The sequence below is a fragment of the Neodiprion fabricii genome, chromosome 3 (genome assembly GCF_021155785.1).
Source record: "Neodiprion fabricii isolate iyNeoFabr1 chromosome 3, iyNeoFabr1.1, whole genome shotgun sequence".
Lineage (NCBI taxonomy): Eukaryota > Metazoa > Arthropoda > Insecta > Hymenoptera > Diprionidae > Neodiprion > Neodiprion fabricii.
In genome coordinates, this window is record NC_060241.1 from 9,642,496 (window position 1) to 9,714,584 (window position 72,089).

At 43.1% G+C, this 72,089-nt stretch overlaps 1 protein-coding gene across 2 annotated transcripts; it reads left to right on the forward strand.

The window, feature by feature from the left end:
• Positions 1 to 25,145: 25,145 nt before the first annotated feature.
• Positions 25,146 to 32,144, forward strand: LOC124177836 (putative uncharacterized protein DDB_G0294196). Of its 2 annotated transcripts, XM_046560700.1 has the most exons (3): positions 25,146 to 25,400; positions 25,434 to 25,714; positions 31,643 to 32,144. In XM_046560700.1, exons 1-3 carry the CDS (start codon positions 25,206 to 25,208, stop codon positions 31,881 to 31,883), a joined length of 717 nt encoding a protein of 238 aa, XP_046416656.1. In that variant the 5' UTR covers positions 25,146 to 25,205; the 3' UTR covers positions 31,884 to 32,144. The 2 variants fall into 2 exon arrangements, with proteins under 2 accessions (XP_046416656.1, XP_046416655.1); XM_046560699.1 differs by having other exon boundaries at positions 25,146 to 25,714.
• Positions 32,145 to 72,089: the final 39,945 nt, after the last annotated feature.

Consider the following 72,089-nt stretch of genomic DNA (forward strand, 5'->3'; position numbering starts at 1 on the left):
GCACCATGTGCTCGCTGAAAAAGCAGTCTTCTGAGCATGTATCCAGAAGTGCTCGAACTTCCATTCGATGGCCTTGAGGTGACCGGAAGGTGAGGATGCCTGTAGCTAAAAATCCTTTTCTCCTCACAAATGCTGAAGCAGGTGAGGGCATGCATTGGTCCACATGCCCCATGGTGCAGTAAGTCGACGATTGATCCGAAGAATTACCAGCATGTCCGTCCTTGGCAGGCGGTTGAGTACTTTTATTTGGGCGTGAGTTATCCTTCTCCATGGTTGAATAAACTTCATGAAGTCGTGAATGATGCTTGTTGCCACATTTGCGGCATCTACCTTTGACCCAGCACTTTTCTATTGGATGTGAATTTAAACAGTTAGAACACAAGTTGTTTTTCTCAATAAACTGTAACTTGTCTGAGCACGAAAGTGCGAGAAATACTGAGCAATACGTTACAAAATGTGGACCTTGACAATACGAACAGATAGCAGGAGGTCTATTTTGCTTACCCCTTTTTGTTGAATTATTAAAATACGATACCGTTGATGAAGGTTTTCCATGTTGTTTATACGGCCGTTGCTTCGATGTATCGATGTTGTTCGTATTTGGCGGCTTAGCTGGAGCTTTCTCGAGACTTGAGTGAGCCAACTCCAAAGAACGAATCCGCTCCTTCAGGAAAGTTTCTAACTGTTTGAATGTAGGGAAATTGCCAAGCTTTTCCGTAGAAATATACTTGATCCAATCCAATCGAGTGCGTTCAGAAATCTTGGTAGTGATGAAGAATATAATCACATCGTCCCATTGTTTGACTAATCTACCTAGAGCGGTGAAGCTGCTGATGCTTTCTGAAACTGTACTTAGCAATCCGCTAAGGTGTGCAGCTGATTCCTTGCTGGATGAAGGCATGTTGACTCGAGTTTCCATTTGCAGGCGGAATTGTAGAGGTGGATTATCAAATTTTTGGCACAGCGTTTCCCATGCCGTTGTAAAGTTGTCTCCGATCACGCTGATGGTTTGTATCGTACGTCTTGCTTCATCTCCTACGGAATTCATCAATCGTTGAAGTTTGATAACTGGAGCCATGCTTGCTTCGTTGATCACTAATGCAGTGAATTGCTCCTTGTAAGTTTGCCATTCTTTCTGAACTCCGTTGAAAGTTGGTAGTTTGATTGCTTCATATGAGGTTTGAACCACACTTTGCTGTAGCGTAGCCTGAGGTGCAGTAACCGTAGGTTGTGTAACCGTAGATGCAGGAGGTTTTGTGAACTCCTTGATTTTTCCCAACATAAAAGCCTTCGTGTCAATGTACCAGCTCAAAGCTTCATCCGAAACCCCTTTTACAAAATAGTCCAACTCCTTGTTGCTGGTTGCAGCTCTCTGTAGAATAAGATCATTGTCCGAAAACATTTTCCAATTTTTCTCCAGTAGATCGAGGCGAACTTCCCATTGATGCTCGTTGAATAAGGCTGATGCTGTTGTATCCTTGATGATGGTGTGTGAAGCCCCAATGGTTTTGTACAAGGTAGCTTGATCTGCTAGAAGAGTGCTTGCTTCCTCTGGAGTCATCTTGATTGTAGTAAGAACTGAATGTGAGGTTAGGTTGCTTGACGTAGTCAAGCAGTGCTTGTGTACGTAACCTCTTGTAGCGTTTCAAGAGAAACGGAGGTGTTTGTCTCCGTGTGAAGTGAGCGCCTGTGCTGCGTCAAGCTGTCCACGGCAGCCGATGAGGGTTTTGGAGCTCGCTGCGCCGCGCGACGTCGGTGGACTCCGGAAGGCAGCGAGCGCTTGGTGCGCCGCGCTGGATGTCTGCTCCGAAGAGATGGCTCGCTTGATGTTCTGCGGGGCGCCGCCTGCTCCAGCAGGAGCGTCTGCTTGAGAACTGCTCTGCGCCACGGTAGCTGCTGCCGTTGTTGAAGTGCGGCGAGCTACGCCTCGGCGGGAAAAAGCGATGCCGGTACTGACGAAGAGCAGAAAAGTGGAGCTGATGTCAGGTCGCAGCTCGCGGCTGCGGAGCTCCGGCTTCCGCTCTTTGTTGGTGGCTCCGCCGTTGCGCTGCTCGGTGGCCACCGCGACTTTCTCGGCGCCCAAGATGGTGGACTGGGAGCAGCCTAGACGGCGCTTCGGGTCTTGCTCCAAGCGGAAGTCTCGACGGCCGGCGACTTGATGATGACGTCACGGCGTCGGTTTGAGATGATTCAAGATGGAGTCGTACTACTCGTAACGGTTTTTGCAGATATGAGTTGTATGGATTTTTGGCACTTTTGCACACTTCACAGATGCAACTTATTTTTATGATTTTTCAGTTTACACTTGATTTGCAGAAGTTAGACATGAGTGAGTCGTAGCTTTGAAGTTATATTTTTTTTTTTTTGTAGATTAGGTTAACGATAGAAATGATGCACTTGAACTTTTCGGAGCACTATCTCTCTCTCTCTCTCACTTCGACAATTTTGTAAGATAAAGTCTCACTCCGAGATTTTGTGAAATACAGCGTTTTGTACGCACCTGTATGAATCCGGCTCGAAGGACCATAAAATGTTGCGGCTCTTGCAACTTGAAGAGAAAAAGCTGGATCTTGTGGGTGCGCAAAAAAACGAGCTTGCGGTTGAGGAGAGAGAGATATATATAAATAAAAATAAACTCACGTTATTTAACTTTAACTAAACTTGTATATTCTTTCGATAAATATTGTACAAAACGTTCCCTAATCAAAGTTATAAAAATTACTTGTTTCAACAAAAGTGGCGCGGAGCGCGAAGCTGCTGCGGCGACGCCATGAGCGAGAGTGATGAACTTGACTTGAGCGCGTAAGCGTTTAAAATGAGTATCGCGCGCGACTCGCGTAGTACAATTTTAATGCGCGAAAATATGAATATATAAATCAAGGCAATCGGCCGAAACAGAAGCCATTAGGGCTCAACATACGATAGAAAATACAGAAGCAAGATAATAGAGATTCACAAATAATCAGAAAAGTCATAAATACATGAAATAATTATTTGGCAGTTACGAGGTCGCTCAGATACGAAAATAATAAGTTACTGAAATCATGCAGCCCCACGGAAGTCGTGGACCATGATTCACACAAAACGGCATCACACGATGCAACCAAGAAACAATAAATATAATATTAATGACCGAAATCATGCAGCCACACGGCAGCTTACTGCAACTTTAACCGTGGACCATGATTCACGCAAAGTCGATAAATACTATGAGAAAAAATAGAAATTATGAGCAACTTCGTAACAGTACAACTCAAAGGCAGAAGCCTTACCTTAATGGTTGACCTCAGGCACACAAACTGACTCTAATTTAAAGTAAACTTAGAAATAATAAAACGAGAGTAGAAAGAAAGGAAGGAATTGAAGTTATAGGAAGAAGTGAACGGTAGTACTAGGATCGAGAGTATAAAAATAAAACGGTAGATACGATAATGGTAGAATGAAAGGAAGAAGGATCGGTAGATGAAATCGAGAGAATAATCGGAAGGATGCGGGAGAACGACGCTGTCACTCAGCAGGTCAAGCGTAGAATAGCAGGTCGTAGTTCAGCTAGCCGATCTCGCGGTTGTCGTGAGGTGATTCTTCTTCTTCTTTGATTGGTGGGTTGACCCCCACCGCAAATAGGCCATCCCCCTGTGGCGAATATTGGTTACTGCGTGGTCATACGTTTTCCAAAAATTACCGCTAGATGTGGTGTAATGCGCTGCTCGCGATTTCGTCGTTGACACCAACTCGTACGATTTTGGGGTCGCTTCAATTTACGGTCCAGGCTGCCTATCATCGGGGACTTCTTCGACAGAGGCATACAGAGGGTGCCTCTCGGTCAAAGTTACCGGGTGGAGAGTGACGCCTCATTGTTCACCTCCACCGGCTTTTGTACAGGCAGTAGCTAGCTGCCTGTACCTGAGGTCGTGCAGTCAGACGGTTGGCCAAACCGTGGACCACGACCCACACAATTAGTCCCTGCCGATAGGAAGGCAGCGTCGATCCTCAGAATGATGGCTTTATCACCCTGGACGTAGTGGTTTGGGGTCGGTCCGGCACCAGGCCGGTAAGTCGGAGGATGGCAGGCTACGGTCTGCCCTTCACGCCATCCTTACGGCATCCGATAGAGTTGGCGGCTGGTTCCTCTTCGAGGAACGATGCCCTCGGCCACCGGGAGGATTATTATCTCCCTGTTCACCGGCAGTCGAGGCGATACGGAAGGTTCGGGTGGATGCTACCCCAGGTGTATATCAAGGTGCACCAAGGTAGCCAGTGTAGTCTGATGAGACCGTCAGTAGGCGAAGTCGTCGAGAGCTGGAAACGGTAGCTAGTGGTCCCTTGTTGATCGGGATCGTTGTCGTCCATGTACCTTGTTAGCTTGCGCCGAAGCGCGACATAAAGAATTTACAAAAAAGAATTAGTTAAAAGTAGTTGTTGCCTAGTTTGTATAGAGTTCGGTTGGAGTACCCTGCTGAGGACGCGTAAACTAAAAATAATAGCGGTTGTGTGCCCTTGTGACGGGCGATTCTGAAACGCCACGTTACAACTCCCTCCCCCCAGGGGGAGACCGGGCAGGTCTTCTACCTAGGTAAAGTCACGAAGGCTCTTATTAGAAATTATGGAGGCTGACCCGTAAACTGACGAATAATTGGTTTTGTTGTCCATTGACAACACTAGCAAAAAAAAAAAAAAATTAACGGAAATTACGTAAGAGACGATAGAAACGGAAAACGCGTATGCTTTGATAGTTTTTAACGTATGATAGTGTGCTTCAGTTAATAAAATGAGAAAAGTATGGTAAAAGATCACACAAAAGGCGAGTTAGGTAATTTGGCTTGTACATCCGAGCGGTGATTGTTGGTTTTTGCTTTTGGTTTAGAAGTTTTTGCTTTTACCTCAGTCAGTGACGGTTCTTGCGAGAAATCAGTTGATATAGAGGGTTGTTTAGAGTGATTACGAAACAGGTAACGTCGACAGAATAAGTCAGAATCGGAGTTTTTTCACGGTAGCTTAAGTCGGTAGGAAGGACGTTAAATTTTCACGACAGCTCGGAACGGTAGAACTGAAGTAAAGTTTTAACGGTAGCTTAAAACGGTAGAAATGAAGTTACGCATTTGAGGATAAATCAGACGGTAAAGATAAAGTGGAATTTAGACAGTGACTTGAACGGTGAAGGTAGAATTAAGTTTTCCGATAGCTTAGCGTTGCGGAAATGAAGTTAGATCTTTACGGTAGGTTAACGGTAGCTGAAAACGGTAGATACGGTAGAATCGGTAGAATCGGTAGAAAGAAAAAAAATGGATTTAGGTGAATTTAGAAAACTGGAAGGTCGAAATAGAATTTTGAATTAGATAGGCCGAAATAGAATTTAGAAAAGAAATTTAACTGAAGGGCACTTAGGGTGGCGGATTCTTAGGCTCCCGGCGCTGGTATGGGCCCGTAAAATGAGAGCTGTCCGCCTTGCGGGGCCGGACGTGATGCCGCTCCAGAAAATCGAGCGCCCAACCGGCGCGGCACCGTGGACACTCGGCTTTAGTAAAGCCTGGCTGCTTACAGCCGTAGCAAAACTTCCTTCGGGGCTTCGTGCACTGGCGTGCGAGGTGTCCCACCTCGTCGCAGTTGCAGCACGCCCGGGGGTCGCGTACCGCCGGGGCTGGCGCTGGGGCCGACGTGGATGGTGCGGGCGGTGGAGCGGCTGCGGTCGGAGGTTCGTTGGTGCGGACCTTCGGTGTAAAGCCGAAGTCCGGCGACTCAGCTCGTGATGCGGGTGGCCTGGTCGTGTCGGCTTTACCGGCCCCGGACTCAGCGAACCTGACGGTTCGTTTTGGTTTCAGGCTGGCTGGTGGTGGCCGGGTCAATTCCTCTTCCTGCATGTCGCTGGGTTCTGGAGAGGAAGTTAGGGAGGAGGAGGAGGAGTGAAGGGGAACGGTAGTGTCGGGAGAGTCAGAAGAACGGGTGGAGTCGGGAGAGGCGGTGAAAGCGGTAGAAGGTTGGGGTTCGGCAGAGGAAGTAGAAATGGTAGAAAAAGTGGATAGAGGGGAAATCAGTGGGATGGTAACGGATGGATCGGTAGCGGGGTTAGGATGACGACAGCGGCAGCAGCAAGGCGGGCAGGCAACCGTCTCGTTTGGCGGGTCAGTCTGGACGGCCTGGTCCACGCCTTCAGGCATTTCCCGTATGGTTCCACGGGCTGCTTGGGCCGATCGGAGTATCCGGTCATCCTCCTCGGCCTCGATGTACGCCAGCCGGATCTCACGGGCGAGGTCCGGGCACCATACCGGCATAAAGCGGATGAACTCCTCGAAGGGTTCGAGCCGACGCCAGCCGCGCAGGACGTAGGCAGGTGGAGGGGCCTCGTCTCCCACAATTTTGGCGTGGCTGTTGAGTTACGAAGGCTAAGTTCTATAGGTCTTTAGGTCTTTTACATGCACTTTTCCCACTACATTATTCCCATCTACTTGTTGTAGTTCCACCACCACCGGAGAGAGAAAACGGGAAATTCGGTAAGGTCCACTAAATTTTGGCGCCAGTTTGGCAGCAACGTGTTGAGTAGCAGACGACAGCGTGTGCTGTCGTTTTAACACAAGGTCGTTCACAGCGAAAGCTGGATCTCGCCGTCGGAGATCATAATATCGCGCTTGCTTAGCGAAGGCGTCGTCAAGGTTTTCCGTGACCCAATCCCTAAGTAGTTGGATATGTGTCATTCGCTCTGCCCATAATTTCGGAGGTGTGGGTTCTATCTCGATTTTATCGGTAGCTGATCGTCGGTAGGAAATAATCGGTTCGGGTACGCGGCCTAGATTTAGGAAAGCGGGACTTGTATTGAGTGAGGTATGGTGCGCGGTGTTGTACGCGAATCGGAAGTCTGAGAGGTGTCGGTCCCATTCTCGGTGATCATCATTCAAAAAGGTAACTATCATGGTCTTTAGAACGCGGTTAACCCTTTCGACCGGGTTGGCTTGTGGATGATACGGTGGTGTCGTGGTATGTTTTATGCCATGGGCTTCCGCAAGTTCCTTGATTGTACGGTTATTAAATTCCGTTCCATTATCCGTGAGCAACACCTGGGGAGTTCCCCACCTCGATAGTACTAACTTTTAAACGTTTCACTAATCTTTTGTCCGGTAGCTTTTCTAAGGGGAGCGCATTTAATCCATTTTGTGAAGAGATCTTGCATTACCAGTACGTACGCGAAGCCAGATTTACTCGGGGGAAATGGTCCCATTATGTCGGCTGCTACGACGATCCAAGGTTGTTCTACGATGCGCCTTCCCATTACACCCGCGGGGGCAGCTTGGGACACTTTACATTTTTGACAAGTATCGCACTTTCTCACGTATTCGGTAGCGGTATGGTACATTCCGGGCCAATAATAACGGGTAGCTAAACGGCGGTAGGTTTTCTCTATTCCCGGATGACCGGACTGAGGGTCATCGTGAGCTTCTTGTAAAACAGTTTCGCGTTGCTCTTCGGGTATGACTAATTTCCAGGCGTTTAAATCTTGTACTAACGTACCGATTAAAGGGTCCGTGCGTCGAACGTATAGGTTACCGGTTTCTATTTTCCAATCCGGGAACTTTCCGGGAGTGTTTTCGACGTCGCGTTTCCGGCGGTCGTACCAGGTTAGTTGATCTGGTATGATAGTGGCGGTAGCTTCATCGGCGGTAGAAAATGAATTTAAAGTGACATCAGATTCCGGGATTCGGGAGAGTGCGTCCGGCACGTGATTCAAGGCGCCTTTACGGTATACGGTAGTGAAATCATAGCCAAGTAATTCAAGTGACCATCTAGCTAATCGACCGGTAGGATTCTTTCGTTTGTGAATCCATTGGAGGCTGCTATGGTCGGTCACGACCGTGAAATGGTACCCTTCGATATACGGGCGGAATTTTCCGATTGCCCAGATAACGGCGAGGCATTCTAGTTCGGTAGCGGAGTACTTCCTTTCGGCATTCGATAGGGTTCTGCTCGCGTATGCGATCACGTGTTCTCCGTCTTGGTCGGTTTGAGTTAGGACGGCGCCTAGTCCGCAATTACTTGCATCAGTTTGTACGTTGAAAGGATTATTAAAATCGGGGCACGATAGCGTCGGAGCGGTAGTTAATCGGTTTTTAATTTCTTTAAAAGCGAGAGATTGCGATTCAGCCCAAGTCCATAATTGGGTTTTTCGCAAAAGCCGCGTCAGTGGTTCGGTTATCGAGGAAAGATTTGGAATAAACCTTCGGTACCAAGAAGCCATTCCTAAAATTCGACGTAGTTGTTTTACTGTATGTGGAACCGGATAATTTACAACGGGAGCTATCTTGTCTGGATCTATTTGTAACCCATATTCGTTAACTAGAAAGCCGAGATATTTAATTCAGAGCAACAAAATTCACATTTATCAGGGTTGACCGTGAGGTTCGCGTGTCGGATAGTTCGTAAAACGCATCGTAACCACTCGAGATGTTCGTCAAATGTTTTTGTGGCGATGATAATGTCGTCCAGATAGGCGAAAGCGTATGGGTCCATGTCTGGTCCAATTAGGCGATCTAACAACCGTTGAAACGTAGCCGGTGCTCCGGTTAATCTGTACGACATTCGCGTAAAATGAAAAAGTCCTTTACCGGGAACAATGAAAGCAGTTACCTCGCGACTCGCTTGAGTTGAAGGAATTTGAAAATATGCCTGACTTAGGTCGATAGTCGAAATATACCGGGCGGATCGGAGTTTGTCCAGAATGCTGTCCATTCGCGGTAGCGGATACGCGTCCTTTTTGGATGCCTGATTTACTTGCCGGAAGTCAATACAAAAACGGTAGGAGCCATTTGGTTTTTCAACCATTACAATTGGACTTGCCCATTCGCTATGCGACGGTTCGATAATTCCGTTAGCGAGCATTTTATCAACCTCCTCATCGATAGCTTCTTGTATTTTCGGCGATACTCGATACGCTTGTTGCCTAATCGCGGGATGGTCACCTACGTCTATGTGGTGGGTGGCCAAATTATTCGCACCGATTTTATCGGACGCTGGAGCTATCTCTGTTTTTAATAAATTCCGTAATTTGACGGTCTGCTCGTCGTTCAGAGCTACAATTCCGTTACATTGTTTATCGGGAGTAAATCGAGAGTGCGTTTGAAATTTATAAGTTACGAGAGAATTATACTTGAATGACCAGTTAGGTTCTGTAAAATCTACTATTATATCAATTGTGTAAATGGAATCTAGACCTATTATACAATCAAAGCTAAGGGAAGGTATAACGCGAACGTGAATATCGCGGGTAGTTTCTTCCAATTCTATCGGCACGATTATTTCACCCGTGACGTCAGCTTTTCGGCCGGCGGCCGTTACGACTGCTCCGTTATGAGATGTTTGAATCAAGAAACCTCTCGATTCGATCAATACCGAAGTTTTTAAATTTACAAAGGTTCGTGATAAACCGCAATCAAATAAAGCCGTTACACGTAAATCGCACATTTTGAGAATCAGAAATAACAGTGGTTTCCCGTGAAGCGGGTAGACTGGACTGCAGAAGTCAGTTTGTTCAGTAGGTGGACCGGTAGTGGTATTAATAATTTCGGGAGTATCAATAATTTCGGTAGCATCAATAATTTCGGTAGTATTATCAATTTCGGTAGTATTATTAATCTCGGTAGTTAAAGAACAAGGTCTGACAATTTGTTCGAGCGAGGTTTTGGGCTCTATTGTGAGTCCGGGTTCCGAGGTTGCCCTTGCGCGCGGTTCCCGTGGTAGTTTTCCGCACACCGGGGACATGTGGCTCGGGTATGTCCTGTCAATCCGCACGTGAAGCAGAATTTTGTGCGCGGCGCGGTGCACTGTCTCTGATGATGCCCAGGTTGCTGGCAATTGTAACACACAACTCTGGGGCGTGTGCGTGCAGTTATTTGATCGGTAGACGGTAGAAATGGATTAGAACCGGTAGACGGAGCGGTAGAAGTTACAGGCGAGGTAACGTTATTCGGGTTTTCGCTCTGACGGTAATGATTCCAGTTGCCGGTATTATTCCTAGGTGGTCGTTGGTTATAACGCGTGTCAGGTCTAGGATCCGGAGGTTTTCCATTGACGTTCGAGTTTGATCGATTTTCTCGAATAGGTGTTTTATACGCAGTATTAACGTTATCGTTTGGTTCGTCCTCTAGATGTAAGTTGGCTAACGCGAATCGCGATTGACGTGAGTTAGCGCGTGTTCCGCGATATGCTAGTTCCGGTAGCAGTGAGCTTTGGGGAGTCGGTGGTGCGTGATATCTATTACTTGCCGCAAAACTCGTCTCCAGTTGTCGGGCGGTATCCTCTAAATCGTCAAGATCTTCGAGATCTCTCCTTCTTATTAATTCTTGAAAACGCGGTAGCAGGTTGCGATAGGTATAATCCATCTCCTCGTCGTGGGAGAATCTTCGATTAAATCGATTGAAATACGCACGCATATATGTGATGTAATCGACGACTGGCTCGTTTTCGCCTTGCGTACGGTTACTGATCTCTTCACGCAATGTGAACTGTAAATTCGGATCACCGAATCTATGACGCCAAGCGCGTTCAAAATCGGAGAAATCGTGCCACTGAGATCGTTTGTTTCGGAACCAGTATAAAGCTACTCCAGAGAGGAAAAACGGGAGACTGTTAAGTATATCATTATCGCGTAAATTAAACAAGGTTCTTCCCTCCTCTATTCGCGTTAAGAAAGCTTCGGAATCTTCATGACGCGTTCCTGCAAATTTTAGATTCCATTTTCGCATGGCCTCGTGTGCGGCGAGCGTGTTTAAGGTGTTATTATTAAAACGCGGCGGTTGAGCTGTCGGGAATGAGTCGAAAGGCTGTCGCGGCGTGTTATGATGGAACGGGGGAGCTTCGCGACGCGGTGTAAAGCTAGGCGGTATCGGGAGGTATTCACGCGCAGTGTCTATATTTTGCGTTCGGTGTTCCAAAGAACCTCTGACATCGATAGCCGGAGCGCTGTTTTGGTTTGACGATGAATCATGCATATTACCGGGAGAAGTATTATTTAACGACATATTATTTTCTGTGCTTATTCCGATTTCACGCGTCGATTGTGGGCTTTGTCTCTCGTCCGTCGGTATTTGTAAAGACGATGGGCCGGCTTCGGTATCAAGCATCGTTTTATCGGGAGTAGCCGGGTCGGTCATTTCTCCGCGAGAAATTCGGTAGAATCGGATTAAACGATCTCGTAAAGTCGGTAAAGTTCCTTCTGCTGATAATGCACGCTGTCTTAGCTCGTGACGTAATTCCGCTGCAGTTAATAAATATATCCACGAGTCTTTTACAGACGGCAACGAAGGCATGTATTGTTGTTTGCGATTTAAAATACTGCTTGCAACGAACACGGATGATCCTGAGTGTCAATACGCGGTCACGAGCAGTAAACACGGTCTCGCTCGTGAGTCGTCAACAACTATAGCGGGCGATAGAAAAAATTGTTTTCGGCCGCGCGCTGCTCTCCGCGAACAATGCGTCGGCTAGAAGTAAGACTCGCGAGGGATTATACCGTCGTCGGAATAATATCTTCAATCCGGGATGTTCCGTCCGCTAAATATTTAAATATTTTGGGTCGATTGGTCACTCAATATCAACTGTTTTTCAAGATCTCCTTGAATCTTGACGTTAGTAACTGACTGAATAAAAGCGGGAAAAGGTTTCTTTTGTTAATAATGATTTCTCTCTTTCACTCTTTCTCTCTCTTATTCTCTCTCAAGTTTTTAATTGAATTATTAACTGAAATTTTTCTGTAGCTGGCCTTTTGTGGCCCCACGTTGGGCGCCAATTTGTAACGCTAAGTCTTTTCTGCCCCTCGTCGAGCGCCAATTTGTAACGCTAAATGTTGTTACTTTCGGATGAGGACTTACCGTTGACACTTTGGCGCGATTCTCTACTTATCCGCAATATCAAACTATAACAAAATAAGTACGTTGGGCGCCAATCGCGTTAGCGTCGATTTTTAAACAATAATGTAAATCAATGAAATTAACACAAAACCGTACAAAAGAGATAAATAGAGAACTCGTTGTATGGCTGGCTAGGCACAGGTACGATCGCGTACATCCCGGTAGAGTGGCGGAATTCAAGGCAGCTAACAGTAATTCCAGAATTAAAGAAAATAACAAAATAAAGAATAAACTCCAGGCAAAAGGGAAGATGAACAGGTTAATCGATCATATATTGTCGAGAAGGTTACATGAGTGAGACAGGCAAATAAGATGGTATCGACAGCGGTAGTTAATAAAATAAATAACCGTTGTTCACAAAAATATCGGTAGAATAGCAGTAAACGGTAGCTTTAACACGAGAGACGGTAGCTAGCAGAGAAAAATAGACGTAGGTCGAGAGATGCGATATAATGCAAGATTTGACTTAAAACTACACGTCACTGGGCGACGTGATCTTACCCAAGTTGCAAATGACGCTACGAAAATTATTATTCTGGTAATTAGAACGAGAGAACTTTACTGCGATCGGTATAAAACAACGTATCGATAGTTCGATAGATGGTACGACAAATTTACCATAAATTATATCCGGTATGAGAGATTGACACTCAGTAACAATTTACCAAGTCGGCAAACGATCGACAAGATAGCCTTCGGTAGAATTATTCAGAAACGGTAGATTCGACAATTTAGAATTATTACGTACTGGAGAAATTAAATAATGAATTCCTAAATATAACTTTTGAGAGAATACCAAAATATAAAGTTATGAGAGTGAGAGAATTTCGGAGAGTTTACAAAATAGAGAAATACACTACAATACACCGCAATACAAAAGAATAATTTACAGGACCTAATCTAACAAAATACAGAAAAATAAATAACAGGCAGAAATAGTATAAAATTGTCAATAGTAATAAAGAAAAATGCGGTAATATCTAAGGGTGATTCTACGCTCGCTTGTACTCCATGGAACTCGATAACGATACAATAGGCACAAAATAAATAAAAATATAATAAGCGATAACAGAAATAAAATATAAAGCACACTACTATTACAAAGAGAGTATGGAATAAAATATGAAGCCAATAGGGCTCAAAATATGATAGAAACTACAAAAGCAAGATCATAGAGATTCACAAATAATCAGAAAAGTCATAAATACAAGAAATAATTATTTGGCAGTTACGAGGTCGCTCAGATACGAAAATAATAAGTTACTAAAATCATGCAGCCACACGGAAGTCGTGGACCATGATTCACACAAAACGGCATCACACGATGCAACCAAAAAACAATAAATGTAATATTAATGACCGAAATCATGCAGCCACACGGCGGCTTACTGCAACTTTAACCGTGGACCATGATTCACGCAAAGTGGATAAATACTATGAGAAAGAATAGAAATTATGAGCAACTTCGTAACGGTACAATTCAAAGGCAGAAGCCTTACTTTAACGGTTGACCTCAGGCACCCAAACTGATTCTAATTTAAACTATACTTCACAAAAGCAAAACTGATAAGGAAAGGAAAAAGGATGCAAAGAGTTTAGAAAGATAAACGATAGCGGTAGAATAAACGATAGGTCGGTAGCAAAAGAAGAAAAAGGTGTCGGCAGCTTAAATCGGTAGTAATGGTCGGGAGAATAATCGAAAACGAAGCTGTTCCTCAACAGGTCGAGCGTAGAATAGCAGGTCGTAGTTCAGCTCGCCGATCTCGCGGTTGTCGTGAGGTGATTCTTCTTCTTCTTTGATTTGTCGGTTGACCCCCACCGCAAATAGGCCATCCCCCTGTGGCGAATATTGGTTACTGCGTGGTCATACGTTTTCCAAAAATTACCGCTAGATGTGGTGTAATGTGCTGCTCGCGATTTCGTCGTTGACACCAACTCGTACGATTTTGTAGTCGCTTCGGGTTACGGTCCAGGCTGCCTATCATCGGGGACTTCTTTGGCAGAGGCATACAGAGGGTGCCTCTCGGTCAAAGTTACCGAGTGGAGAGTGACGCCTCATTGTTCACCTCCACCGGCTTTTGTATAGGCAGTAGCTAGCTGCCTGTACCTGAGGTCGTGCAGTCAGACGGTTGGCCAAACCGTGGACCACGACCCATAGTCCAGTAGAATTAGGAAAAAGGGTGGTTGTGATTGGTGGGAAGCCAATTTTTTGTGGAATGGGTTCCTTTTACATATAGAAACATATTCTGAAGTTGCGCCATCTCAAGCTTTTCCGCACAATTATTCAGAGACGTTTATATATTCCAATTTCGGGATTTTCTCCTTTTTTAGACCATTTTTCCTCTATTACTCGTAAAGTATCGACCCTACGAGAAAAATGTATAGAAGCAAACTTGTTCAAAATCAAATTTTACACACAGATACGTTGTTTAAAGAAATAAAAAAAAATTTTTTCATCGCCAAATTAACGATTTTCGATGATTTCTTTATCGAAAAAAGTACTTTTTTCACACGTATTTTGCAAACAATTGAAATCGAACAATCTTTCTCTGGAGGGTCAGAAAGAGTACATCAAACCTTCATGAAAAAGCATGCGCAGCCCGATCGCTGTGCGCTCGATAGTTTTTTCCGAATATCATTGTTAATTAAGCCCGATTCGAGAGTTGCGTTATCGTAATTGTTAACGTGAGCCAAAATGAGGCCTTCTGAGTTGCTGCCGATTTTTTTACAGATACCTGGGACCTCCCCCTAACGTGTCCAACAAGTTTTACCATCCTATTGCAATTATTATGAACTAGGGAATTTTCCGAAAAATGACTCAAATTTGACCCTTAGCAACAAATGCTAATAAGTTCGTCAATTATTGTCGGAATCGAATTCGGGAAAGTTAGTTAGAACAGTTAGAACAAAAGAAGACGCAACTTTTGAAACAAGACTCATGGTAATCGGACAGTTTGTTTGTTAACTAGAACACTTCAAAGTCGAAGTGACTTTGTTAATTAACAAATTACGATTTCGACATTTTACGAACGCTATTGTCTTCTTTAATATCAGTACTTGATATGCCAAACAATGTTTTTCAAGCTTCTAACTGATTTCATATCGAAAATCAAGTGAACAACTTAGCTTGTTGAGGCAAAAAGTGCGCGGCAGACCGTCGGGCGCCGTGGTGGGGGGAGAGACTCGCCGCAGCCGGCAGGCGCAAAAATCGAATTCACTGTTTCAAAAACGTGCGCGCGTTTTTTTTCGACAATATCTCGGGTTCTAATTGACGTATTTTGATGATTTTTTTTTAAATCGATATGCCGAGTCGTGAGTAACACGAATATCGAATCACATTCAACAAATTCTTTTATTTAAACACTCAAAATCGGACGGAAGTATAAATCTCGATTTTTTTCGTTGCTAATCATTAGTTTATTCATGAAAATTTAGATTTCCATGCTGAGTATTCGTTCACTTTATTATTCATCATTATGATAAAATGAACAAAATACTCCCAAATTTAAAAAATTTAATAATATTATTGTTGAGTTTGTAATATGTTGCAAAAATCAGTATTATAATAAGTGAATTATTATTAATTAATCAAATACAATATTATTCATTATTTCGGCCGAAATAATTATTTATTATTATATATTATTGTTGAGTTTGTAATATGTTGCAAAAATCAGTATTTCGGCCGAAATAATGAATAATATTGTATTTGATTAATTAATAATAATACACTTATTATAATACTGATTTTTGCAACATATTACAAACTCAACAATAATATTATTAAATTTTTTAAATTTGGGAGTATTTTGTTCATTTTATCATAATGATGAATAATAAAGTGAACGAATACTCAGCATGGAAATCTAAATTTTCATGAATAAACTAATGATTAGCAACGAAAAAAATCGAGATTTATACTTCCGTCCGATTTTGAGTGTTTAAATAAAAGAATTTGTTGAATGTGATTCGATATTCGTGTTACTCACGACTCGGCATATCGATTTAAAAAAAAAATCATCAAAATACGTCAATTAGAACCCGAGATATTGTCGAAAAAAAACGCGCGCACGGTATTGAAACAGTGAATTCGATTTTTGCGTCTGCCGGCTGCGGCGAGTCTCTCCCCCCACCACGGCGCCCGACGGTCTGCCGCGCACTTTTTGCCTCAACAAGCTAAGTTGTTCACTTGATTTTCGATATGAAATCAGTTAGAAGCTTGAAAAACATTGTTTGGCATATCAAGTACTGATATTAAAGAAGACAATAGCGTTCGTAAAATGTCGAAATCGTAATTTGATAATTAACAAAGTCACTTCGACTTTGAAGTGTTCTAGTTAACAAACAAACTGTCCGATTACCATGAGTCTTGTTTCAAAAGTTGCGTCTTCTTTTGCTCTAACTGTTCCACTTTCCCGAATTCGATTCCGACAATAATTGACGAACTTATTAGCATTTGTTGCTAAGGGTCAAATTTGAGTCATTTTTCGGAAAATTCCCTAGTTCATAATAATTGCAATAGGATGGTAAAACTTGTTGGACACGTTAGGGGGAGGTCCCAGGTATCTGTAAAAAAATCGGCAGCAACTCAGAAGGCCTCATTTTGGCTCACGTTAACAATTACGATAACGCAACTCTCGAATCGGGCTTAATTAACAATGATATTCGGAAAAAACTATCGAGCGCACAGCGATCGGGCTGCGCATGCTTTTTCATGAAGGTTTGATGTACTCTTTCTGACCCTCCAGAGAAAGATTGTTCGATTTCAATTGTTTGCAAAATACGTGTGAAAAAAGTACTTTTTTCGATAAAGAAATCATCGAAAATCGTTAATTTGGCGATGAAAAAATTTTTTTTTATTTCTTTAAACAACGTATCTGTGTGTAAAATTTGATTTTGAACAAGTTTGCTTCTATACATTTTTCTCGTAGGGTCGATACTTTACGAGTAATAGAGGAAAAATGGTCTAAAAAAGGAGAAAATCCCGAAATTGGAATATATAAACGTCTCTGAATAATTGTGCGGAAAAGCTTGAGATGGCGCAACTTCAGAATATGTTTCTATATGTAAAAGGAACCCATTCCACAAAAAATTGGCTTCCCACCAATCACAACCACGATCTGCCACTTTTTGACCTAATTCTACTGGACTACCACGCAATTAGTCCCTGTTGATAGGAAGGCAGCGTCGATCCTCAGAATGATGGCTTTATCACCCTGGACGTAGTGGTTTGGGGTCGGTCCGGCACCAGGCCGGTAAGTCGGAGGATGGCAGGCTACGGTCTGCCCTTCACGCCATCCTTACGGCATCCGATAGAGTTGGCGGCTGGTTCCTCTTGGAGGAACGATGCCCTCGGCCACCGGGAGGATTTTTATCTCCCTGTTCACCGGCAGTCGAGGGATACGGAAGGTTCGGGTGGATGCTACCCCAGGTGTATATCAAGGTGCACCAAGGTAGCCAGTGTAGTCTGATGAGACCGTCAGTAGGCGAAGTCGTCGAGAGCTGGAAACGGTAGCTAGTGGTCCCTTGTTGATCGGGATCGTTGTCGTCCATGTACCTTGTTAGCTTGCGCCGAAGCGCGAAATAAAGAATTCACAAAAAAAATTAGTTAAAAAGTAGTTATTGCCTATTTTGTATCGAGTTCGGTTGGAATACCCTGCTGAGGACGCGTAAACTAAAAATAATAGCGGTTGTGTGCCCTTGTGACGGGCGATTCTGAAACGCCACGTTACAATATATATATATATTGTATATATTGTATATATAACATATATACAATATATATATGTTATATATATATGTTATATATATATATATATATATATATTGTGACGTGGATTTTTCTGCACCTCGATCACTCGGAGAAAATGACCGAGAACTTACCTCGTACACAATAAATCGGCGTCCACGATGTACCCTGGACCTAAAACAATATCGCGAGATTTGTTGGGCGCCTGGCGTGATTAACACGCCTCGAAATCGGTAATGCGAAATATCGCGACCATATACTCGATAGCTCAGTACCGCGGAGAGGGGAGGGGTAAATTTTGGGTAGAGAGAGATGTAACACAAGTAAGCCAATGCGTGGTTTGGCCTAATCACTATAAAATTCCAATAATATATTTCTCGTTAGCGATGTTACAAAAAAATTAAAAATAAAAATAATCATACGACTGCGCAAGTCGTCCTTCGCGATTCCAAGTACAACGGGTTAAATTTAATCCAAAAGAAATAAGAAAGGGAGAAACAAACAAAATAAAAAAAAAATTAAAACAAACAAAAAAAAAATGAATAAACCTAGGAGACCTCTACGGCCTTCTTGCGCTAGTCGCCGTCTTAACAATACCTTAACTCGCAAAAACCAAAAACAAAATCGGACTCGACGCGCTGCCCGCGATCGGCCTCAACTACGACGCTAATCGTCACTTAATTATAAACTGCTAAACAAAAACGTAATCTAGATCGTACTCGACGCGCTACTCGCAGTTCTGATTAAATCTAGCTGGTATCTTATTTCTACGGGCGCTAGTCGCCACTTTGCCGATGCACAATAATTCATAAACTGAATCAAAAAGGACGTGCCTCGACGCGCTAATCGCGACCAAATTAATCGCTCTAGAAAGCTTTTCTAATCGCTCGAGTGTATAGCGTATTATGACGCATCCGAGCTCAAGTCGAAGTCTCTATTCCCTCTAAGTTCACCACCCTTTTTACGTACGCAGACTCGACGAGACCCTGTGCAGCGGAATTTGGCCACACTCAATTTCACTCCGAAATTGTTCCCCACGCGAACCCGTGACTCTACGCGTTATCGCGAAAACTCAGGCTACGGTCATCCGCAAGGAGATCGGCAAACAGATTTCGAGCGCTACTCTAACTCTAAAATTGCGTGGGCCGACCGTTTATCGGTGTGCCAATTTAACTGGCGCTCGAAATATGCCCGCAAAGAATTATAAGCGCTTACCGCTCCTCAGCCACACCAAAAATCCTCCGACGTCCGTCTCCGCCATAACAATCGCACAATATCTTTGCTCTTTTTTTTTTTTAATTTAAATTTTCTCGCCACGAAACTACCTCAACTGTCGCCAGGACTCAAGCGCCGGGTCCTGCAAATCGGAGCCGCAATTCGAACATGCCCCGAACATAGGCGTCAACCCTGGTCAAAATTTTCCCGCTCGCATTGGGGTTCTCGTTACGCAATTCTTACAATCTAGCGTATCGCTATCGTTGGATTCCGCTGTCGCGGGGTGTTGATTGGCTGACCAGTCTCGTGTACCCCGTAGCTTGACAGTGGCGGGGTGATGACTTCGCGAGGGCACCTGTCGTCAGTTGGGAGACGGAGGGGGGGGGGGGGCTACGGCTCGCCGGCCACTAACGGGAATCTCGTCCGCCTTGGATTCCCTCGCGGCAGAGCTCTCCGTTGACGCTCTCTCCGTAGCCTCGTGCGAGGCCCTCCTTTCGTTGCGATCCGCCGCGATTGCCATCCGGTAACATCGTTCGAATTTGCTGCCGATCCCCTGTCCGAAGCCGCATTTACTCGCCACCCAAAAAAATAAACAAAAATCCTGAAAAGTCTTATTCGCTAAACCGGCGATGGTCCCCTCTTAGAGTCTCGGATGCGTGAATATTGTCCTGGCGCTCTTTTTCGAAATGAGCCGCGGTCTACTTCGCGTGCTCCCTAAGTCTGTGGTCCGTCTAGAGCTCGGGGAGCCGTGTGGAACGCGCAGTAAAACTGCCACGTTACAATATATATATATATATATATATATATATATATATATATATATATATATATTGTAACGTGGCGTTTCAGAATCGCCCGTCACAAGGGCTCGCAACCGTTATTATTTTTAGTTTACGCGTCCTCAGCAGGGTACTCCAACCGAACTCGATACAAAATAGGCAATAACTACTTTTAACTAATTCTTTTTCGTAAATTGTTTATTTCGCGCTTCGGCGCAAGCTAACAAGGTACTTGGACGACAACGATCCCGATCAACAAGGGACCACTAGCTACCGTTTGCAGATCTCGACGACTTCGCCTACCGACGGTCTCATCAGACTACACTGGCTACCTTGGTGCACCTTTATATACACCTGGGGTAGCATCCACCCGAACCTTCCGTATCGCCTCGATTGCCGGTGAACAGGGAGATGAAAATCCTCCCGGCGGCCGAGGACATCGTTCCTCGAAGATTAACCAGCCGCCAACTCTATCGGATGCCGTAGGGATGGCGAGAAGGGCAGACCGTAGCCTGCCATCCTCCGACTTACCGGCCTGGTGCCGGACCGACCCCAAACCACTACGTCCAGTTTGATAAAGCCATCATTCTGAGGATCGACGCTGCCTTCCTATCGGCAGGGACTAATTGTGTGGGTCGAGGTCCACAGTTTGGCCAACCGTCTGACTGCACGACCTCAGGTACAGGCAGCTAGCTACTGCCTGTGCAAAAAGCCGGTGGAGGTGAACAGTGAGGCGTCACTCTCCACCCGGTAACTTTGGCCGAGAGGCACCGTGTGTATGCCTCTGCCAAAGAAGTCCCCGATGATAGGCAGCCTGGACCGTAAACTGAAGCGACTACAAAATCGTACGAGTTGGTGTCAACGACAAAATCGCGAGCAGCACATTACACCACATCTAGCGGTAATTTTGGAAAACGTATGACCACGCATTAACCAATATTCGCCACAGGGGGATGGCCTATTTGCGGTGGGGGTCAACCCACCAATCAAAGAAGAAGAATCACCTCACGACAACCGCGAGATCGGCGAGACGAACTACGACCTCCTATTCTACGCTTGACCTGCTGAGAGACAGCATCGTTCTTCCGCATCCTTCCGTTTATTCTCTCGATTTCAGCTACCGATCCTTCTTCCTTTCATTCTACCATTATTGTATCTACTGTTTTTCCATACTCTCGATCATTGCACTACCGTTAACTTCTTCCTGTAAATTCGAGTCCTTTCCTTCCTTTCTACTTTCGTTTTATTATTCAGAGTATAATTTAAATTAGAGTCAGTTTGTGTGCCTGAGGTCAACTGTTAAGGTAAGGCTTCTGCCTTTGAATTGTACCGTTACGAAGTTGCTCATAATTTCTATTTTTTCTCATGGTATTTATCGACTTTGTGTGAATCATGGTCCACAGCTTAAAGTTGCAGTGACTGCATCATTTCAGTAATTTGTTACTTTCGTATTTGAGCGACCTCGTAGCTGCCAAATAATTATTTCTCTTGTATTCATGATGTTTCTGATTATTTGTGAATCTCTATTATCCTGCTTCTGTATTTTCTATCGTATTTTGAGCCCTATTGGCTTCATATTTTATTCCATACTCTTTTTGTAATAGTAGTGTGCTTTATATTTTATTTTTGTTATCGCTTATTATATTTTTAATAATTTTTGTGCCTGTTGTATCGTATATCGAGTTCCTTGGAGTACAAGCGAGCGTAGAATCACCCCTAGATATTACCGCATTTTTCTTTGTTGCTATTGACCATTTTATATTATTCTTGCCTGTTATTTATTTCTCCGTATTTTGTTAAATTAAGTTCTGTGAATTATTCTTTTGTATTGCGGTGTATTTTAGTGTATTTCTCTATTTTGTAAACTCTCCGAAATTCTCTCACTCTCATAACTTTGTATTTTGGTATTCTCTCAAAAGTTATATTCAGGAATTCCGTTATTTAATTCCTCAAGTACGTAATAATTCTAAATTGTCGAATCTACCGTTTCTGAATAATTTTACCGAAGGCTATCCAGTCGATCGTTTGCCGACTTGGTAAATTGTTACTGAATGTCAATCTCTCATACTGGATATAATTTATGGTAAATTTGTCGTATCATCTACCGAACTATCGATACGTTGTTTTCTACCGATCGCAGTAAAGTTCTCTTGTTCTAATTGACAGAATAATAATTTTCGTAGCGTCATTTGCAACTTGGGTAAGATCACGTCGCCCAGTGACGTGTAGTTTTAAGTCAACTCTTGCATCATATCGCATCTCCCGACCTACGTCTATTTTTCTCTGTTAACTACCGTCTCTCGTGTTAAAGCTACCGTTTACTGCTATTCTACCGATATTTTTGTGAACAACGATCATTTGTTTTATTAACTACCGCTGTCGATACCATCTTATTTGCCTGTCTCAATCATGTAACCTTCTCGACAATATATGATCGATTGACCTGTTCATTTTCCTTTTGCCTGGAGTTTATTCTTTATTTTGTTATTTTCTTTAATTCTGGAATTACTGTTAGCTGCCTTGAATTTCGCCACTCTACCGGGATGTACGCGATCGTACCTGTGCCTAGCCAGCCATACAACGGGTTCTCTATTTATCCCTTTTGTACGGTTTTGTGTTAATTTTATTGATTTGCATTATTATTTGAAAATCGACGCTAACGCGTCTGGCGCCCAACGTAATTATTTTGTTATAGTTTGATATTGCGGATAAGTAGAGAATCGCGCCAGAGTGTCAACGGTAAGTCCTCATCCGAGGGTAACAGAATTTAGCGTTACAATATATATATGTTGAAATATTGAGTTCGTCTACAAAAGTTTCTCTCTTTTATGATATCATATTTCTCATATTTAAGTTTTGTCTATTTGTTTTAAAAGTGAAAGTTTTCACTTTTTGCAACATCTGGTAAACACATTGTCAGCCCTGTAGCGATTGCTTTTACGGTTTTCTGGAAGTAAGGATGGGAGCACTCGAACAGAGCCATGTAACCAGGTATAATTTTGCACATGGTATAGACCCTTGAAATATACATTTTTAACAGTACAGCTGCAGTGGTATGGCTCCAAGGAGCCAGTCCACTCTGTCAGTTCACTCTGATTCTTCAGTTTGGAAAGACATACCTTCGATACTCTATTTTTAAATAAAAGAACAATCTTCCTGAAATAAATCTTTGATTATTTGATTAAAATTAATCACACCAACATCCATAATCCCAACAATATATATATTGTGACGTGGATTTTTCTGCACCTCGGTCACTCGGAGAAAATGATCGAGAACTTACCTCGTACACAATGAATCGGCGTCCACGATGTACCCTGGACCTAAAACAATATCGCGAAATTTGTTGGGCGCCTGGCGTGATTAACACGCCTCGAAATCGGTAATGCAAGATACCGCGACCATATACCCGATAGCTCAGTACCGCGGAGAGGGAAGGGGTAATTTTTGGGTAGAGAGAGATGGAACACAAGTAAGCCAACGCGTGGTTTGGCCAAATCACTATAAAATTCCTATAATATATTTCTCGTCAGCGATATTACAAAAAAAAAATAAAAAGAAAAATAATCATACGACTGCGCAAGTCGTCCTTCGCGATTCCAAATACAAAGGTTTAAATTTAATCCAAAAGAAATAAGCAAGGGAGAGACAAACCAAATGATAAGAAAAAGAAAATGAATAAATCTAGGAGACCTCTACGGCCTACGTGCGCTAGTCGCCGTCTTAATAATACCCTAACTCGCAAAAAGCAAAAACACAATCGGACTCGATGCGCTGCCCGCGATCGGCCTCAACTACGACGCTACTCGTCACTTAATTATAAACCGCTAAACAAAAACGTAATCTAGATCATACTCGACGCGCTAATCGCAATTGTAATTAAATCTAGCTGGTATCTTATTTCTACGGGCGCTAGTCGCCACCTTGCCGATGCACAATAATTCATTAACTAAATCAAAAAGATGTGACTCGACGCGCTAATCGCGACCAAATTATTCACTCTAGGGGGCTTTTCTAATCGCGCGAGTGTATAGCGTATAATGATGCATCCGAGCTCCAGTCGTAGTCTCTATTCCCCCAAAGTTCACCACCCTTTTTACGTACGCAGACTCGACGAGACCCCGTGCAGCGGAATTTGGCCGCACTCAATTTCACTCCGAAATTGCTCCCCACGCGAAACCGTGACTCGACGCGAGACTTTACAGGGATCCCCTTGACTCTACGCGTTATCGCGAAAACTCAGGCTACGGTCATCCTCAAGGAGATCGGCAAACAGATTTCGAGCGCTACTCTAACTCTATATAAGATTGCGTGGGCCGACCGTTTATCGGTGTGCCAATTTAACTTGCGCTCGAAATATGCCCGCAAAGAATTATAAGCGCTTACCGCTCCTCAGCCACACCTGAAACTCCCCTACGCCCGTCTCAGCCATCTCAACCACAGTAACTTTGCTTTTTCTAAACTTTCTCGCCACGCCACTAACGCTATCGGTCGCCAGGACTCAAGTGACGAGTCCTGCTAATCGGAGCCGCAATTCGAACATGCCCCGAACATAGGCGTCATCCCTAGTCAAAATTTTCCCGCTCGCATTGGGGTTCTCGTTACGCAATTCTTACAATCTAGCGTATCGCTATCGTTGGATTCCGCTGTCGCGGGGTGTTGATTGGCTGACCAGTCTCGTGTACCCCGTAGCTTGGCAGTGGCGTGGTGATGACTTCGCGAGGGCACCTGTCGTCAGTTGGGCGACGGAGGGGGGGGCTACGGCTCGCCGGCCACCAACGGGAATCTCGTCCGCCTTGGATTCCCTCGCGGCAGAGCTCTCCGTTGAGCTCTCTCCGTAGCCTCGTGCGAGGCCCTCCTTTCGTCGCGATCCGCCGCGATTGCTATCCAGTAACATCGTTCGGATTTTCTGCTGATCCCCTGTCCGAAGCCGCATTTACTCGCCACCCAAAAAAAAAATGAACAAAAATCCTGAAAAGTCTTATTCGCTAACCGGCGATGGTCACCTCTTAGAGTCTCGGATGCGTGACTATTGTCCTGGCGCTCTTTTTCGAACTGAGCCGCGGTCAACTCCGCGTGCTCCCTAAGTCTGTGGTCCGTCTAGAGTTCGGGGAGCCGTGTGGAACGCGCAGTAAAACTGCCACGTTACAATATATATATATATATTGTTACAAAGGGTGAAATCACCCCTTTGCCCCTCTTTAATGATCTAGTAGTCGGCATAGATAAAAGACGTTTATAAACCTCTTATGTCTTTAAAAAGAATAAGGTTGCTGCGTCAACCAACATTATTGTAAAAACAGTCTTGTTTCAGACTTTAAACAAGAAACACGTATATTGCATTAAAAGCATTTATCACGATATTTTTGTTCACGCCTTTGATTTGATAATAAGTGAACTCGCGGATCCATATTTTATTAACGTAACGCCTAAATCGTTACAATTGGTGTCAGAAGCGGGATCTTGAGTTCTTATTAATTGAGTCAACTCAGTGCGCGAACTTCAATTATGAGTAGCAGTCGTTTGACGCGCTCACGAAGAAGAGAAAGTAGCGGAGAAGAACCTTTTGTTATGGAGAATCCGCGGGTCCCTGAAACAATTCCATCGCCTTCAGTGGACCCTCTTCCAATTCCTTCGACAATCTCTCAAATTGATCTGCTGAAGATCATGTCTCAACAGCAAGAGGCTGCTGAGCGCCAACAACAGCAACTTCTTCAGCTGCTTCTTGATCAACAAGAGCAGCGAAAAAGAGAACAAGAACAACAGTTGGAACAGCGAAAAAGAGAACAAGAACAACAGTTGGAACAGCGAAGAAGAGAACAGGAACAACAGCTGGAACAGCGCAGGCTTGATAGAGAAGCACAAGAACGATCCGAAACTAGTCTACACGAACTGTTCCGGACGACTGTGGCAGCTCTTCAGGCTGTTCATCAGGTGAATGGCTCAGGAGAACCGGCTGTCACTCCACGAGGTTCCAGAGTCGTTACGCCGCTTCTCTCTCCTGTTCCTTCTCCTGTTCCCGTTTCCGCTGTTCGACAGGTCCGACATCCAGGACGAATCCAGGATGTTCGAGATTCAAGGTCTGTGCCTTTCACTAGGGAAGTAGTTGAATCTCCAATTAGTAGAAGGAGAGTAAATAATGAGGTTGGTTTTTCCGAGTCTTTGCCTCAAGTTCGACCTCAATATTCTCATTTTAATCAATTAAATAATTCAGGATTTCCTGAGGTTGCTTCTCAGATTAATGAGAAGCCTCTTTATCCTTTAAAACCGCCAATTTTTGACGGAAAAGTTCCATGGGCAGATTACGAACGCCAGTTTAATACAATTGCTAAACATAATCAGTGGGACTCCGCCATGAGGGCCCACAGTCTTGCCTCCTGTCTTCGAACGCCGGCTTTGAACGTTTTAACGGCGTTGTCTGAGGAAGAAATCTCTGATTATGAAAAACTTAGTTCTGCATTAAAGTTGAGGTACGGAAATGACCACTTAACAAAACTGTACACAGCACAATTACAGACGAGAAGACAAGGACGAGACGAAGACCTTGCGTCTCTTAGTCAGGACATTGAACGGCTTTCTCGTATAGCTTTGCCGGATCACGAGCCGTCTCGTAACTTATTAGCAACGCAAGCTTTTTTGAATGCGATTAATGATCCGGAAATTGAAATGGCCGTTGGAACATCGGGCCTCACTTCTCTGCGGGAGGCAACCGCCAAAGCCCTCGAGGTGGAGGCAATGAGAAAGCAATATTTTGGGTTAAGCAAGCTTCGTCGGATTGAGGTGTCTGAAAACACCTCAGGAAGACAGAGTTTTGAATACTCGGAGGAGCCAAAACCTCAAAATTATAAAAATAGAAATAACGGTAACAATTTTAAATCAAGAAATCGAGGTTCTTTTCAAAACCGTCGAAACGAGCGTATAAATAAAAACGTGGTCGTGACAAGTCAAACTAGCTTGACTTGTATATTTTGTAAAAAAACAGGCCACGACGCCAATCATTGTTTTCTAATTAAAAAAATTAGTGGAAAACCGATGCAAGGCTCGAATCTAAATTCTTATAATTGGCGTAAGAAAAATGTAGAAAAAGGGGAAGCAGATCCTCAATCGAGTTCTTCAACAGGAACTCTCTCAAAAAACTAGTTTCAGATGATTTGTCAGGGCGAAAATCATCGCAGATTGTTAATAGTGAAAGCCCTCTTAGAGAACAGTTTTTAATTAGAAGTCTACGACAGTCTGGTCTTAACGCGCGCGGTACTGTGAATGGCGTCGATTGTCTGTGGGTAATAGACACGGGCGCAGAAGTAACCGTAGTTCGATCGGATCTCTTTAAATCCGATGACCGGATTGTTCCCTCTTTTTCTCTGCGAACAGCCACTGGAGAGACGACCCCGGTTTTGAGACAGGCTACTGTCCAAATTAACCTTTTTGGGTGTATCGACTCTCCACATAAGGTTTTTATAGCAGATATAGAGGATGAAGGTATTTTGGGAAAAGACTTTCTTACAGCTCATAACTGTGTTATCTCGACTAAGAGAAATTCACTAGCTTCAAACAATCGCGAAATAACTCTTTGTACAAATAGGAATGGAATTTATTGGACTCCTCCTAGAATTCGAGAAATAGAACTGTCGGAAGATGATTTGCAACAACATTTTCCTCTTCATTTACGGAGCCTTGTTGAGAAATCTTCGATTTCGTTAAATTTAGCTCAGGAAGAATCGTTTAAATCTCTTTTACTAGAATTTAAAGATTCTTCTGCGAAAGATAGTAGTGATAAGGGCCGATGTACTTCTGTCAAGCACAAGATCGATGTCGGAGAGAGTTCGCCAATTAAACAAGCTCCTCGAAGACTCGCTCTCAACGCCCGAGAAGAGGTGAAGAAGCTGGTGGAAGACATGTTAAAGAACGATGTTATTGAACCATCGTCTAGTCCCTGGGCCTCACCAATCGTCCTTGTTAACAAAAAGGACGGATCCAAACGATTTTGTATCGATTACAGGAAGCTGAACGATATAACGAAGAAAGATTCTTACCCTCTACCCAGAATCGACGAGACACTCGACCTGATAGCTGGTGCAACTTGATTCAGCACCATAGATCTTCAGAGCGGATACTGGCAGGTCGAAATGGATCCTCTAGATGAAGAAAAAACAGCTTTTGTTACGGGTTTAGGAGGATTATGGCAGTTCAAGGTTATGCCGTTTGGTTTGAGTAATGCCCCGGCTACCTTTGAACGAATGATGGAGGCTGTTCTCCATGGGCTCACTGTCAAAATATGCCTCGTTTATTCAGACGATATAATCGTTTTTGGCAAGAACTTTGAAGAAGAAGTTCAAAATCTCAGACAAGTTTTCGCTAGGCTGAAGCAAGCAGGTCTGAAAATGAGCCCAAAAAAATGTCACCTGTTCCAGAAAGAAGTAGGCTTCCTCGGACATATCGTTTTAGCACAAGGTGTGAAGACCGACCCATCCAAAATAGAGAAGGTTTCTTCTTGGCCGACACCTAAGAATAAAGAACAAGTTCAAAGCTTTTTAGGCCTTTGTACGTATTACAGAAGATTTGTAAAAGGTTTCGCTAGTATAGCTAAACCTCTCCATCATTTGACCGGAATCAAGATTCCTTTTGACTGGACCCCGGAATGCGAAGAGGCTTTCAAGAAATTAAAAGAAAATCTTATTTCTTCGCCGATTTCAGCTTATCCAGAGGTCGAAATTCCTTTTATTTTAGATACGGATGCATCTCTTTCAGGAATAGGCGGGGTTCTGTCACAAATTCAGGGAGGTCAAGAGAGAGTGATAAGCTATTTCAGCAGAGTTTTGAGTAAAACCGAAAGAAATTATTGTGTCACTCGTAGAGAGCTTTTAGCTGTCGTTAAGGCCGTAGTACATTTTCACCATTATTTGTATGGCAGAAAATTTTTAATACGTACAGATCATGCTTCTCTCAGGTGGCTACTTTCGTTCAAATCTCCCGAAGGTCAGGTTAGATGGTTAGAAAGGCTCGGTCAGTACGATTTTGATATTCGTCATCGAACAGGAATTCATCATGGAAACGCCGATGCTCTCTCTCGTAGACCCTGCGAGGAAATGCCAGAGTGTAAACAGTGTGCACGATTAGAGAAAAATCGTGACCCCTCTCTTGTAATACGGAAGATTTCTTTCGAAAATAACCAAGAGGAATGGAGAAAATCGCAACAAGAGGACGACACTTTGAATCAAGTGAAGTCTTGGAAAGAAGCAGAAACTCGCCCGGACTGGCAGGATATATCTTTAGCCGAGCCAGATTTGAAAATTTATTGGGCTCAATGGGCCTCTATTCTTTTAATTGATGGAATTTTATACCGAAAATGGGAATCTGCAGACTTGAAAGAAATCAGGTGGCAACTTTTGGTTCCCAGGTCACGAGTTCCAGAGATTCTTGCTCTTTATCATGATTCTCCTGCAGGCGGACACTTCGCTTCGAATAAAACTCTAGGCAGAATTCGCAACTTCTACTTTTGGCCCCGTTGCCGGATGGACGTTGAAGATTGGTGTCGACGATGTCGAATCTGCACGGCAAAGAAAGGACCTCGAGCGAAGGGACAAAGCTCTCTTCAAATTTACAACGTAGGAGCTCCATTTGAAAGAATAGCGATGGATATTCTTGGACCTCTCCCGATAACCCATTCTGGAAATAAATATGCTTTGGTTATTGCTGATTATTTTACTAAGTGGCCTGAAGTGGTTCCTCTCGCTGATCAAGAAGCCTCTACTGTAGCGCAGGCATTCGTTAAAGAATTTATTTTTAGACACGGAGTTCCTCTAGAACTTCATACTGATCAAGGCCGAAATTTTGAGTCAACCTTAATGAACGAGGTTACTCAAATTTTAGGGGTTAGAAAAACTCGTACAACTCCTTTGCATCCGCAGTCTGACGGCATGATAGAGCGTCTGAATCGGACTTTACTACAATATTTGTCGTCCTTCGTAGAGCAGAATCAGAGAGACTGGGACTCCTGGATCCCTTTCTTCCTCTTATCTTACAGATCTGCGATTCACGAGACGACGAAACAGACGCCAGCCCTCATGCTTACTGGAAGAAATCTTCGACTTCCGTCAGATTTAGAGAAAGGCCCTGTTCCTGTGCAAAGACAGCATCAAACAGATTATGCCTTTTCATTACAACAACGTTTAGAAGAAATTCATCACTTTGCTAGGAATAGAATTTCTATGGCTTCAGATAAATTAAAAACTCGTTATGATATTCGAGCCAGAGATTTAAAATTTAATCCTGGAGATTCTGTTTGGCTCTTTTAACCTCAAAGACAGAAAGGACGATGTCCAAAGCTACAAAGAAATTGGGAAGGCCCTTACTTAGTGGTTAACCGGATAAATGATGTTGTTTATAGAATCCGAAGATCTCTTCATTCGCGTCAAAAAGTGGTTCACTTGGATCGTCTTGCTCCTTTTGAAGAGGATCAACCTGGAACAGTCTCTCCAAGACCAGGGACATCCTTCGAGGTTAGATCTTCAAACGAACACCCTTGACGACTGTGATCGACTTGACCTTCTTTACAGTCGGTCATCGATTGGGAGAAGAATTTACCTTTCGGAATTCGTTTGAGTAAAACTCGACCGCTTACGATTATTATAGAAGGAAATATCGGATGCGGAAAAACAACTTTCACTAAGAGGTTTTTAACAGATCGCCAGGTCTGTACACTTTTAGAACCTCTTGAAGAATATCGAAATGTAGCCGGAATTAATCTTTTAGATTTGATGTATCAGAACCCAGATCGTTATTGCTATTATTTTCAACATTTCGCTCAAATGGTTATGTTAGATAGACATCTGCAGACGACTTCATTGCCTGTAAAGGTGATGGAAAGATCGATATTCAGTAGCAATTGTTTTGTAGAAGCTCGTCGAAGATTAGGTAATTTCCGCGACTTCGAATCTCATTTATTGACAAAAAATTTTGATCTTCTCATTCGCTCGCCTGAGCTCAGAGTAGATTTGATTGTTTATTTGCGAGTTTCCCCAGAAACTTCTTTTGCTCGAGTTAGTTCCCGTTCTCGTGAGGAAGAATCGAGTATTTCTTTAGAGCTACTCAGAACTATTCATGAGGTTCATGAAGATTGGTTAGTAAAACAAACCTTTTCTTCTTTATCGGCTCCTGTTTTGGTTATCAATGCAGAATCCACAGCCGACCAAATTTATTCTAATTTTTGTCTTGCAATGATACACGGACAAAGTTAAACCTTTGAATTTAATATTGAAAAAATTTTATTCTTAAAAAATTTGGTTAAAAAAAAAAAACTAGATTAAACTACATTAACGGGAAAAGGCGAGTAATATTTAAAATCTTCTTAATTTCTTCTTTGACATTATCGCATCCCTCGCACCCTTCCGTTTTCTTTACTATATCAAAAAGACTCTGTTTGCAAGAGCGACAAAGCACTTTTTCTTTGAAAAAGGTCAGATGGAGAGAGACTTCTTGAAGAAGAAATTCGGGTTTAGAACTAAAAAGAAATGATTGAAACAAAAAAATTATTTTCTTATAATTTATTTGTGTTATTCGATATGATGTACTCACTGTGACTCAAAGCAGCTTAGGCATAGCAAGCCGCTTCTTCCTTTTTCGGAAACGGCATTCAGCTGGCCGCAAGACATCTCTCTCCAAAGAGAGTTAAAATAGTTAGAGCTTTCCATTTCGCTAAGTTCGTCCGAATTTTCGAGAGGGAATACTTTTAACAACATAGCTGCATTCATAGAGGTATGCTCTTTTGTATCCATGTCTTGTCTGTCTTTAACGACTACTTTTCTTATAATGATTTGTTATTTCTGCGTTGCTAATCAATTTGAAATTTGTTTTCTTCGGTTGTTTCTTTCTAGAAACTTCTTCTCTGGAATCGAGTTTTGTGTCGGATAGGCTTTGGTTTAAGGAATAATGTGAAATGAGTCACGATTATTTTTCGAGGTCGATGAGCGATTGCTTGATTTTCACATTTTATTAACCTTAAGTGTCAGTTTTTGTGAGCACTTTTTCAGGTTATTTGACACAGCCCTTTCCTTCCAATCTTCCCCAATTCCTGAGGATGACTGGTGGTTTTATTTTGAAGAAGGACGCAGAAATAATTCAGATAAGATCGTTTCTTTTCTTTTGAATACATATTCAATTTATTTTATTCAAGTATTCTCCCAAATTCACTTAGTGAATTTGAATTGTTATACCATCACTCACATTTGTCCTTCCAAAACTCTAGGGTGAACTATTTCTAAAGAAGTCACCCCACGATTTCCTTATTTTATATGAAGAGAAGTCTGTTTTCGTCTTATTTGGACCTGGAATTGTCGGTTCCCGTTTCGGTGTTTTCATACGAACCTGTTTCGGAGGGATCCTTCATGAAGAAAATCGAATTTCTTCCCGACGTCAATCTGGGCCGTTGCGGAAAACTTTGTATTCATGAAGCCACATAACACTTAATAACACTAACCTTTATAAAACATGGCACATAAATTTTTGAGATTATTTAACGCTCAACTATCTGCTCAAGGTTTTCTGTGGTTTACCTTGAGACTGTGGGCAAATGCCAGATAGTAAAAAAGGGAGTTCTTAAATTTTTAGAGCCACAGCTCCAACTCACCTTTGAGCACTGACTACTAGAATACTTTTATAATTGTTTTATCTTTCCCGAGTCGGGACGACTCCTTTCCTCGGGGGGGAGTAGTGTTACAAAGGGTGAAATCACCCCTTTGCCCCTCTTTAATGATCTAGTAGTCGGCATAGATAAAAGACGTTTATAAACCTCTTATGTCTTTAAAAAGAATAAGGTTGCTGCGTCAACCAACATTATTGTAAAAACAGTCTTGTTTCAGACTTTAAACAAGAAACACGTATATTGCATTAAAAGCATTTATCACGATATTTTTGTTGACGCCTTTGATTTGATAATAAGTAAACTCGCGGATCCATATTTTATTAACGTAACGCCTAAATCGTTACAATATATATATATATATATATATATATATATATATATATATATATATATATATATATATATATATATATCTTAATATATATAAATCTCGTGTCACGATGTTTGTCCTCAATGGACTCCTAAACCACTTAACCGATTATAATAAAATACGCACACCATGTGCAGTTCGATCCAACTTGAGAGATAGGACAGTTTAAATCTCAAATTATAGTCGCAATTATAATATATTGCTAATTATTTGTCTGTTATTATTTGACAGTCACAATTATCTGTTAACTCCGAATGATTCTAACAGATGTCGATACCTTTCGACTGGGTTGAGTAAGTCATCAATAGATGGCGCTGCTATGGTAAATCTACGAACGTGTCATATAAGCTACATTTTATCAGCATAACTAGCAACCCATCCCGGCTTCGCACGGGCATATAATAATATAATAAAAGAAAATACACAATGTTTACAGTGAGTTTCTAGAAAAATAACATTTATATTATTACCTCATATTATTATATGCCCGTGCGAAGCCGGGATGGGCTGCTAGTATATATATATATATATATGTAAGTTTGACCTTATCAAACTTAATCTCCCAGTCGAGTACATGACAGAACTGTTATGTACACGACTGAAGGAGACGTCGAGAGAGTCGCTCGCTAGCGGACATACGGCATAGTCCTGTACAGAATCACTACGAGATACCGACAATTGTGTTGATTCAGGTGCGGTATTAAAGTTAATGTAATATTATTTAATTGTAAACGTCAACTTATATTTTGTGTGTTTTAATTACAGTTATTTTACTGCAACTTCACGTGTCGTAATTTCTCCACCTTTCCTCGAAATTACCAAGTCTCTGATTTCGAGACCTACATATATATATATATATATTATATATATATATATATATATATATATATACACATATATATATTGTGACGTGGATTTTTCTGCACCTCGGTTACTCGGAGCAAATAACCGGGAACTTACCGCGTGCACAATAATTTGGCGTCCGGCGAGGTATCCTTGATCTGAAACAATGTCGCGAAGTTTGTTGGGCGCCTGGCGTGATCAACACGCCTCGAAATCGTTAATACGACACACCGCGACTATATGCTCGGTAGCTCAGTACCGCGGAGAGGGGAGGGGTAAAGTTTGGGTCGAGAGAATTGCAACACAGGTACGCCAACACGTGATGTGGCTAAATTACTATAAAATACCAATGATATATTTCTCATCAGCGATAAAACAAAAACAAAAGAAATAAAAGTAAATAATACAAAAAAATAAAAAGAATGATAATACGACCACGCAAGTCGTCCTTCGCGATTCCAACTACAATTTCACTTTTACCTAAACTAAATACGAAAGGTAGAAATACTCCAAATAAAATAAAAATAAAAAAAAATAATAACAAACAAAAAAAAGGTGAATAAATCTAGGAGACCTCTACGGCCTACGTGCGCTAGTCGCCGTCTTAACAATACCCTACTTCCTAACAAAAGAAAAAAAAAAAAACCAAAAACAAAATCGGACTCGATGCGCTGCCCGCGAACGTCCTCTACACAATGGCGCTGATCGCCAACTTAATACTAACTGATAATGCAAACAAAAAAAAAAGAAGAAAGAAAAAAAAAATATTAAATAACTAAAAAGAATATTAAATAACTAAAGTGATGCGAGGCTCGTCGCGACACCCGCGATCCTCCTCTAAAAACGCATACGCTTATCAGCACGCACCCGAGCTTCACTTCCTCGGCGACGGCGGGCCGCAGTCGCGAATTCGAATGCTCCCCGTGATTGCTCGCGACCTGTACGATAATCGAAGATGTGCCGGATGACGTGAATTGACCCCGTGTAACGGACTTCGGTCACACTCAAGCTCGAGACAATAACGTCTCGGCTCAACCCGTGGCTCGACTCGATTTTCTGGATTCCCCGAAGTTAACGTTACTCTCTTACGCGTAACTCAGGCTACGGTCACCAAGCAAAAGAATCGGCAAACAAATTTCGAGTACTTTTCGACACGCAAACTAACAAAAGAAAACGGCTACCCTTTATCGGATCAGCCTTGACTCAATTACCCTCGAAATTCGATCGCGAGAATGTTAACAACGCTTACCGCTCCACATCCACGCGACAAACGGTCCGACTCCCTCGTGCCGGCTCATATTTTTTTTTCTTTTTCGCAACGAACTACCAAACCAAGAGAAAAAAAAAACTTCTTAATGAACACCAACTACCGCGAACGAAGAGCACCTGCCTCTTTGTGCTCCAGAACTAGAGTGATCTAGGATGGTCGCAACGCCGATCTCGTCGCGCTAATTTTTCGTGACGTCATCACCCTAAGAATGCGCAACAATCGATCGGTCATCGATTTTGGGGATTGCGCAACTGGCCGCGCACCTGTCGTCTCTACGCGGCGCAGAACTTAAGGCTAGATCGCGATGTCGTCTCCCGCGCAGCTCTACGTAGTCCTGGGGTTGGGCGGGGTGGTGCTCCCTCGTCGCTAGCGGGTGCCTCGCGGTTGCCTTGGTTGGGCGTAAGCGGGGTGAGCGGGGAGGCTGCGGCGCGCCGGCCGCCAGCGGGAATCGCGTCCGCCTTGGATTCCCTCGCTGCAGGGATCTGCGTTGCCTCCCCCTCCGCAGCCTCGGTGTCCTTCCCGCGAGATCGTCGTGGTTTCGCCTTGCCTCGAAAGATGTTCGGTGTTGGAGTTGGTCACTGGAGGGTAGCCGGTGCACTCGAAAAAAAAAATTAAAAACAAAAGCCTGAAATATCTGGGTCGCAATGCTCTATTTCGTCCCTGTCGAAGCTCGGGTGCGTGACTCCAGTTCTGGCGCTCTCTGAGATTATTTTGCGACTCGATTTTTTAGACCCTTATTCCTGGATCTCGCCCAGGGTTCAGGGAGTCTCTTGTAACGGGCAGGCCTAACCGAACTGCCACGTTACAACTCCCCCCCCCCCCCCCCCCCTAGACGGATCGTGGGGTGCCAGAGCGCCAGCGCTGCATCCCGCGAGCCGAACTTCGCGAGGTGACCGCAAGCTCGAAGTACTAACACGCTACTGCGCGGTACTCACCGAGAATCCCCTCCCAAGAGAACGATAAAACAACAAAAAAAAAAAAACAAAAAAAAAGATTTTCTCCCGTGTCCTCTGGGATCCTTCGCGAGCTCAACTGATCTCCTTCCTCACGCCATGGTTGTCTCGGGGAGCTTTCTACTTCGCCACTGGATCTGAAATTTTTCCCAAAACCCGCCACCTGAGATCTATGAAAGAAAGCGGATGCCATTCATGTTCGGGGTTAAGAATTTATTATAATAATGAAAAAAAAGAACGACTACAAAAAAAAAGAAAGAAAGAAAAGAAAGAAAAAAAAAAAAATTTTATGGCGGTTTTTCTAGCCCCGCCGCCCCGGCCGGCCTCGGTCTCGGCCCCGGCCGGTGGCGGACGCGAGGATCCGCTGGCGGAGCACTTCCACCTCCTCGCTATCGTTCTCTACTCCCCTCGCAACGGGGATATGGGGGGTGGCTTCCCTCGCTATTGGGGACCTCTCCGGGGGTATCTCCCTCGCTATGGGGAACATCGGGACCCTCACTGACATCAGGGGGGGGATCCGCTGGATTGCTGGTGGCGTGGGGAGGGCGCACCTGCCCGGTCGGCTGGGCAGGTTGTGGCAGCTCGGGCAGGAGGGCTTCGCGCAGCCCGGCCATCCACACCGGCGGCAAAATAGCCCCAACCTCTCCTCGCAATCGCGGTAATCGTGGCGCCGCCACCAGCAATTCCAGCACCCCGCTGGTGGCATCCACCGTCGCCAGTCTGGGGGCGCGAGGCGGCTCCCGGTATACTCCCCGCTGGCTGGTGGGCGCGGGATCCTGGCCCACTGGAGGAGGTCCTGGATCGCCCGGACGTCATCCTCCGTCCTCGCTACATCTCCGCCAGCTAAGGGGAAAAGTTAGTCAGGATCGTGGCGATCGTCGGTCACTCCTTTCCTCTCCCCGAGAAGCCTATTTTCCCCCTCACGGTTCCTACCCGTCTCTTTGCGCGATTGCTTCAGACTCCACGTACCGCTTCAAATCCTTTATGTGGTGTCTACCGCGACCCCCTCCTTCGCTATCCTCTAGTTCGTAGACGACGGGCGAGATTACCTGCGCAACGCGAAATGGACCGGCAAACTTGGGGGCTAGCTTCGCAGCGACCTGTTGGGTGGCCGAGGACAGAACTCGGTTTCTCTTCCATACCCACTCCCCTACTTCGAAACGGATATCCCGTTGCCCTTGGTTATAATAGCGTGCCTGTCGCTCGTGGGCTTCCTCGAGATGTTTCATCACTAGGTCACGCAGCTCACCTAATTTCGCCATCCGGTCCCCCCATACTTCGGGACGGGGAACGGGGATTTCCGCGGGACCTTCCGCGAGTCGTCGCAACTGCATCCGTGGTTTGGGATCGCGACCCAAGTTTAAAAACGCGGGACTGACTCTCAGTGAGCTATGCACAGCGGTATTATACGCAAATCGAAATTCGTGAAGGTGCACATCCCAATCCCGGTGATCTGCCTCGATGTAGGCCACGATCATGGTTTTTAATACGCGATTCACCCTCTCCACGGGGTTAGCTTGCGCGTGGTACGGCGGTACTTTCGCGTGGGTAATATGGTACGCAGCGCACAGTTCGTCGACGGCCTTATTCGCAAATTCCGTGCCGTTATCCGTCAGGAGCACCTCTGGGGTACCCCATCGGGACAGCACGAGATCCTCCAGCGCGGCAAGAATGTTTTTCGCGTTTGATTTTCGCAACGGCGCTACCTCCACCCACCGGGTAAACAGATCTTCAAAAACCAACAAATACTCGAACCCGGCGCGACTTCGGGGAAATGGGCCCATGACGTCCGCCGCGACCACAGTCCATGGCGTGTCGACGACCCGTCGACCCATAAGGCCCGCTGGTGGCACCTGCTGTACCTTACACTCCTGGCAACGCTCGCACGCTCGGACCATCAAAACTATATCGCGATACATTCCGGGCCAGCAGTAGTCGGCCCTCGCTCGCGCGTAGGTCTTTTCGACGCCAAGATGCCCTGCCTGGGGGTCCTCGTGGACTTCCGCAAAAATCCGCGATCGCTGCTCCCTCGGAAGCACCAATTTCCACGGCGCCAAGTCCGCTAGTATTGGCTCGACTAAGGGGTCCGCCCGGAAATGGTATAGACGCCCCTCGACCACCGACCAAGTTTGGAACTTGTGTGGGTAGTCCAGGACGTCCTTTACGCGATGCTGGTACCAGGGGTCGATGACGACATCCCAGACGGCCTTACGCTCCGTACCTGGTCTGCCGTTCCCCGCCACGTCGAGGGCGGCTAGCTGCTCCGTCCCCTCGTTTTCGCCCTCGTACATCCGCGATAGGGCATCGGGCACATGGTGCATCGCCCCTTTTCGGTGTCTAATTTCGCAATCATACTCGAGTAAGTCGAGCGCCCACCTAGCTAACCGACCCGTCGGGTTCCGCAATTCCCGCAACCACTTTAAACTCGCGTGGTCGGTTATCACCGTGAAGTGATACCCTTCTAGGTATGCTCTAAACTTTTTAACGGCCCAAATCACCGCGAGACATTCCTGTTCGGTTGTGGAATACTTCCGTTCCGCGTCCGACATTTTCCGACTCGCGTACGCGATCACACGCTCAATACCGCCAATAGTCTGTGTCAAGACTGCGCCAATGCCAAAGCTACTCGCATCGGTCTGTACTACGAACTCGTGCTCAAAATCGGGACACGTTAAAACCGGAGCCGACGTTAACGCGGCTTTTATGCGTTTGAACGCCGCTTCCTGTTCGCTACCCCAGTCCCATCTCTTATCCTTACGCAATAGCCGGGTAAGGGGTTCCGCCACGCTCGCGAACTCGGGGATGAATTTTCGATACCACGACGCCATACCCAAAAATCGCCTCAATTGCCGCAGGTTTTTCGGCGCGGGATACGCTAGGATAGGTTCCACCTTGTCGGCATCGACTTGTAGGCCGTCCTGGTTCACTTTGAACCCGAGGTACCGGACTCCGCTACGACAAAACTCACACTTTCCCGGGTTGATGGTAAGCCCGGCCAACACTATCCGTTCGATAACGCGGGATAGCCATTTTAAGTGCGAACGAAAATCGGTGGTCACTACAATAATGTCGTCGAGATACGCGAAGGCATGCGGCTCCATTTCGGGAGTAATTAATTTGTCTATTAACCGCTGAAAGGTGGCCGGGGCTCCGGTAAGCCCGTATGGCATCCGCACAAACTGAAATAATCCGCGACCTGGGACCGTAAACGCCGTTATTTCGCGACTCTCGCGTGTCAAGGGAATCTGGTGGTAAGCTTGACTCAAGTCTATAGTCGAGATGTACTTGGCCGACCGCAATTTATCCAATATCCCGTTCATAAACGGGATCGGGTACGCATCCTTTTTCGAAACGCTATTTACTTTTCGAAAATCCAAACAGAACCGATATTTCCCGTTTGGCTTCTTGACCATCACGATTGGCGTCGACCACGAACTTTGGGAGGGTTCGATCACTCCATCCGCGAGCATACGGTCTACCTCCTCGTTAATAGCTTCCTGCACTTTCGGGGATACGAGATAGTACCGCTGCTTGATCGGGACGCTTCCCTGCACGTCTATTTTGTGCTCCGCGAGATGAGTGAGACCCAAGTCTCCCGAGACTTTCGGTAATTCCCGCGCTAAGAATTTCTGTAACTCGCGATTCTCGGTATCCCCTAGCTCTACTATACCGCTACAACTTGACACCTCGGTAACGGGGATCGGGCGACCCTCCTCAAATTGTCCCTCGTATTCCGGAATATTCGCGATTCTCCATGATTCGCGCGCGCCGTCAATCGAAAAGCCAAATTTTCGCACGAAATCCATGCCCAGAACGCAATCTCCAACTAAGGTGGGGATAATCCGCAACGAAAACTTATGCGCGACACCCAGCAACGTTATCGGCAGCTCTACTTCTCCAGTGATTGACTCCACCGATCCATTCGCCAATACGACACTCGAACAGCTGGGTGATTTTACCGGTCGACCGTACTCTAACGCAATTTGGTGTCCGATCGTACCGAGAAATGTTCGCGATGAGCCGGTGTCTAACAACGCCCTGACCCATGTGCCCCCGATGCACACCCGCAAAAACCAGCGTTGACCGAACTCCATGGTCTGCATCGGAAAACACGTCGCGATTTCCCCCTCGACGCCACGCAATGCCGTGGTGTCTTCCACTCGGGGCGCCGCGCCGACACTTAGCGAGGCTGCCCTCCCTGGTTTCCCGAACACCGCGGACAATTCGTCGAATAGACGCCGTCGTACCCGCAATGGTAGCAAAAGATTCGCAAGGGGTCCGGGCAACGGCTAAATCGGTGACCGGGACGATGACAATTCATGCATAACTTTTCGTCCCAAACCTTGTCGCCACGAAATTGTTCGGCCCGGGACACGCCAGGGGCCGGCTGGTTAACCGAGGGGGTCGCTCCCCTCCTTGGCCCTCGCGCGGGTCGCGTTGGTGAGGTCCGCCTCGTTGGAGTCGGGCTTCCGCGACTTGGCGGTGCGCCGCTCGCTTTACCCCTCTGGGTCGCCACCGCCATTGCCTTCAATAATTTCTCCTCGAGCCCTTTCACCTGGGCCGCGAGCAGCTTCTCGATCGTCTGCGCTACGGTTGGCTCAATCCCTACTTCTGCAATTGCGGCTAATCCATGTTCGCCTCGAGTCACCGCGGTTTTGGTCCGGCACGCTAATTCGCTAATAAAGGACTCTTTCGGCGTGGGCGGTGGGCGGTATTCGCGAGATAACGCGAGGTTTCTTTCCCGCTCCGTGGCGAGATAGATCAATTCGCTCCACGTACGAATTTCCCTTCGACGGAGGACTTCGCGAATTTCGGGACGCATGTTCTTAAAAGCCAGGTCTAATTGCTGTTCCATAGTGTACGGACGCGGCATCCGTCTCAACAACCCTCGAACACAGGAAAGATATTCTGTAACTGACTCTACTGGTCCCTGAGTTCGTGACCTAGCCTGGTCCTCCACGCGACTTCCGACTGTCCCGTCCCCGAACCACAAACGTAATGCCGCGCGAAACTCATCGTACGTGACCCAGCTGTCCCGTTCGCAACGCAACCATTCCAAGGCTACGCCCGAGAAGATCATCGTGAGCGAACTCAACACTTTGTTCTCGCTCAATTCCGACAAACTACGCCACTCTTCCAATCGCGTCAAGAAATCCTCGACGCTCGGCTCGCCAATCCCAGAGAACTTGAGGTTCCACCCTCGCAGGGCCCTCGGGATGTCACGTATTGTTTCCCGGGTACGCGATTCGATATTTGAATCCCGGGTACAGGTCGGCCGGGCAGCGGACGCCATACCGCGAGAAATTGTTGCGGGATCGACCGGTAACGACCGGAATTCGACCCGCGAAGCTGGTGGCCCCGCGACTAGCCGGGTAGAATCCACGATGGGTTCTTCGAGCCCGTGTCGGTGCCCCTGGATCGGGGAGGCCTCTCCCCAGTGCCCCTGGGCTCCGCTAGCCATCGAAAACGGAATCGAGTGGAAGGGTATTCGCGTCGGAACCTGGTACGCGGTCGGTCGCAAGGTGCTGCCATACACCGCCGAGGTGGTGATAGCCGCCGAGGCGACGGCTACGCTCACCACCGTACTCGTCGTCGCTACCGTGGTTAGCCGGGTCGCGATGGTAATATTCACGGGCTCTAACAGCCGCGAATCGCTAGCCCTTCGGGGCTGTTCCCTCACCGGTTCCGTAACGGTCGCTAATTCGGCCAACCCCGCGAAGACATCCTCGTCCTCTGGTTCCCAGGTGACCGTCAAATCCCCGCGCTCACGCAAGAGGTGTCGTACGTACCGGTCACGACGCACCAGTATGCTACCGGTGGAATTTACCCTCGCGGTCACTAACGCCAACTCGAGCTCATCGCTCGTCATGTCATACAACCACGCGCCAATGGGTACTTCCGCCATGTTGACTTTACCCGCGAAAATGAAGAGCAGAAACGAAGGTAAAAGCACGCAAAAGAAATGAGAAGTGATGAAAGTGAAAGCACGCACAACCACTATTCGCACCGAAAGACAAAAGCCGTAGGTAGAGTCTGAGCGCAAGCAATGATACCCAGTATGGATACTTCCGCGAAACTTGTTGAATTAATTCGCTATTTTCCACCAGCACCAACAGAACGTGAGAGAGATGTTTCCTCGTATTGTTGTAATCACCTCTATTACCTTAGCGATATCAAAATCGCGAATAAAAGCGACAATAAAAGAAATACCGTAAACAAAATAAAACAGAACAAAAAAAAACAAAAGTCGGGCTGAAAGAAAAAAAAAATATGTTGTCGCACCAGCAACACAACAAAAAGAAAATTTTCAACCGCGATGCTGAACTCCGTCTTCGAAACACACAAAAAAAAAAAACAAAAACAAAAAAAAATATTTCGAAATTGCAGAAAACAAAAGAAAACAAAAGAAAACCAAAAGGGAAGCAGAAATCCAAAAGCGATAACAAAAGAAAATAAAATGACACAAGCAAGAGATTGGCGGTAAAAGCAGGCGATCTTATCCCTAGTATTAGAAATATACGGTGTGAATATATACGGGGTACTTTTTCGCCACCCGATATATTCTTCAAGTCGTAGCCTGAGTCGTAAATCGCCAGTTTCGGTGTTATTTGCCACCCTTTGTATACAATTTTATTCTCGTCCTCTGTATTCAAAATTGTCTCGCTGTACTGCAAACGTCAACACGCTTATCCGAAGTGTCGCGCAACCTCTCTCTCCCCTTTTCTCCGACCGCTGTTGTTTTGGTTACGCGAGCGCAATCCGTTACTAAGTCAAAATTTCCGAAGCGCGCAACGCTATTATCTTTCTCGGAAATTTACAGCGGAAATTTCGCGAGGGCCCCACGTTGGGCGCCAATTTGTGACGTGGATTTTTCTGCACCTCGGTTACTCGGAGCAAATAACCGGGAACTTACCGCGTGCACAATAATTTGGCGTCCACGATGTACCCTGGATCTAAAACAATATCGCAAAGTTTTTTCGGGCGCCTGGCGTGATTAACACGCCTCGAAATCATTCATACGCTATTCCTCGGGCATATGCTCGATAGCCCAGTACCGCGGAGAGGGGAGGGGTAATTTTTGGAGAGAGAGAGAGACACTCGAAATACACACGCTATTTAACAAAAGTAAAAGAAAATCTTGTATTTCATAATAGCGGTGATACAAAACAAAAGAAAAATATAATTCAAAAATCGCTCATCGCGAGTCTAAAACTAAACATAGAATTACACGTAACCTACTCTATTTCTTACTCTAATGAGCTCGCGGCTCCCTAACTAAAACGTCACTCGACGATCGCAACATCCTCATGCGCAATTCTCAAAACGTCACTCGACGATCGCAGCATCCTCATGCGCAATTCTCAAAACGCAAATTCGCCATTTGTTCTCCATGGCGATGATTGCTCGAAACGAAACTAAAACTAATTATTCAACGGTGCGCCGTCAGGTCTCGCAAACTAAAACACCATGCTCAAACTTCTCGTCTCAACTGCTGCGCAACGCAACGGCAATTTCGACTATACATCGCCTAACCTCGACTAAACACTATCTTAACTAAACGTAAACTTAACTAGGTGCAAGCAAAACTATATTTAACTTCAACTAAACACAAGCTCAAAGTAACTCAACTAAACCTACATTATCTTAACTAACGGGTACGGAACTCAATGCAGGCGCAACTAAACGTAACCTAAACTATACGCAATCGCAACGCATCCGAACTTAATTCTTTTCAAAATTCCCCAAAACGTTACCCGCTAATCCGAGCACTCCAATTCGGTGCTTCCCGACCTACTCGAGAGGTGACACAAAAAGAAAACGATAACGCGGCTCGACCCGATACAGCGAAATTCGGCTATACTTGATTTCACTAACGAGAAAGATTCAACTACAACCCGTGACGCTACTCAACTTTTTCAGAAACTCGAAATTTACTTTACTCTAACTCGCGGACTCAGGCTACGGTCATCAAGCAAGAGAATCGGCAAAAGAATTTCGAGTACTTTTCTACAACGCAAATCCAAAACGGCTATCCGTCACTCGGCAAGCCTTTTCACAATTAGGCTCGAAATTCAATCGCGGGGATAGAAGCAGCGCTTACCTTCTACATCCTTGCAACCCCCTTTCCATTCCCTTCGCGATTTTTGGGCGACTCCATTGCTTCGCGAAACTCCCCCAAAACGCGACTACCAATCACGACCGCCAGAACTAGAGTGGTTTCAAAAACCTACCACCGGCCGCAACACGGATCCCGATACGCCATCCCACACGTGACGTCATACCCCCAAGAATACGCAATAATCGATCCGTCATCGATTTTGTCGATTGCGCAACTCGACGCGCACCTTCGATCGCATCGCTGCGCAGAACTTAAAGCTAGCTCGCAATCTCGTCCTCCGCGCAGCTCCATGACGTCTTGGCGGTGAGCGTGGTGCTCCCTCGTCGCTAGTCGGTCCGTCGCAAGTTCGCTGGTCAGTTGTTGGCGGGGTGAAGGGGAAGAGGCTGCGGCGCGCCGGCCGCCAGCGGGAATCGCGTCCACCTTGGATTCCCGCGATGCGGGGATCTGCGTCGGCTCCCCCTCCGCAGCCTCGACATCCTTCCTTCGCAATTGTTGCTAGTCCGCCATTTCGCGATCTCTTCGAATTTGGTGTCGACTTCTTGCCTGATGCCGTTGTAGCTCGAAAAATAAAAGAAAACAAAAAAAAATGAGAGCTGTCATGGGACAGCCGGTACGAACGAAGTTCCTTACGCTATATTACTGCTCAATGAATAAATTAAGAACGTTTAATTGAAGAATAATTAAATGAAAAATCAAATATATGAAGGAATGGTAATAAAATCGTACGAATGTGTTTTTGAAAGATATAAAAAAAAAAAATAGACAATTTATTATTAACAATTATTATACAAATATAAACTAATTATATAAGAACTAATTTAATCAGTACAGTCAATCGTAGTAATAATTGGTTTGTGGTAACTAAAATAGGATACGTATGTTTGTGATTTAATTTTATCTAAGTTTCTCGAAAATACTGCATCGATAGTGGTATTGTATCTTGTTGTAGATTCTGTTGGTTCATTATTAATTTTTAAATCAAATTCATCCGAAAGAAATTGTAGTAATGGTGTTGACTTTTCATCTGAAAAATTTATGTTAAAATCACCAGCCAAAATGAGTGGAAGTTTATCTAAATTTTTGTTGTATCGGCTAAGCATCCGAGATCCATCTTTAGAATATTCTAAAAGTGCTCTATGAATAAATTCCTGAATATCTATGATTTTCTGATTTGGTGAGACGTAAATGACTGCCATGATTAAGGTAAGACCGTTATCCATTACACACTCTGCTGCACATAAATCGGCAACACTTGTGCACCTTACGTGCAAGTCCCGAATACTGTTCATTATTAACTCCATATTTGGTGTTACAACATTAGCTGTATAAAACCCGCTTGTTTTCTTTCCGAGCGCTGTGTGAGAGAGAGAGAGAGAAAGTGGGAAAGCTATGAGAAAGAAAGAGAGGCAAAGTATAGACGTACGCTGTGAGAGAGCGCGCTGCGGCCCAAAGTATAGTTGTACGCTGTAGGAGAGAGAAAGAGGGGCGAAGTATAGTCGTGCGCTGTGAGTGAGAGAGACCGCTGCTGCCGTCTCCCACCCCAAGCGCTGAGACAGAGAGAGAGAGCGCGCGCACACGCTGGAATAGAGAGAGAGAGAGAGAGGGAGATCGCGCGCACTATAGCAAACGAGCACTATAGCCAAAAAGTGTCGGTTTTTTGGTGTCGTTTTTTTCCGCCTAGCCCCTACGGTGAACGAGCGATAAGGAACTTCGTTCCAAAAAACTGAAATATCTTACGCTGGTCGCTAAAGTGTCCCCTCTCGGAGTTTCGGATGCGTGACTCTAGTCCTGGCGCTCTTTTTCAAAAACTTCGCGACTCAATTGCGAAAATTCCTAAATTTTGGTTCCGCCCAGGGTTCAAAGAGCCCCTTGTAACGGGCATCAAAAATGCCACGTTACAATATATATGTACATTATACAGTTGTATAAAACGTGCACCCCGACTTACGTTTTTTTCGACTGACGCCGTCAATGCCGGAACGACCCATAGCGTAACTTCGGGGTATTACTGTATCGGAATCATTCAGGAACTGTACATCGCTTGTTACACACAACTCTACTGACAGTAATGAAATAATTTTATGTTCGAAGCTACTTTACTAGTGAAAAGGGTTTCAAAAAATGATTATATATAATATTGTAACACTTTATTCATGTTACTATGGATATATGAAACAATTGTTGACATCGATGTTGAGGATTATTTTTATACCCTCTGAGATATTAAATGCAAGGAAATAGTATCTGAGATTCAAGGTAACTATGAAGCTGCGGATTGTGCGAAACAGTTCCTTCTCCCGGTTGATGGGAGTTTCTAACATCCTTTGCGAAGTAATGTAATTTGAACATAGTTCACCACTCCATGAAGATATCCTCGCGGCATGTGACATTGCGTCCGTCCAACGGTTACGACGGATTATCTGTAAAATATAAGCCTGTTCATTTGGTTGTTTCGCTTTTTTAATGCAGAATCCATAACACGATTAGTACTTGTCGATAAAAATATACTTTGGCTGAGAATTCGTGCCCTCCCCTCCTCATCATATAAAGACACATACAAATACATGGGTCCTCATCTGTTCTCTTACAACCATGTGTCGGCGCCATCTTATTATACCCAAAAATGTTGATAGTGAATGGTCGAATCTGATAAAATGGAATAGTGTGACTAAAAATTTTCATCTTCTTGAATAATCCGAAAAGTTGAGATAATTCTTTTGAAATTAAGATATTCATTTTTTAGAAATTCATCTAAATTTCACCGTGTTCAATATTTTACTACCGATAGCAGATATCTAATGTATGGTCATTCGGAATGAATATGAATGGGAAATTCCTTGTCAAACCCGACGGATTATTTGTAATCGGAAAGATTTTTTACAGAATGTATAAAATGGTAAAAGCCTCGCCAAAAAATGGTACCATTAAACAATTCGTTCGTTAATAACAATTACAATGTTCAATGTTTCCGGATAAACCAAAGTTCTCTACGAAAGCTTATCCTCTCTGCTCGCGAATGTGCTGTGAATCATTTTTCTACGTCAAATAGAACCGGAGATGAGATATTGATTCTTCAAGTTTACTGCGCGCCCATTTTGCAACAAAATTGAATGACTCGGCGCTTTCGGAAAAAAAAAATCGTAGAAATAGGTTTTGACTTTTTATGCTCATATATCACTTCGACAAAGCTTTCATTGTCTTGGAAAATACGCGGTCATTTTTTGTCAGGATGATATTTCTGATTCAAGAACCTAAATTTCGTTCCAACTGACTTTTTATGGTTTACATGATGAAATAATAACAGTCGTAATATTTATTTTCCTTAAGATTTGAAATTTCTCGCAATTTTGCATCGTACTTAGGGTATATGTCAACACGTGTAAATTTCTCCAATTATCGGAAAAGAAAATTACTGTACGATTATAATAATTGAACTCTCCGAGCATTCGAATCTAGGCTCCGATAAAATTGTGGTATTCGCAACGAAGCATTCAGCAATTCTTATGTTCTGCACACTCCTAACGAAAAATCAAAATGATTATACATGAAGAGAACAGAGAAAAGAAAATTTCAAACACGTGTACAATTTGGTTACTCAATATTTTGAAAAATGTATAACAGAATGACGATCGAAACAAATGTCAAAAAACGACGATCTTTCGAACGCCATTTTTCGAAGCAAACGTAAACAAGACGATTTGTTTTCTACATTTTCTTTCTATACTATGAAAATGCTGGAAGTCCCTCCCCATTCCTCAACGGTGTACATTTTCGTATAAATACAATGAGCATCATGGGTACAGTGAGAACAATCTGGGACGAGTGTTTCCATACTTATGAACGGTAGTGTATATTCATTTGAAAAAAAAACGGCAATTTCTCAAATAATGAATTGAAAAATCTGAAAAAATTTACGCAGAGTACCTTTGAGTAGTACTTTGATGTAACCAATTCTGAGGCAGATCTGAGATGGTCGAAAAAAAAGTGGCCGAGTTGACGGAGAATCCTTCCTTTTCGGGTTGAATTCCGAAAATATCGATTTTTGGAAAAAAAGGTGAAAACCGAAGTTCTTCAGAATTTGATTATCAACAAGTTTGTTGCTATTAATTATGCCATTAAGTTGAAAATAAACGAGATAATGGAAATATTTCGAATTTGTCGCTTTTTTCAGGTTTAATTCCAAAAATCTTGATCCTGGAAGAAAAACTGCAAGAACTAAACTTGTAGAGAATCAAAATTGATACAGCTTTTGTTTCGACGTTTTTTCTGTAAAATCAAAACCGGCCGAGTTATTCAAGAAAAACCATTTTAACCTAAATAAACCATATTTCGAATATACGCTGTGACGGGTTTTGAGTCCGCACTAAATATGTGGAAGGGAGGAACAATTGGAGACGGGGCGAGAGAGTCAAGACTGAGTGGATAGGTAAAACTTTGTGTATGTATTTTTGGGGATCATAGATGTATTGAGATCGGGGGGAGTCAACTTAAAACTATAAAAGATATATATAAAGTGGTTGTAGACGTTGAATGTGGCTGATCACGCCTCAGCCCTTAGCGTTACTTAATTCTAGCTTAAATGTACGCGCGGGGGGGGGGGCGGTGTAGGGCGACGGGGAGTGTGAGGGAGGAAGGGTAGGTATTGCGGGGGGAGGAATGGGGGGAGGTGCAGATCGGCTGTAGATCGCAGGCTAACCTGGTGTCGTCGATCGGTGTGGCTGGGTGGCTGTGTGGGGGGGACGTCCCGCTTCTCGCTTCGTTCTCCTTCTCGCTCTCTCTCTCTCTCTCTCTCTCTCTCTCTCTCTCTCTTTCTCGGGTGCTCGTGCCGTGTTACGTCGTTCCTTTCTGCGAGACTCAGTCGTACTGCTCGCTGGCGCTCGGCTCAGCCGAGCGTCGGTGGGCTTCGGGTAGCTTCGGGTGTTTCCCGACGGGCCGGGACTGACCCGTTCGGCTCTTCCCCGCGGGTTTGTGGTTTGTTGTGACCAGCGTTGCCAACCCTAAAGAAATTTCTTTAGATCTAAAGAAATTAGAGTCCGTTCAAAGAAAAAAGAAAAGTTGTTTTCTTATTAAGAAATATTGACGTTTAGACCGGAAGCTGAAGAAAATCTAAAGATTTCTGACCAAATCTTAAGACTTATGGCGAAATCTCTTAGCATGGTTGTGAAATCGAAACACAGCTAAAAATCAACCAATTGCGAGGCTCCTGAGAAAATATGCACCAATCAGATAGCGTCTGCAATTTGCGAACGCACTTATTTAACAAGTTGATGGTACTAGTGGCGGTGACGTAGTGGTGCAGCCGTTGCAGCACTGTGGTGGGAAAAATCTGTAGAACGATCAACGAAGTCCGTGTTGGAGGTTTGTATATTCAACTAATCTCAATACATATTTTTGCGTAGAAAGACATTTAAAGTTTCATGCAATTATTGTTTATGATTTCCATTATTTTATCCAATTTTCGAAACACTATGATTTTTAAATATTTATTCGTAATTTTTCATTATAGGGTTGTAACCTCAAATTTTTCATCCACGCGGGCGTGAGGTGAGTGATGTGACTTGTGGCTAACAATAATAAGGTGAGATTAATAGGCAGTTTTATTTGATTATTTCAAATTTTATTTATCCAAAACAGTTGAGTAGCTTTGTTGTTATTTAAAGCACCTAATTGTGACGTATTTCCTAATATTCAACTAAGTCTTGAATTTACCGATAAGCTGTTTTATTTTTATCCTACAGTATAGGAGACACGAATTCACCTGGAAACTGAATCCAGATTTAATTGAAGTCACGGTTTTTGACTTTGATCATGGCGTCGGACAGTGACAGCGTTCATTCTGATTCTAATGAAGAAAAACGTTTAAAAAAATCCCAAAAAAAACCTTACGTCCAGAAGTATATGTCATCATGGGAAAAGGACCCCTTAATGGAAAAATGGCTGGCAAGAAGCAAGATAAATGAACGTCACTTTCACTGTAAAGTATGCAATGCTGACTACACTACTGTTGGTGGGAGATCAAATTTGCTCAAGCACAGGAAGTCTTCTAAACACGTACAGCGAGCCACCACTTTGAGGAAACAACCCGTTATTAATAATCAGAGCTTCAAGAGAGAAAGACAGGTATAGCATCAGATAAAGTATTCCGAAATCAGAATCGCAGCATTCATGGTAGAGCATAATATTGCCTTGAATACAGCTGATCACCTGACAAAATTGGTTAAAGCTATAAGTCCTGATTCTGAGGTAGCTAAGGGTATCAGTTGCAGCAGAACAAAGTGCACTGAAATAGTGCAAAATGTCACAGGTTATAGTCAGTTTGAACAAATTGTACAGTGTCTCCAAACAACCAAGTTTTCACTTCTTGTTGATGAATCCACAGACGTCAGCGCAACAAAGCACTTGGCACTAGTAGTCAGATTTTTTAACAATGGTCGGATAAATGATGTGTTTCTTGCCCTGATTCCTACACCAATTGTGACTGCCCAAGCTCTGTATGATCACGTTATCGCTTTTTTCAAAAAGCATAATATCCCATATAAATCGAATATGATTGGTTTTACAAGTGACGGTGCAAGTAATATGTTCGGAACTCATCACTCTCTGTCCATCTTGTTGAAAAAAGACATTCCGCACTTGTTTTTAATGAAATGCATCTGCCATTCTTTTGCAGTATGTGCTAATTATGCGTGTGAAAAATTACCACGTGTAATCGAAGATATCGCCAGAGATGTATTCAACTATATCCAACATAGTTACAAGAGGCTCTCTGTGCTTAAACAATTCCAAGAGTTCTTGGGCCTGAAGCCCCACAAACTTCTTCACCCTTCACAAACCAGGTGGCTTTCATTGCTACAAGTAGTGAAAAGATTGCTCGAACAGTACGATGCGCTCATTTTGTTCTTTACTGATGCAGTTTATGAGGATAAAGTTCTAGCAGCAGACATGATTTTAAGCAGATTAAAAGAAAAGTATGTTAAAATTTACCTCCAATTCTTGGAATATGTACTGCCATATTTTACCAACCTAAATCTTGAAATGCAGTCGGAGGAAACAAAAATCCATCAACTCTATTCACGTGTGTCTACGGTACACAAGACGCTGCTGAACTGCTTCCTTAAGAGTGACTATGTTAGAAACACTGCTGTAGAAAGAATTGTGTTTGATAATCCGCATAATTTCGTTGTGATAGAAGAGGTCTACCTTGCTGCAAAAGTTACTGCGTCCATATCAAATGGTTCTCATGGACTAAGTTTGGAACAACTTTCAGATTTCCGTCTCAGATGTCTCCAATTTTACATTCAAGCCTGCAAACAACTGGTCAAGCGGTTCAATTTCCAAGACCCTAATCTCCAAGTGTTCAAAGAATTAGGCTTCTTAGATCCGACGCAAATGAGGTCACACAACTCCATCGCTCGTCTTGCATCAAAATTTCCAAACCTGGTCCACGAGAATGCTTTGAATGATCTGGACTCAGAGTGGAGGGAGTTGAAAAATCTGGAAATAAATGTGCCACTTGCACCCAGTATTGATTATTGGGAGACAGTCTCAAAACTTAAACTAGGTGATGGATCAGTTAAATTTCATCACTTGTCCGACTTCGTAAGGAACTTGCACTGCCTGCCACACTCTAGTGCTGCGGTGGAACGAATATTTTCCCAAATCCAGCTTAATAAGACCAAAGTTAGAAATCGTCTGGAAGCCGAAACTTTGTCCGGCATACTGCACACTAAAACTTTGATTGGCAATGATCAGTGCTTCGATTTTGTAGTCAATCCAAACGTCATAGATAAGCACTCATTGCAAATGTACAACTAACAATCAATACTTATAATTTGTACTAAGATAACAAAACCTAAGTCATCATAAATTTAAGGAAACTGTTTACTGTCTGGATAGCTGACATATTTTGACTATACACATTGAATTATTCAGGTAAAAGTTGATAAACAATTAGTTTTCATTCCATAGGCTTTCAGTTATTGATTTGCATCTTTGGTGCGTAGACAATTTTGATCAGTAATCTTAATTTCGGAAACTATAAATAACAGCTATTGGGTGTTGGAGTGTCAGCTATTGAGATACTTACATTAAGTTATTGATAAGAAATTAAGACTGTGCTACAAAATGTGATAGATAGCAAATATATAAGTAGAAGTTTCTAATATCTTTATACCTACAATTCAGAATGTAGGATATAAATCTGTCTGTGTTACCTCGTTCGATAATTATTATTACATATTTCTAGAAAAAAATGTTGATATTATAAAGCGAAAAAATATATTATGTATTCCTATGTTTATTGAGTTTCAATACTGTCAAATATCACTCCTGAAAATAAGAAATCTGAAGAATTATTGTGGCGCCATTAAGAAATCTAAAGAATTATTGTGGTGCCATCTAATGAGAAATCTAAAGAATTATTGTGGCGCCATCTAAAGAAATATTCGTCTGAAAGGTTGGCAACGCTGGTTGTGATTTGCACTCTAGGTGCAACGTCACAACGCATAAGCATGATCAGCTCGCCATTTTGAATTTACACTCCCAGTGACCCCCCCCCCCCCCGAAACAGCTGTGAAAAAAAAATTTTCGTACAAATTATTTACAAATTAACCGGGGAATTTCGACATCAATTCTGACGATGACCCAAGAAATTAAAAGGTCGATCGAAACAGTAATCCGAAAAATTTGAATTTCCATTTCTTTGAATGAAAAAAGGCGTTTCCCCGAGAAATTTCTTAGGAACTTTCGACTGAAATTTTGACAAGGATTTGCCCTGTCAAGTATTTGCTAGGAATTACGAATCACCCTGCATAGCAAGTGCAGATTTGGCAGAATTCTTGTAAATGATATGTATAATTGCATAACAGAAATTGGCAGTATAAAACACTTACCATTGCAACGAACGATTCGTTCGTCGGCGCGTCAAATTTAACCTTTTTTCGGTTCAGCCGTGCGACGAACTTATCCATTGTTGCACTCACAAGATTATTGTTGTTCGTAACGAATATATGTATACGCGCTGGCCGCGTGAAAATTTGCACGTGATTAGAACTTGTGGCACGGCAAATTACCAAAACACTCGCGTTTGCTTCGTTCGCCGCGAAAAGTGGATGTGGACGGTACGCGAGGAAACGCAGAAGTGACGGCCGCGCGGCTAGTGGGGAGAGTGGCGTGTGAGGGATAGTACTCGGAATCCGAAGAAGTTGATTCCTTCGAGAGTTCCGAATTTCTGTGAAATTATAGGATTGTGCCGGATTTGATGTACAACAGTAACACATACCCTGACTTTTCGTAGGTCGTATACGATGCAGAAACCAACCCAAAACTCGCTAGCGTATCCGTAGCGTATACCATCTACGAGAAGTCACGGTATGTAGTTTTATAACGATTTCCACCTAATGAGTAACTTTCAGGTAGTTCGTCTAATGTAAAAAAAAATTTTGGTAGCATCATTCAGAACTAGGCGTAATTGACAAATGAAACGAAGCAAATAAAGTATGAAATCCTTATTTGTTGAGAATTTAAAACAGAAAAAAATGGCAAGCAAATTCTTCATCAGAATTTTAACAAGGATCGGCCCTGTAAAATATTTGCCACGAATCTTGAACCGTTGTATGCAGTAATTGTATGTATGTACAATGACAGATTTTTTGCGGGATGTATTTCTAGTATTGTTGAACACATCCGGTTCAGAAACAATTTCGCGTATGTATTAGGGTAATCTTCAAAACAGGTTCGGGCGATTATCAACCGGCCCACCCCGCCCCCTCCCCCCCAAATTTGCTATAAGTAAATAAATAATGGTCTGTTCAAGAGCACAATTTTTCATCTCAACCCTAAATCCTCACGCCTATACTAGCGTGTTTCCTGCAATTTCGGTATTTATTTTACTGCCGCATCTAATCTTTCGGTCAATAATCTGTAAGTATGACAATTTTGCGGACATTGATGCTACTATAAGATGAGGATATCCGGAGCGTATATGGGGCATTCTATGTCAATTATTCGCCATTTATATCTGCCTTTTCGACGAACAGGAATTAAAGAATAGGTATTTTCGTTTTTTTTAATGATTTTTTATCAAATCGATGAAAAAAGGTAGATTTAAGTGGTGCGTACTCGATGTAGAATGCCCCAAAACCCTTCAATAAAATAAAAAAGAATAATTTTCTTTGCGGAACTACGACTCAAAACGAGAAAAGAAACAGTATGTTATTTTAATATCGGGTTTTGGAAGAGCCATGAGCATTTAAAAAAAATATTTTGATAAATTTATGGTGTGTGGATGGGTTGAGACAAACATCTAAAATATTTCAGAAAGACTGCTTTTGGCAGGTACAAGAAAGTGTAAAATTTTCAATAAAATAAAAATTAGTCGAGGTCACGGGTTGGTCGGTTTCGCATGGAATGCCCCGTTCACGTATAGTCGGGCTACGTGCGATTACGAATAGTTACCGCGATTGTGAACTGATGTTACCATTTCCCAACGATGCCTTATAATATGCACGAAGTTCAAAATCTAACGGTTATTCTGAGTGAGTTGTAAATTTTTTCGTATCCACCTAAAAGCCTATGCTCTCGTCGGCACTGCAGATTGTTGCTTTAGCAGAAACATAGGACGTGTGCGTATTACCATGTCATTTTACCATCTGGTACCGCTTCTGTCGACTACAGCGCTTCTGGAGGTTCAACGTTGAACTAAACTACAGACTTCTCGTGCATCAGAACGGGCTCCTGTCACCTGAAAATCGCCCGTACAAATCGTGCCACATTTACAGAAAACTGACTGGTGCTATAGGTTTTCCCGGATTACGTGTGTGTTTTTGTACGTCAGTATCTCCCTGGCAAAAGTGAAAGAAATTCTTATATCGTACAAACGGTGAATATTCAACAAGTCGCTAACCCGATCGGCCATGTTTGACGCGACGTGATTTTATTGAGTTCATCATTGTTTTTATTAGACGTTATCAATGATCTGCGATAGTAGTGACTGAGATACAGACGTACAATTTTATACAAGCTATCTTTTAAAAATTTTCCCAGTCAGATTCGTACCCCCGTTTTATCAGGATTTGTGCGGGCGATTTCCCCGCTACCGACGTCACGAAATATATATAGGACATGCCAGGTCAGCGGCACCTTAAGAATAGAGTGCAAGGTCAACCGATAGCTGCGGTAGTATACATTCAGAGCCAGAAATCTGCGGTGTTGGGTTACTATCGGTCTAGGAATGAAAAACATAACTCGATTTGAGTACAGCTCGGTCAAGGATGGAGAGCAAGGTTGAATCTTACATAAGCTTTGTATTGAAATAAACTCTCTCTTAAAAGGTAAGGTGAAGGTGTAAAATTCAGTCGTGAATATTCTTTAGAAAACATTTTTATTGAATACAATTTTTAGGTTTTAGTTGACAATTACTTCACAACGTTAGTGCAATAATTTTATTCAACTGTATCGTAACCAGGACGATATATTCGTCAGAAATGCGGGACCGTTCCTGTAGATGCTTCTGCGCAGTAACACAAATCATACACCCTCGCCATCCGAACAGTATGACGATTTTGTAGCCAATTATGAAGTAACAAAACGTTTTGTGCTGCATAGATTGCGTTAGGTATTGTGTGCACGTCACATCGTAGAGACACAGCTGAAGTTTTTGCAAGGTTTGAAGCGTCGGACAGTCGAAGTCCAGTATTTCGATCATTTGAACTTTGGGGACAATTTTAAGCCACCAATCTCGTTTTCCTTCTCCTCTTACGTACACGGTTTCAGCTTCGCACAGCCTGTCTTCAATGGTCCACTCAACTTCCTCAAACGGTATGGTTCCACAGCTCCAAGGTAAACCGTGAAAACCGCGTTCTAACCAAGAATTTTGGCTTTTGTATTTGACGTCCGGACAATCCCATTGGTAAGGTGGCTTGAAGAAAAGCATTGATGGAGATGCTTCTGAGTAAGTTGAAATTAAAGTCAATTCTTTCAATGTGAAGGTATTGTTGAAAGGTCTACGAAAGCCTTGTATGTCAACAATAAGCTCCATCTTAGAACTGTGCGAGATGATGGGAACGGGTCAGCTTTCATACCAACTTTTTGACCCCACCACTGAGCGGGTTGTATTCGACAATACGATCGTGAACAATCAAGCAGTACACAGATGTTTCAGCGGGAAAGTTGGCTTTAGCTTCAAATTCAAGACGGATGTCGGCAGGTCCGCACTCCAAAGATTCGTCTTGTTTTGAACAGTCGATAACGAATAAGGGAACGCCTCGAAGGAATTCACTTTTTGTCAACAACGGCTGGGGGTTCTTGTCGTAGTAGGTAGCTTGGAAATTTGCGTACATCTCGTACAGGAGCGCGTACAGATTACGACTCATGTTGAGGTTCAGGTTACCGTACGGATAAGATTAAGAGTTTGAAAATAGATTGACGTCCGTGATATTGCAATGATCGAAATGACTTGCGTTCTTGCCGGTCTTGTTCTTTCTACTTGTTTGGAAACCCAAAATGACGTACCGAGGTTTTTCAAGCTGAGTGAAAGTTTTCACAGTCCAAACGTGTTTCGATGTTGTGGGAAGTAAGGGATATTCGTACAATTCCCAACTGCGGAAGCTCATCGAAATAGGGGGATCTCTCTGAATGAAATTCAGTAGGTCAACTTTTTTCTGATCCGCAAGTTTCAAATACGGTATTAGCCATTCCACCGCATTGATCGTGATTTTGAATTTCTTCTTTTGAGTCTGCATGATTGCGTTGACGTCAGTTTTTGATCTCGTCAAAATTAACTCATGTTTAGCGTTGACAACGATCTGGCGGTAGTCTTCGGCGAAACCCAATATCATGCTGAGCGGTATCAGTACGTCAAAATTACCCTTGGCATCGGTTAATTTTTTCTGCTCTTCTACATCAAGCCATCCAGCGTTCTCCACCAGCCAAGTCTGACCAGGGTGCAGGAAAGCGTAACCCTTCATGAGACTTGTCAAGTCAACGTTCTTGCTTCTATCAATCTCAACTGCTTTAATTTCTCAGCAAAATTCTTCAAACAAATGACAGATCGCGTTGTTCACGAGCTGTGTGTTCACAGTAGCTGTACCATCAGGTTTGAGGAGTCATCCGTGCATATGTACCGAACATTTGCTGGGTAATATGCATAAATCCTGATGTTGAACGGTGATTCGAATTTCATCGCTGTTGTTGAAAGTTGCCAGGCGTAAGGCTTGCGAGCGTGAATCTCGTGATGCGCAACGGATTCGTCAAAGACGACTGGTGTTTAAATGTTTAAGATTTCTACCTCCATGGTACATAGCAGATGATGAAACAGCAAAATCGATTTTTTCGTTGTCGGAAATTCCTCTTCCAAAAGTGGTCAGTTTCAGACCCAGAGCTATCATGGACTCCACGTTTCAAGGTGTTAACCGTTCGAGAATCGATCGATGACTGATTTGATCGGGGCATACCGACTTACTGATATACCTACTCTTTGACAGTCTGTTATATACAATTCCCATCGTTTATTGCGATTTGATATGTAGTCTCACAGTAATTACTTCTCTACGAAAATTAGCGAGGTCTCCGTCTTGATCCTCCAACCGCAGCTGAACGTGATCTATCGTCCTGACGGTGATCGGAAGGTAAATGACGTGCGACGGTACCTCCAAGATTTTATATCCTGGTGGGACCGCCGGGAAAAACTCGTGAATAGTGTGTACTTTGTATCCATTGACGTAGGCGCCCGTTGTCAAGCTGCACTCGACTCGCAACGTGTTGACCTTGAGTACAGTTACAGGCACGTCTGATTCGTGAGCTTCATCAACCTCCAATACACGTGGTGTGAATCCCAAAAGTTGAGCAATGGCATCATTCGGCTAAAAGTTAATCGAGTGGTTGCATGTGATTTCGCTGCGTAATGTATTATTGTTGGGTTTGATGCTGAGCCTGATATCTGTATTTCGTAGCACGTTTTGAAGATACTTCTCTATGTCCTCGATATCGTAGCTGCAAGGTAGGTATGGTGACCACTTCATCAGCTACGTAAATTTTATTGTGACCAATATCAACGTTGGAAATCGAATTACAGGTTAACAACTCTACCAACCCAAGAGCATAACTTTCATCACGAGCAAGTTCGATCGGTGCGAAATGTTGTGCCTCGAGAATCGAACAGGTTCCCGAAATCGTTAACGTTAACGAATCATCCAGGACTGCGAGTGATTGTTCATTCATGAACGAGGAAACTTACGAAGACACTTATTCTATGTGAAAATAACTTGGTCCAGGGAATTTAGTTGGGAAAAAGCCGTCAGGCATAAAAAACCCAAATTTATTTATATTTCAACACAAGAACAAAGGTTAGATGAAATCAATTGAATATCGAAGAGGTATGAATATTAAATAACGTGTGAATGATTGAGTGTGGGAATTGGGAGGAGACCGCTCGACTCCATGAGGAAAGTCAGGAGGAGAAAATGCTCGACTCCTACGGACGGGCTCGTCAGCCCGTCGCGTTATATTGTGAGAGACAAGCTCGATCGTATGATTCAGTTGAGAGACAGCGCTCGATCGTATAATTTAGTTGAGAGACAGCGCTCAATCGTATAATTCGTTTGCCAAAGGCAATTGCTTTAAGAAGGTGTATTCGATTTTATATGGGTTTATATGTTTTTTGCTCCGGGACTCCGTGCGTACGATAAAAAGGTTTCGCGATAACTGAAACTTCAGTTGCTACAACAAGAGTCCTTTTTTTTGAAAGAAGACTCTCGCGAGCTAGCAAATGTTATTTGTTTATGTGTATGTATATATGTCCTGATATACATATATATTTATGTTTTTACTCTTCCTACGGAACAGTGACGGACTGACTTTGATGAATTATGCACCATGTTTATACAGCTTACCACTCAAAAATTTCAGACTCAAGTGTCCGCATTCAAATGTATCATAATCCTGGGACCTTTCATGATTGTATTCAACACTACCGAGGCCGAGGTATTTTATGAGGTCCGAGGGTGGTTAAAGTTTGCCGAAACTGTCAAAGTAATCGATATCATTGTCGCGTTTCTCGCATGCAACCCAGTGTGTTTCCGGACCGTCTTTGCCGTCAAGGTTGATTATAGCTGACTCGTTTTTTCGTGGATCGTTTTTGGGCATTTCGTTCCGCATGCAAACACCGCGGCAATGCGGAACCTCAAAGATTTTTGCATACTTCAACAAGTCCCAATCATTCAACGCTCGACGTGGTAGCATCGCATCTAGTTTTTTGACAAATGTAGACCATTCATATGAAGCCCTTTGCCCAACGCGACAGCTTCCATAGTTTTATTGTGTCGTTTGCTCTCTTTCAGTTCTCGTTTAGCAGCACTTGCATCGTTCACAGCTTTTGCTGTACCGGCTAAACCACCGGCTAATGCGCCTGTAGCACTGAGTCCAGCGAAAATAGGAATCAGAAACGGTAGAAAACCACCGACTTTTGAAGGTACCGGTAGGACGCGAGGTGTTCGCACTTTACATTTACCACCCGCTTTTTTAACGGCGTTTTCAGCTCCCTTCAGCGCAGATTCAATAGCTACGTTTGCATCGTTGCTTGGAACCATAGAACGTTTCACAGCATTTATAATTTTTCTCAAGGTCGCATTTTTGAGTTTTAAATTCACATTCCAAGCTTTGATTTTACTTTTATTGCATTAGCTATTGCCCAAGCGGCTGCTTTCTCACCCGAATTGGCGTCCTTTGCCAGAACCCGTTTCCAAGTTTTCTCAGCCAACACCCTATCAGCCTCGTTTCTAACTTCAAGATTTTCACGATTCTGAGAGTAAGCAATGTCGTGGTTCTTGCAAGCTGCGTTCAGAGGATTGATTCCCGGATCGCCCCACACGAGTTTCTTTGTTTATTTTGTACCCAGCCACAGTACTGATAACCAGGTACATGCAATTCGATCGGAAGGCTGTTAATGATATAATTCACCAGACCCTTGCCATGGTGTTGCCACCTGCTGCTTCGTTTACCTCTTTACGCGATCATGTTCGTGCGTTGACTGAAGAAAAGTGCTTTAAAACGGGACATTTATAGCAAATCCGATCAGTCATGTCCGAGATGCGGTGTGAGAAATAACCTACTAAGCTTCCCGTAATGAATTTTGACAAGCTTTCGGAGGAAAATGTCAAAAGGCACAATCGGCACGCTGAATTACTCCCGAATAGTGTACGTGCAATATTCTGTGGACCGTCGAATTGTGGTAAAACTAATGCGTTGCTCACACTTATAGCCCATCCCAACGGACTCAGATTTAAAAATATCTACATCTACTCGAAATCTCTTAAGGTAGTTCTGGAGGTACACGTATCAGCCAAAAGTTTCGACCGCAGCGTACAGTAAAACCCAAGTCTTATATGATGCCGTCGTTTAAGAACTTTTGACAGAGCTAGTACACTCTGTGTGTCCTACACAATCACACCTCATGCATGGATAGGTCCCCTACACGCATAGAGCGCGGCGCTGTAATCGTGGCAACAGCGCAATTCTCTTATATATTTGTAGCTTCCACCGTGTATCAGTGTTTTACGAAATATTGTTAACAAAAGAGTGTGAAAATGTCATTACGAGTGAGATTCAAGGGTCGGTTTTTGAAGAAGATTTTGTTGGAGTTTGTAAGCCTTATAAACAATTATTAATGGTAAAGACTTTATTACCAACTTTAAAAGATTTGAAAGGCGTGATTTCCAACGAGATGATTAAAAAAATAGCAGGAGCCGGAATCCACTATGGAATTCTAAAAGAGATATATTTAAAAACCGGCGAAGTGGGAATAAAAAAATTATTATCCGAGAAAACGATCTCAAACAAACCAAAGGTTACACAAGCCACAAAAATTATCGACAAGGTTGTTGTGCACCTAAAAAATAAGCTTTGATTTTAATATAACTTGTTTATTTATTTTTAAAAAATATATTGTTGTTGTTTTAAATATTTTTCATCATTTGTTAGACACTCAATACATATTTGATTTATTGATGCATTTTATTTTATAAAGACACACAAATGTCGACCAAACATGGTTGTCAAATGTCGTGTATATACTATATATATACACGTATGAATGAATGAAATAAATTTCATTTGTTGAGAGAAAACATTTATTTCAACTCGTTTCCGCTATTATTGAAACTCAGAAAAAAACACATTTCAAATTCCCGGAATTTACCGCGCGCCCACCAGATCGCCGCAGCGAACACTGTTGCCATTTCATCACAGCTGATTGTGTTTTCGTGGCGTGGATTCCGTGACGAATAAAATTAATACTTTTCGAGTGTCAATATCTCCGAAACTGAGTAGTGGAAAATTACCATTTTTTTTTTAAAGAATCGCACAATAGTACTGCATACACGTGCATTTTTATTCGAAAACGGTAAGTGGCGTTTAGCGCCTATAATAAAAAATCTGAGCAAAGTCTATCCGTTCACGTGTTAGGTATAGGCATCGCGTACAAAATAACCAATTTTTAATTGCAATTATCTCACAAACTACGTAGTGGATTGATTTAAAAATTTAGGAATCGCTTCATTAAGGTTGTTTCTACACCATATTGAAATTTCATGCAATCCGTAAGTCGATGAAAAAACTCCAGAACTACCTTAACCAACCGAAATACCAATTGTTGAAGCAATTGTTGGACAATGTTGAAAATACGGAGTACTTTGCGTTTACCGAGCGTGAGCAAGTGATTACACCGGAAGAAGCACGGCCCAACTCAATAATTATATTTGACGATGTAGGGTGCAAGAAGCAGGACAATATTAGAGCCTACTTTTGCATGTGTAGACATCAGGACGTTGACAGTTTCTATCTCTGTCAGACGTACGCGCGTACTCCCAAACATCTCGTGCGCGACAACGTAAACTGACTCGTGTTATTCAGACCAGACGATATGAACCTGAGACATGTATACAACGACCATGTAAACACCGATATGTCTCACACAAAGTTTAATAGTGTGTGCTCTGCATGCTGGAACGGTGAGAAGCACGGGTTTCTGGTGATCGACAAAGACAGTGAGCTCAACGAAGGACGATACAGGAGGGGATTCGATTCTTTTGTTAGCCTGAAATGGAAATAAAATCTAACGTTTTCGAGTGAGAGACGCAGTAGCTTTGCAAACTCAGTCGCACCAACATGCAGAGCTCTGAAATTTCTAAGCAAAAAGATGCCCTACATCAGATCGCTCAAGCAAGTGCTGCGATCCGTCGAAAACACAGATTGCTCAAGTGCTGCAAGGAATCTACGACTCAGAAATCGAGTGACGTTTTCAAACCAGTAGTGACTCCATTGCAAGAAATGGTAAATGTTACAAAATATACTAAACCTGTGAAACAAGAGGAAGAAGAAATTAGAGAAGAAATAGAGCAGATGAAAAATGAAACGAAAAATGAGACTGTCTTGAAAATGGACGATTCCTTTGCTTCGGCAGGTGATGAAACAATCGTAGAAACACCGGTCGAGAAAATTGAGGATGAGTATCTTGCACTGATGAGAGATGCGAAGACGAAAAGTGAATTGGACAACGTGTACGGTGTACGCAACCTCTCAAACGGACTAATGATTGGTGATTCGTTGATATTGTTACAAAGGGTGAAATCACCCGTTTTGCCCCCTTTTTAATGATCTAGTAGTCATCATAGATAAAAGACGTTTATAAACCTCTTATGTCTTTCAAAAGAATAAGGTTGCTGCGTCAACCAACATTATTGTAAAAACAGTCTCGTTTCAGACTTTAAACGAGAAACACATATTTCGCAATTGAAGTTTTTTCACAACATTTTGTTCACGCTTCTGATTTTGACTTGATAATTAAACTCGTGGATCCATATTTCATTCCCGTAACGTCAAAGAACGTTACAATATCTTTTGAGAGTGGCTACATGCGTATTGGCGATACGCTTCACCCGAAAACGAAGAGTTTGCTGAAACTTTTGTTCGGAAAGAAGCCTGACGGTTCTTATGTAAGCGCCGGAGATCGGGAAAATTTTAAAAACATAATCCTCGCAACGAACGCGCATAAAAAATATTACTCATCTGATGGGGCTCTTCGAAACGATAACAGTTACAAATGCAAAAATGTCATTGCCGAATTGATGGATTATTTCCCATCACCTCGCCGGAAGCGTAAAGGTCTACTTCCGCAAGCTATGATCACTCGACAAGGTGTTGAAACGGAATACGTTTTCTGGGATGATCCAAACGAGTTAGTGGAGCGTCTTCGTTTACTCCTGGCATCTCAGACAGCGGGAAATCCGAGTGACAATAACGAAATAATCTCCATGAGCGAAGAGCTACGCTAAGCAGGAATCATTTATTAAGCAGCTCCCATTGTTTTTGCATCCATTACCGAGATGAGCGTCGACGTGTTTGGACGGCATCTGGATAAAAACACAGCCGCAAACACTCGCGGTCCTCCGGGTGTCGGATTTCAAATGACAGCGGACGGGTATTACGATATACAGAACAAGAGACTGTGCAATGTCGCAGATCCCGCAGAGCCGAACAATGCTGTAACTTTAAAAATCTTGAGACGAAAATTCAACGTGCTGCAAAAACAAATCGACAACCTCGATCAAATGATCAACGCTTTAGAGCTCACCACGGAGAAAGCCTTGGATACCATTTACACAGACTTTAAAACAGGCAGAGACTTGTCGATTCGAAACGCTGATAACATTTCTCAATTGGACACCCGACTAAGAGCGTTGGAATATGAACGAGGAAAAGCAAGCACTGGTGACGGAATTGCATAAGCCTGCACGCCGGAATTACCCGCGTCGACGTGTAGACGTGCGCGGCATCGACGCGACCTGGCAAGCGGATCTTGTTGATATGACGTCATACGCTGGACAAAACAAAGGCTACAAGTACATGCTCACAGTCATTGATATTTTTTCAAAGTATGCGTGTGCGGTACCGATCAAGAGCAAGTCTGGAGATGATGTTACAAAAGCAATGGAATCTGTGCTTGTTCAAGAACGGATGCCGAAAAATTTACACGTCGACAGAGGAACGGAATTTTACAACTCGAAATTTGAATAGCTTATGACACGCTACGGAATCAAACTTTACTCCACCTACAGTAATTTGAAGGCTTCGATCTGTGAACGCTTTAATCGCACGCTAAAACGTAAAATGTGGACACGGTTTAGCATGCAAGGAAGCTAAAAGTGGCTCGACATCATACCTGATTTGGTTTCAGCTTACAACAACGCCAAACACCGAACCACAAGAATGAAACCGTCGGATATCACCGTTGCAAACTAAAGGCTGTTATTACGTCAGGCATACAAAGGGCTTCGAGCGATACCTACCATATCGGCGAAGTTCCAATCCGGCGACAAAATTCGAATCAGCAAATTAAAAAATCTCTTCGAGAGAGGTTACACTCCCAATTGGACGACTGAAATATTCACGATAAGTCGAATGAAAATACTTATCCTGTGACGTACAAGCTCAAAGACTACCGAGATCAACCCATCGCTGGTGGTTTCTACGAACAAGAGCTCCTCAAGGTTGACCATCCGGATATCTTTCTGGTGGAGAAGGTGCTCAAGAAGCGTGGAAGAAAAATATATGTTAAATGGTTACGTTTTGACAATACACACAACAGTTGGATAAACGAATCGGACATGTAACATTGAATAAATAAATTTTTTGTAAAAACGTATGTGCCTCTTTATTTTTCACTCGAAACACAACAAGTACGCATCTTCACTTTTCAGACAATCGACAGACATATGCATCGTTGTACAATTTTTATATTTCGGAGCGTTCTTATCCACTATCCTACATAGATTACGATACGGTAATTACAAAGCGTAGGTGTAGGCGTGTAGCCCTACGGAAGCGTGTCGGTTGTGTTTTGAAACACGATCCGCTTGTCGTCATTCCAGCTCAGCGCCACTCTCTGCTGTTCTACGGTGTATACCTCGTGCTTTCGACTTAATGTCAAATGTTGATTTGTAGACAAATTTTCACGGTTCAAAACACGTTCCAAATAATCGTTGAAAGTTATTTTTCTCAACGCTGATCCTTCGACACCCTTGGCTCGTTTATTGTCTTTCTCATCCCCCAAGACTCGGAATGCGTACAATTTAGCTCTTAATCCTACAAATTCCAGCATTATTTTCCCATTATTCTCGTCTTTCATAAATTCGAGAACTTTTTTCGCTAGAGGCATTCCATAGACGTTTTCCAGCTGATAATCAGACGTATCGAATTTATGCAAATCCATCTTTATATGTTTGTTTATGTCGGAGACGGTAAAATTTCAAATCAAACTGTCGGTATCCGTATACAATAGTTTTACTCGGTTGCCAAATTTTCATTCAATATAATTATAATGAAAATCGTAGATATATGTTTTAGTCAGATCCATCATGTAGAAACCTGCATACAATGGTTTATTCAACTTGACTTTCGTCTTACTCATTTCTACGATAATTATATCTTTGTCGAAAACGGTGCAGCTGTGAAAATTAGGTTTGGCTATAGTAGCTCTAGCACCGTATCTTCTATCCCATTCCGTGATCAGCCTGACATCTCTGTACTTCCTAACATTTTTATTGTTTTGCCAAAAACTGCGTTGTTCATCACATTGTAAAAATTATTCTCGAATTCGTTGTGAGATTTTTTCCGCAAATCGGTATTCAAATCTATGTATTTTTGAGCCACGGGGTTTGCCTGAATTTGAGAACTCTGTGAATTTTGAGTAATTTTAAGCCTAATTGTAAGCATTGTTTCAAAACGCTATAGTGAACAACGTTGTTTTTCTTGGAAAGTAGCGTGGTTGTCAATTTCGGTTCCTTACTATTCCAGATCGGAGGTATGTAGTGCTCCGGACATAGCGGTAATTCCAAATCTACCTCCAGTATGTAACCAAACTCCGCATCGTCCGAGATGGTAAGAACGTTGCACTTTCTAAAACCTGACACCCATTTTAAGGAACTGTATTGCAGAGCATAGCTCATAGCCGCACCGTACAAATTATTAACGTCAAAGTACATGAGATAAGATTTTTCGACCTCAGAATCGAATTCCTCTCCCATATATCTATTGTTGGCCTTTGCGTATCTGTTCGAACACTGTGATACACCACCTCGAATATCTTTTTCGATAAACATAACCATGTCTATGTCGGTGAAAAGGTCGAGTTCGATGCCTGTACATTTTAACATTGCATCAAATGACAGATCGGGCGCTGTATAATAATGTAACGGGTCCAGTTTGTACGTTGTCCAACAATTCTGTCGAAAATTTTGATAAACGTCGGCTAGTAAAAACACATCCGTCTGTAAATACAAGTCCGCATACTCTTCCAAAGTTTGAACGTTAAAAGTTTGCCAAACTTTACATGCATATGCATAGTCGTTGTCTGATATATCCCGATCATTTAATTTTGAGTAAAATTTCTGTTTGGATGGTAGCCGTCTGCACCATAAACGTTAATTGAAAGTTTGTTCAGTTTCTTAAATTTTGGCATCTGATCTAAAGACATTGGATAATGCAAACTTTCGTATTGTAGCACTGAGCTGAAATGCGGATATGAAGTGATTTTACTGAGATTGTTGTTGCCAGCTGGGAACAGAGCTGCGGTGACCGACCATAGAAAGCAATATGAGTCGCTGTTACGGATGTTACGACAGCCTTTTCATCACTGATATGCTTAGGTAACGGGGTGTATGTGAACACACTGAACACACCGCATTGTAGTGGCACGTACTTGTTGATATTCACAGTCAAATTGATTATTTCAGTCAGCGACCAGCCTGAATCCTTTTCCTGGAAGTCTTCCACCTCTTTCAACAAACGCTCCGTCGCGTTTTCGATGAACCATTCGTTAATATCCGTTGTCTGGAGGATGATTTCATTTCTCGTATTAAAAAATTTGATCTCTTTTACCGTGTGATCATTTTTTCTAACTTCAAATTTATAAGCCAGGATAACGTTGGCTTTTAAGCTCCTGTCTGTAACGGTCTTTTCGTTATCGCGGTTTGCTCCGACCAGGATTCAACTCCAACTGAGAAGCCTCTCGCAATTAACAAAAATCATCCGCTATCAATTTACTTTTTATTTTTCATTTTTTTTTTTTTTAGTTAAAACGGAATTTCGGATGTTCGGTATGACCTAATGGCAATCATCTATAAACTAAAACCGAATAAAAGAAGCGTAAACATATAAAAGAAAATGATAAATAAATTTTATAAATAAAATGGGCACGGCGGACATCTATGACAATTACAATTCCATAAACGGTATACTCGTAAAATTACAAATAAAAATAGAACAGGTCAGAATATAAAAACTTATCATAAGTGTTTCTTTTTTTGTGATTTGCTTCACATTCCAGTTTCCATTTTCCATGTTGCACTCGCTAATTCCGTGCATGGTCAATTGAACTCCCCTCGTCCGTCATATCTAAGTGGCTTTCCTTTATCGGGAATCCGTAAAAAGACGGGTGGCTGCTAATTTTCCTTCGTTATCGCAAAAGTTATCCGTATGCGTTTTATTTCATTCCGACAACTTTATCAATTCGTTCGATGTGATTTCTTTTTTAGAGCGCACTCTGTTAACGATCGAGCGCTCATCCGTCGTCTATAGCTTACACTTCTCGATTGATTGATCATACGTATATCATATAACCGCTTAGGTGAAGGCCCCCCCCTACGGTCCTACCTATTACTGAGTCCCGTAGTCATTACTTTGGCGGCTTATTCAACTTTTACAATTCCCCCCCTGATTTTGATATGGCGTTCTAACTCTTTACAATGACAATAAAAATCTTGCAGCGTATAAATAAAAGTCTTGAAATTACATTTACCACTGTGCATTCACCCACTGAGTCATTTCTTAAATTAACTTTACATCTTGTCAAATCCGGTCTTCTTGCTGTACATCGAGTCCTTATTACTAACATAACATTATTCCCAATGTCGACAAGCTTTATTTCTTATTTATTCTACTTCTTTCAACCAATCAGAGAAAGAATATGTCGTCAAAGTTTGCTAATTTCGTAACTACCAACAACACAGTCAAGCTTATTTACTAAATTCACAAATACAAAAAAAAATGGAAGGAGAGTCCAGAACAAATGTCTGTCTTTCCAATCTCCCCCCGCACCTATTCACCAATTTCAATAATTACGTAGGCAGATGATATTTTCACAAATTTTATCGATTAAAGTTACCGAAAATTTTATCTTTATCATTTATGTCAGTAAGTTGGTAGGCATTTTCTCCTAACTTCTTATGAATTCTATAAGGTCCATGAAAAATATGAAAAAATTTACTTATCATTTTATCCAAAGCACTAGATTGATGTGGGATTCTTAACAAGACTAAATCATCAATGTCCAGCACGATTCTTGATTTTGTTCTTTGCTGTTTTTTTCGGATGTTAAAATTTTTTGTCAGAGCTTCATTCGCTAACATTATTTTTACGTTAATTGGTTTCTTTTCACCTGGTGGAAATTTTACCATTTGTTCGATTTTATCGCTCGGTTTTTTGTTGAAGTGTAATTCTAGTGGAGTGAAACCTGTACTATGATGGGTAGTAATGTTAAAAAGCGCTTCTATTTGCCTGATATGAACAGCTCACTTTGTATGCCTATCTGCACAGAAGGTTCGAAAGAAACGACCTGATTCTTTCATAACCCGTTCTGTGGGATTTGATTGCGGATGTCTGATTGAAGAAAAACTTATATGAACTCCTTCTTTTTCTAGCATAGTTTTCCATTTAGCATACGTAAATTTGCTTCCGTGATCTGTTAAAATTCTCTCTGGCTTTCCTACCTCGATAAAATAATTTTTTGTTAATTTATTTATTATGCTCAATGTTGTGGCCTTTTTCAGCATATATAATTCAACATATTTCGAAAATGAATCAATCGTCACTCATATAAATTGAACACCACCCACTGATTTAGGTAACGGCCCATAATAATCCAGTGTCAATAGTTCATTGGGTTTTCTTGCAGATACTCGGCCATATTCTCCCTCCATACTATACGTCAATGGCTTTACTCGCTGACATAGATCACATGACGTCACAAACTTTTTTATATACTCCCTCATATTTTTCCAATAGTAAAATTGCGCAAGATAGCTATACGTCTTGAATGCCCCTACATGGCCTAATTTATCATGCATTGTGTTTACTAATAGCCAAATCAATTCTGTAGGTATCATTATTTTCCAATTTTGTTCATTAAATTTTTTATGAAATAGTATGCCTTCGTGTATTTTATATTTATCCGCATTAATTTCGTCCACTACTTTCTGCCTGACTAGTTTTAACTGAGTATCTTCCATCTGTAAGTTTGCTAGGTTTTTTAATCTTGTCTTTAACTCCGGTTCTAAATTTATTGCCACTACTTCAAAAAACTGTCTAGATTTTCATTATTTTCTTTTTGACTAAGCCTATAACACTATTAGTTTTCTTTGTTCTTTTGGTACCGAAAAACCATTTATGTTACGGCTGAAAAAGTCTGCTACAATGTTATCCTTGCCTTTGCAGTATTTGATTGTATATGTTGTAACGTGGCATTTCGGTTAGGCCTGCCCATTACAAAGTACTCCTTGAACCCTGGGCGGAATCCAGGAATAAGGGTTTCGGAAATCGAGTCGCGAGATAATCATAGAGAGCGCCAGAACTGGAGTCACGCATCCAGGCTTCGACAGGGACGACATAGCGAATTACGAATAAGATATCGCAGGCTTTTGTTTTTACTTTTTTTCGAGTACACCGGCCACAAGCCAGCGACCAACTCCGACGCCGAAGATATTTCGAGGCAAGGCGAAACCGCGGAGATTTCGAGTGATGGATGCCGAGGCTGCGGAGGGGGGAGACAACGCAGATCCCTGCAGCGCGGGAATCCAAGGCGGACGCGATTCCCGCTGGCGGCCGGCGCGCCGCAGCCTCCCCGCTCACCCCGCCTACGCCCAACCGAGGCAACCGCGAGAGACCAGCTAGCGACGAGGGAGCACCACCCCGCCCAACCCCCGGACACCATGGAGCTGCGCGGAGGACGAGATTGCGATCTAGCGTTAAGTTCTGCGCCGCGTAGCAACGACAGGTGCGCTTCAGGTTGCGCAATCTCCAAAATCGATGACAGATCGGTTGCTGCGCATTCTTAGGGTAATGACGTCACGAAGGACGAGACCGGCGTTGCGGCCGATCAACCATGAGCGATAACTCTAGTTCTGGCGACGGATCCGAGAGGTACCGTGGAGTTTGTTAGTTGCGGGTTTTTGAGAGTTACGGAAAAGAGAAGTTCCGAAATATTGCGAAGACGATGGCCGTTGCGAATCACGAGGGGGTTGGTGACTTCCTTTTCTGGATATGGAGCGGTAAGCGTTGCTGAGATCCTCGCGATCGAATTTCGAGAGCAATTGAACGAGGGCTTGTCCGAGAAAGGATAGCCGTTTGTAATTTGCTGGTCGAAAAATCCTCGAACTTCGATTGCCGATTCCTTCGTTTGGTGACCGTAGCCTGAGTTGCGCGTAATAAAGTAGAGCCAATTTCAAGTGATCGAGAAGGTCGAGTCGAGCCACGTGTTTGAGCCGAGGTACTGTTGTCTCGAATTTGAGTGTAACCAAATTCCGTTACACGGGGTCACGTCAAATCAGTCCGATAAAATATCATTTCTCGTGTAGGTCGCGAGCCGTCGAAAGGGGAGCGTTCGAGTTCGCGAATCGCGTCCCGACGTCATCGAGAAAGTCGAGTTCGGATGCGTTTAAATAACAGCCAGGCGATCCCAGTGGTGACCGGCGCTATTAAAAATACCGGCTGGAGATGTGACTCGCGCATCGAGTTGCATTCTGTTGTTATTTCAGTATCGAATAATTGTTTACTGTTAAGTGGCGATTAGCGCCGTCCTTAGTAGAAGACGGTCGCGGCTAGCGCGCCGAGTAAAACTTTTTTTTTGTGTTTTGAAGATAGCGTTTATTATTAAGGCAGCGACTAGCGCACGTAGGCAGTAGAGGTCTTCTAGATCTATAAAATTTTTTTTTTTTTGTTTTCCCTTTTTTTTTTGTTGTTTAACCTAAGTATTTAATTTTGAATCGCGCATAGCGACTTACGGATTATTATTTCTCTGGCTTTGTAATTGGAATCGCGAAGAGCGGCTTTGGCATTTTGGCAATTTTTATTTTGTATTATCGCTGGCCAGAAATATATTATTGGAATGTTATATTAACTTGGCCAAATAACGTGTTGGCGTACGTGTCAGTGCTGCCAGAAAGCGAGTAAAAAGTACCCCTTCCCTAGCAGCTTGCGCGCATCTCACACAACGTCAACGGTGCACGTCGGTGTGTCGGGATGGCGACGGAAGCCGAACGATGCCGAGTCAGCTGACAAATCGAGGGGAAATGTTCCCCTACCAAGCAATGAAGAGAGCGCACACACACAACAACAACTGTGTGACGTTGCTAGGGAAGGGGTACTTTTTACTCGCTTTCTGGCAGCACTGGTACGTGTTTCGTATCTCTCTCTACCCAAAAATTACCCCTCCCCTCTCCGCGGTACTGAGCTGCCGAATATCTGGTCGCGGTATATAGCATTACCGATTTCGAATCTCGTTTTAGGTCCAGGATACCTCGCGGACGCCGAATTATTGTGCACGTGGAAAGTTCTCGGTCATCTTCTCCGAGTGACCAAGGAGCGGGAAAAATCCATGTCACAATGTGTATTGTTGCAAGTATAAACTCCATCGCATGAGTCTATCGTTTTTAAATTCAGTTTCTTGTATAAATATTAAAGCCTTATGATCTGTGATTATTTTAAATTCTGCACCAATTAAGTACGTTGTAAATTTTCTTATCGAGTGTAAAATCGCAAGTATTTGCTTTTCAGTCCTGAAATATTTTTGTTTAGTTTTTGTTAGACTGATCAACTCGCTACCGATATTATTTTCTTATCTCCGTTTTCGTCAATCTGAAAAAGCACGCCGCTTATTCCTGTGTCACTAGCATCAGTTTGAAGTTTAAAGGGAACGTTAGGTATATAATGATGTAAAGTTACGCAGTTTAAAAAATTATTTTTCAATTGTTGATATGCTATTGAATGTTCTAATTTCCAATTTGATGTCTCTTTACTACTTAATAAATCACGAAATGGATTGACAAAGTTTGCATGTTTAATTACGAATTGTCTATAATAATTGCAAATGTAAGAAAGCTGTATATTTCCGCTATTCCGCAGCTAACGGTATCTGCCAATAACACTGCCTTAAAT

Coding starts and splice junctions, on each gene's coding strand:
- LOC124177836 (XM_046560699.1), top strand. CDS start 25,206: ATGGAGAATCCGCGGGTCCCTGAAACAATTCCATCGCCTTCAGTGGAC. Junction 25,715..31,642: donor CAGGATGTTCGAGATTCAAG/GTCTGTGCCTTT, acceptor CTTAAGTGTCAG/TTTTTGTGAGCACTTTTTCA.